Below are 54,878 nucleotides of genomic sequence, written 5' to 3'. Positions count from 1 at the left end.
ATACAATTAACATTTTATAAATATGTAGACTCGATTTATTACTAACAAGTTTAATTTAAATTCACTAAATTCGATTTACATAAAATTACGAAACGAAACATTCAAATAACGCTTTTACATTTAAAAAATTCAAGTAATATGGTTTTTTCTTTGGTTTATAAGGGTGAATTACTCTTATTTTTATGAGTATTAAAGGTTGATTGATATACATTAATGTTAATTAATACACTAAAATTAATGCTGTGTAATGGCTCAATTCGGCTAATTCATATAATACTCTGCCTGATTCTGTGATGAGTTGTTTAACTTTGACTGAGGGTTGGAGATGCTTTGAAAATGTTTGAAAAGACACCATGCACACATAATTAGTTATTGTTAATGTTTATTTTATTAACATAACTACATAATCTAAACAGCAGAATTATTATGCATATTCAGAGAGTAGTGTTGACTTTATTATTTTCAGAAGTAAGAAATGGATGGAGATAATTATTATTATCATACCTAGAGTTCAATGTCTTTTCTAATTATTTAGCTTTGGAAACCAAATTCATATGCTGAAAACCATAAATTAATTAAGCAGATCCAAATAAAAATTTATACTAGATATACTCCTAATTAATTTTATAGTAGAAATAAAAAATGGGTTATTATTATTATTCCTTCTGGCTAACTATGATTAATTTTCACAGCCTTAATATATCTAGATGTATACACGAATATTACAAATACATTGTTGTCTGAAATGACCCGGAGAATATAAGAATTAAAAATAAGAATATGTTGTATACCGAGGGAATAAGGATAGCTTACCTAATCTCCATCAACATTATTCTTTCCAAAACTAGCAGAGATAAAGATAAGGATTTTTCTTTTAAAAAAAAACCGCTAGTAGCAGAAGCAGTAATAGTTTGAACTTTGAACATTCAGTTTGTTTTTATAATTGACAAAACCTATAAATAATAATCCTTCTCTTTACGAGTTTCATCCAAAAAATTGAAATAATAATTACAAATAGATTTTTATTTTTAATTTCATACAGTGATAATATAAAATCCTAACATTGTCACCCAATAAAAGTTTTTCTTTTGTATATTCTTTTTAAATAATAAATATAAAAATAATTACTTTTATTAACATAACTCTATATATAATTTATACAAATAACGCCTAGAACTTAAGAGTATATGTACTTGTGTCAATTGTTTTTACCAAAAAAAGAGAAAAAGAAAAAAAGTAAAAAAAAAAATCATATAGTTATATAAACTAATAAAAAACTGAAGTTAAAATACTAATTTTCAAATTTTTTCTATAAAAAAATTTAAGCAGAATAATTTGTAATTAAAATAAAATTTAACTTTTTAGCTATACTAAAAACAACCAGATTATAAAATCATTTTGCTAAATCAAAAACCAAACGCGTCCTATTTTTTTCTCCCCAATAAGCAGTATTATTCAATCAAAATGATATCGATGTTCCCAAAAACATGTCTAGAGCAAAATCTGTGTTCGAGATTCCATAGTCGTAGTGCCATAAACGATTCCACAAACGAAGAAAGCTTATTCCTTCGTGTAAAGTTGACCGTTCCAAAAGCGACGTACATACATACTTTGAGAAATTTTCTAATTTTTCTATTCTCATAATAATTTCTAAAATATCAGAAATTAAATTAAAATTGAGATGGATGGGGGCAATGTACACTGTATAGAAACACCATCACATTGCCCACTTGCCAAGCAGGCTCTTTCTTTATTGGACAAATGTCTCATTATCAACTTGTTCACATTTTCTTAGGCCATGCCTCCACTGGGGTCCCCCTCTCCTCCTTGTTGCAGGAATGCCCCTCTTTATTTCTTCCCCTTTTTATATTCATAATAATAATCTTGAATAATATTCACAATCAGACAAATATGTCTCATTACTATCATGTGGATAATTATGTAAACTATTTACTTTTAAAATTATTATTTCCCTCAATCGCAACCCTGGTTAGCATTATACCCTTTGATTCTCCACCAAAATAATAATAAACAGCTCTTTTTATTATAATTTTTCTTTTTTTGGAACACATGTTGCTGATGCTCAGCTCCCCCATACAATTAGAAAGAAGAAATTAGAAGCTTATGTTTATGCAGACGTTTTTGCTGAACGGATCATGGAGTACAAGTGTACAACGCATATATTGCATCATAAAACATTCATGAAAAAAAACATATACAATTGAACATTTATCCTTCATTATTATTTCCTTTTTTTTTTCCCTTGTACACTTGGATCTGTTACACCTAATTTCATCTTCTTCTTCTTCTAATTAATTTACAATTTGCAACTTGCAACTGCACCATCTTCCTCCCCCCCCCCCCCCCCCTCCCCCTCCATTCCTTTCATCATCAATCACAAAACTCAACTAAAACTAAAAACTAAAAACAAATAAAATGAAGAAAAAAGAAGCACTAAATTAAAAAGAAAAAATTAAAGTGGAAGCTGAATGTTACAAAGCTCCAATGATCTTAGGCTTCTTGCTACCCTCCAACGTAAACAGTTCCATCTCTTTTCTCTTCCCATTGAAGCACCCACCAATTGAACCAGCAACATTATTATCATTATTGATATTCAAAATATTATTGTTATTGCTATCACCGGCATCAGATCCAGGAAGCTTTAAAATGTTAACACCAAAGAGCCGAACCATCTGAACCGGCTCCAAAACCGGTCCAACCGGTCCAAAAAACCCAACCCCATCATTACCAACACTTCTCGCCTTCCAGTCTATAAACAGTTGTCTGTCCGGTCCAGTGGACCGGTGGAAACAAACCGTATCACCGGCTTTCAGGTTCTTCTCCTTAACGAACCGGCTCCACCCTTTCGTTAGCACGTAGCTCTGGCTACTGTTCCAGTACGAGTAACGAAACCGCCACACTTTTCCTCCGACGTCCTCGAAGTTCAGCAAAACGCCCTTCGCCGCCGTAACTACTCCGCCGCCAGCTCCGCCGCAACCGTTTTGTAAGGGAAAGTGTTTCTCCGCGTGTTGTTTTGGTATAACTAACCGATTCAGTTTTCCCACGTCACTTGGCGTAACGGCCTTCTCGAACAACTGCTCACGCGCCTTCCCTCCACACGCGCCGGATGAAGACATCATCCCCGCGGAACCTCCGTTACCCGCAGCTCGGTTGAGTCGCCGCCCTATGAGGCCGCGGCTCCGCTTGCTCTGCTCCAGCTCGTCATTGTACGTGTGTTTTCTCAGCATGTCCACGATCTCGGATTTTGAATGTGAGTTGAGAAACTCGCTCTCGAAATCCTCGTCCTCGACCGCGGTGTTGTTGGACACAACACTGCCGAGGGGCTTGAAGTTGGTGACGGCATCCTTGCCACGAAACCGTTGAGCTGCGATGTCGTAGGCTCTAGCGGCCTCGTCCTCCTCGTTAAAGGTCCCCAACCAAACGCGTTGATGCTTCTCATAAATCTGAGCACCCCAACGTCCGTTTGGTTGGGGAACCACACCTTTATACTTGGACGAAGGGAGTTTTCGTGACTCCACTTCGGTGACGCCGCCACCGACGTCCGGATCCACGATTGTGCTGGCCCCGCTGCCGACACGACATAAGCTGTTTGGTGGCGGCGGTGACAGCTTCTTCGATGTGGCGGTGAATGGCGACGCGGGTGTCGCCGGGGTTAGGGTTATGGAAAGCGAGTCATTTGTGCACGTGGTGCTTTCATCTACGGAACTTGTTGCATCCATTTTTCTCTTTAATTAGAGAGGAGAGAAGGGAAAGAAGTTTTTTTTTTTTTTTTCTTTTTTGTGTTTGGTTTGGTTTGTTTGACTAAGAAGTAGCAGAAAGAGTTGTGTTTGTGTTGGAATAGGGAAGGAATATATATAGAAGGAAGGTGTACTAATGAATGTGTTATTTTATTATATAAATTGAAAAGGAAATATACTTAGTTGGGAGGGATTATAAATGATGAGGTGATAACTAATGGCTTGATTTTTGTTAAATTAATAATAATAATGTGGATTTGGGTATGGTGTGGTGGGTCAACTCAGATGGAGATAGAAGGTAAGGAACTAGGAAGATTCATGGTGTGAGAAAAAGGGTGGGGACTTGAAGGAATGGGAAGAAAGTAATGAAAGGGGTAAAAATTAAAAAAATAAAAAATTTTAAAAAATAAGAAGAAGGGAGAAGCAGAAGGAGAAGGAGAAGGGGTGGGTCTATATCCTCTGTTGTTATTGTTATTGATGTTGTATTGTATGTGTGAGTTGTGGGCTTTGTATGTTAGGTAGGACCCACATAATACCAAGTTGATGAGATTCACATGAGAGGGTGGACCTTGATTTAGTGAAGTTCATCCCCCCTGAACTTTGCTGCACCCTTCTATCATGCAAAGCCCCTCGGCATGGTCTATTCCATCTCACTTTTGTATATCATAAATTAAAAATTTAATGAGACATTTTTGCATCAATTTAACTATAAGATCTGATATTCAAGCACATCCATAATAAGAACATTATTTCACTGACTTTGATTTATTTAAGAAAAAAAATGATTAATCATCTTAACACGTAGCCCTATCGATTTTCATCATTATTAAATAATATTTGGATACAACCTATTTAATAAATAAAAAAAATGTGAATAGTAATGAATAATTTTTATATCTATAAAATATTATTATTGCGCTTATTTAATTAAGTATGTCTATAAATAAGTGCTTCAACAAATTAAAAGAGTAAAAGATTGAAAATTCTAATCAGAAACACATTTATATACACACTCATATCTCAAAAACTTCCTGAGTTCTCCTAAATTAGTTTTCTGTAGATTTCTTCCGCTCATCTTTTATTTTCTTTACATTTTTGCGATTTATCTTTCTGCAAGATCTAGTTTCTTTTATCTCATTTTGCCTAGTTCTTTTCTTATTAATTGTAAAATCGTTGGATTACTGAGAAGGCTTGAAGTTTGTATTTAACACTGATTTTTGAGAAGTGTTGTATATTTATATTCATACCATTTACAAGTTACATCTCAGAATATATTGATGTTGCATGCATGTTTATGATTCTGCAAGCTTCTAGCTTTCTTTTGTCTTCTTCTTCTCGTTGCCAAAGAGAGAGATTTTGATGTACTTTGAAATTGATACATGCAAAGAGGAGTTAATTAGTTTCGCTCCCAAAATATTACATTCTGAACCGAAATCAAACATAATAAATCTTTTATTTTAAACAAATTCTATATCAAACAAAAATTATAAAATAGAACAAAACCTAGAATATTTTGAAACATATATGCATTCAAAATCAAAGAAACACAGAAATGAAAGTAAAATCCTATATTTATTAAAGTGAAATTCAAGAAATTTCGAGTTATCTTCTATGATGTTATTCAACTAGGATTTCTGTGTATAGCAAAGTATAAACTAAGAAAGTGACTAATGAGGAAAAAGATAAAAAAAAAAAAGCACGAGATTGAGAGTGAGAGTGAGAGGATGCGAGAGTAAAATTCTGAGTTTGTGTTAGGAATTCTGCGTTGAATTAGTAAATTATCAAATCAATTTAATTAAACGTGATTAGAAAATAAACTCGATCGTGTAACATAACTGCTTGTCTAAAATATAATAAACCTTCAAAAGATTTTCTGCCTAAGTGCCAAAGCGGATATCAAATAACTCATATTTAAAATTTGATTGGATGAGCTTATAAAAAATATTTTATTTTAAAAAAATAAAAATAATTTTATATTTAAATATTTATATAAAAAAATTTTTATTTATTATTTATATCTAAATATAACAATATAAAAATATTTTTTGTTTATTTATTATATAAAAAAATATTTTTTAAAAAAATAATTTTTTAAAAAAAATATAAATTATAATTTATAAAAAAAATATTTTTTAATATTTTAATATTTTATTTTTATTACTAAAAATTTATCAAATACTTATACACCCTCGGATTTAAGTGGGTATCACAAAGTTTATTCAAGATCCATTTACCCGTTTAGGTGGGTTTTATATTTTGTTTTTATATAATTGTGTTAAAAGTGCACTAGGAATGTCATATATATTAGAGATGATAGAGTAAGTTAATAATATTATACATTATTTCGCCATTTGGTTTAGTTAAAGTATTGCATAAGCTGTTCTATGATGACCTTTTATATATGTTAAAATGCATGATGAATAACTTTATATAACAATAGACCACTATTATTTCATGAAAGAAAAATTTTATCTAATAATCATTTAAGATAAATATCAAATTATTAATAAGCATATAGTTTTATATCTATAAAGTTATTAAATATGATTGTGTATTTAGTAAAAAAAATTGATATAAAAATGAAAAATAATAAGTATATATTCAAACGAATTTAATAATAAAATAAATATAACATTTAATCTATTTAAAATATATTTTATTTTTATTTGCCAATTATTTATTCTAAGGTTATTTTTATTAGAATTTTCGCTTTATATGCATGTTATATACTACAATATCTTATGCGTTAGTTATTAACACTTGACATACAGAACATAAATATTGTATAATATATATCAAAATGTTTGCGGAATTTAATATAAATCGGAAATTATAATATTTCTTCTTATTTTATCAAGCCTCATAAAATTTAAATATAAATTGTTAAACGTATATATAGTCGTCTTTCAGGCTTTATACACTTCTTTGACTTTATTATCATTGTACATATAATTATACATATATCATATATGGGTCTCTATCTCTCTGTCTCTGTATATATATATATTCAATTAAAACTGACTTCTTTATTTTCCCTCACTAAATCAAAAAGATATATCTTATCAAATACTGGTGCATGATCAAAATCTTCTGTATAATCTTTTGACGCTTTAAATATGGAGAATCTAGATAAACATAAAATTAAGTGAAAAGGGCAAGAGGAGGGTGGGGATCATCTTCCACTTGGATGGGTTGTGGGGCTGAGGTTTTATGAGAGGGCATGGGATAGGCATTGAAGGGAGGAAGAATAGACACACTCGCATCCAACAAGAAATTCTCACCCTTGTTCATTTGTCCCCACTTGGCCTCATCTCATTCGCCGTTGCCAAGTTACACTTTGTCCTATTGCCCAGGTTCACATAAGAATTTTCTTCCCACATCAAATAAAACAAAACATGAATTTGAAAATTAAAAAAAATAAAATAAAATAAAAACTTCAGCAAATTTTTATTCTCTATAAACATAAAATATGACATATTTTGTTTGTCTTAAAAACTTTAAAATGTTAATTTTGATCCCTACTATTAGTTTATTTCATTAATAAATATTTATATAAGAAGCTAAATTACGTTAAATAATGCCATAATAGTGACTATTTTATAAAAACATTTAATACTAAAAAAAATACCCTCGAGACCGTCAAATTTATTGTCAAAATTAAAATAAAAATTCAACGACAAATTATTTTAGAGTCGGACTTATTAATCCATTAAAAAAAATCTTTGACGACAAAAATCTATTATCATTAGATTTATCCGACGAAAAAGATTATTTAACTAATTCGCACAATTATTACCATCGATTTATTTTTTTACAATAAATTTGACGGTAATGTTTCGACAATTATTTATATTTAAAACAAACGAACAATATTATTATCGGATAAATTCCATGTAATCCAACAATAATAAATAATAATTTTTAAAAGAAAATATCCTCTACCATTTTTCTTTAGCACCGGGTCAAGTAAAATTTTTAATAGTTGCTATCGATTATTTTTTTTAAATGGATTGAAGCTCAAGTATTGGCTAAGATAACATCTCAACAAATGATCTCTTTTGTTTGAAAGTATATTATATGTAAATTTGGTATCCCTCGACACATTATCACTGACAATAATCACCAGTTTGCCAATAAAAAAGTCACATCTTTTTTTGCAAAATTTAAAAATAACTCAATACGAACTTCAGAATCTGCCCTCACAATCTTCGACACATCTATCTCACTCACACTTTTCTTATCCACAAACAAAGACTCCCGTACCTTCACATCTTCACTCACCCACTCATATGTACCATTTTCTACTAATGATTGTCCTTTTTTTTTTCTTTTCATTTTTCATCTTTATTTCAAACAGAAAGAAAGCGGAGAAGAAGAAAATACAATAAAGTAAACCAAATGGCAGGAAGTACTTACCCCTTTTATTCATATCTTTTTCAGTACTCTTTCCAACACGTTTTGATAGAGGAGAGTGAAAATCATGAAAATTGTTTGGATTCCAAAATTAAAACAACATGCAAGTTAAAGATACTGGTTAGGTTTCACCATGAAATCCCAGCCGTTGCACACTATCACAACAAACGGCACAAGTAACATTGGTAAGTGGAAGAGGTAAAACAACTTATTTAATGATGTAATTAGTTTTCTCCTCATTCTTTATTCATTTAATTTTTTAATTATTGACTTCCTTTAATTTCAATTTTAATAAAGTATGTTGAACTAAGAGCTCTATACCCATAAAATCTGCCGAGTTATAACTTATCCTCTAAAAAGCTCAACCTGCTTTATTAAAATTCTGCCAGGCTAAGCTTGGGGGCTATGATATGGCTATTATAACTCGGTTAAATGTTATAATGCAGCTTCGTATGTTATAATTCGGCAATCATATGTTATAATTCACTCAAAGCGTTATAACTCAGCCTTATCTATATCAAAACGAATACTATAATTCAGATAAGATATTATACTTCTTTAATGTAAATTATTTCTAAAATGTAACTGTAAATACCTCGCCTTACATATAAGGAAGGTAAGACATTTTTATTGGATATAAACACTTGAATATACATTTTAACTGACTTAAGTATCGGAGTGCCTTTTGCAGATACTCTCCCTTTTTAATCTCTTTGCACCAAGACTTTCCTCTTCCTAGACAAGAAGCTCGGAGTTAACAGCCGAGGATGAGCTATACCTAGTCAATCTGTACAAAAACAAAACATATTTCTAAATTTATTTCTAAATCACAATTACATAAATCTAAAAAAAGTCTAGTATTTATTATTTTTATTAAAATAATAAATAAAATGTCAACAATACAAACAAAAAACTCAAAATTCCAAGCCAAATGTACAAAATGAAAAAAATATCAAATGAAAAAAGAAAAGTCTAGGAAACCAACTATAATATAAGCCAACTCAATCAATTCCTTTTTATTTTTAGTTTAAAATTCAAAAAATTAAGGTAGTGAGGAGTTATTCTTTTTATTTTTGTAAGGGACTTGTTTTTCAACTAATTGGTTCTAGTTGGCTATATCCCTAGTTGGTTCCCTAGTGGGATCGATGAAAAAACCGATGCACCAACAATTAAGCTAAGATATCTTGTAGATCCACACTGTCATCAACATCGTCTTCCTACCTATCTTGATGTCTTGCATCATCGGTGGTATTGGTACAATGACGGCCGACTGTAGAGTTTGATCCGACTCGCATCTACTTGTCGTACACGACCATATCCTCATATTGTGAATCTCCTTTCAGTCCCTTAGAATCTCTGTACGAGTTGCTGCAATGACTTATCTATCCTCCACAAACATCAATTCACACTTATCAAGGCGAGTGAGCAAGTCACGGATGCTATCTTTAAATTCGTGGTATGGTCGATCTCAATCAGCTAAACTGTGTGTGAGGCTGTAATCCACTCACACAACTCGGCAATGATTTCCAGAGAAAATAGAGATGACTTGTAGCTTCGAAGAACGCCACTAGAGTAGTGGTATCAATATGCTTGGCCTTACTTTATAGGGCCAAAAGAACAAAAGGCCCTATAGCTAATAGGGTCAAATTTTCAAAAAGCTCACAGAGCCAAAAGTCCTCACGGGCCAACCTGCGAGCCACCTAATCCTCTTTTTTTTTTAATATTGTTCTCTATCTCAACAACACATATAAAACTTATTAAAAGTAATTGACTTCTTCTATCCCTTTGTCATTTTTTATGTGTAGAAAATAAAAAAGTTAAAAAATAAATATCAAACAATGTGCATTGTTCATATTAAATCCAACTTTTAACTATATACATTAAGAAATCAAACATGGGATTCACTATCTCATCACTATTCTCCTTAGTATCCACCATCAATAATGTCTCTAGTAGAAAATTAAAATAAAGTTTACACAAAAATTCATCATCTAAAATCATGAATGTTAAGAAGGATGTATTGATTCTGTTGACACTTCTTCTTTATGAATTTCACCAATGTAATCGTCTAAAATCAACCAATTAAAAAATAAATAGAAACTCAATTTAAAACGTTATTTAAAAAATAACACAAATTTTTACCATCATAATTTGGAACAAATCTACGCAACCAACTTTTTGTGCAAATAAGCATTTGGACATGCTCATGAAGAGTGAAACTTCTGTATTTTATTAAAATACGTCCACTAATACTAAATGCAGACTCAGATATGCTTCTATAGTGATGAGAACACTTAAAACATCTCTGACCATAACTGACAGAGTAAAAAACCTATCCTCATTAGTTTTCTAAAAATTCAGCACATCATACTTCAAATCATCTTCATTGGTGTGAATCGAACCTTCCTTTAGATAAATCTCTAATTCATCTTTATCTGTGAAAATTTGGATTTCACAGTCAAATTCTCTAAACTCCTAAAAGATGTAATATAAAGATTAGTTAAGTAATAAATAAACATAATAAGAGAAAAATAATACTATATTAGAATTAAATACTTTTATCACCATTTTGCTCTTCTTTGTAAGACTTCCTTCTTCAGGTGACTAAAAGATTAGTTACTACTTTGAGAAATTGTTGAACCACAAAGTATTCATATACTTTCTATATAACCTTTTAAATTTCTCTAATACTTCATTTGCCTTCAATTCAAAGGTTGAAGGATCTAATTTTTTTGTAACAAAACCTCAAGAACTTTAACTTTAATTGAGGATTAAGAATTGCCCCAAAAATCAAGATGGTGTTATAATCCTTCCAATATTTATCAAACTTCACCTTCATTCTCAAAGCCATGTTCATAATAACAGCATCATCACAAATTTGATTGTCTTCCAAAAGGCATTCAATTTTCTAAACTTGCATAAAATACAAATTTGATGTTGGATGAACCTGAAATGAGGTTTGTAGTTTCATAAAATGGCTCTAAAAATTCACACATTTTTTTTGCTAAGCTACATTCTTCATTTGTCGAACAATGTTTATAAGCTCCATCTACAATACTAAGGATGTCAAACGCTTTTTCAAATCTAAGTGAACTTTCCAACATCATATATGTAGAGTTCCATCGAGTTGGAACATCTAATTTTAGACCAACACCTTCTTTAATTTCTCCTTGTTGTACACAATCTTTAAATTTTACCATTCTCCCATATGAAGCCTTGACGAACTGGTTTTCCTGTCGGTAAAGAAATTCACAAATATAATCACGTTGTAAGTATAGCTCCTAAACCAACAGAAAATTCTTTCGTACAAAAGTTTTGGTTGTCACTTAAGCAAACCCAATAAAATTGATAACCGAGTATTTGAACCTCGGGTCGTCTTCTCAAGGAATTGCAGGGAAGTATGACTTATTATCAGCTATGGAAAAGGTAGAATTTTGGGTTTTGAAAGGTTTGAGCAAGGAAAATAAATTGCAGGAATTAATACATTAATATCTAATAAAACTCTTGGCAATGTATGAAAATTGGAAGTCCTATCCTAGTTATCCTTATCAATGGTGATGAGAATTGAGTTTTAATCCCACTTAGTTAACCTTTACTAAAGCAAAGGAAAGTCAAGTGAACTAATTTGTTAGATCCTCAAGTCCTAACCAACCCCTAAGAAAGGACTAGAGTTAGTGGAATTCAATTCAATTAGCTAAAATAACAATTATCAATCACGATGAGTTTGATAACTCAAGAGTTACCAATTAATCAACCAAAGCCAAAAGGAAAAAATCTAAATTAAATTAAAAGCATTCATATAAATAAAGCAAAGTAAAGTCAAATCTGAAATACCTCAATTTATATTAAATAAAACATTCAAATCTAAATACGGAGAATTCATAAGCCAAATTGGTAACATGAGTCAGATACGAATAAAATTATTAGAATAAATATAAAAGGAATATTGAACCTAAGAAGAAGTTGAAATAATAAGTTGAAATAATAAGAAATCCTAATTCCTTTAAGAGGAATCCTAATCCTAAAACCTAAGAGAGAGGAGAGAACCTCTCTCTCTAAAAACTACATCTAAAACCTAATATTGTGAATTATTGAAGACTTGTTAATGAACGGATGCATTCCTCCACTTTATAGCCTCTAATCTGTGTTTTCTGGACCGAGAACTGGGCAAGAAACAGCCCAGAATTTGCTGGTTGCGAATTTAAACACGCTAATTTTTGCCACTGCGATGCGTCTGCGTGGATCACGCGTTCACGTCACTTATCGTCAGGGAAACTATGGAAAATTATATATCAAATCAAAGCTCCGGACTTTAGCTTTCCAACGCGACTAAAACTGCATCATTTGAACCTCTGTAGCTCAAGTTATGGTCGTTTTAGTGCGAGAGGGTCAGGCTGACAGCTTTGCAGTTCCTTCAACTTCTTGTATTCCTTCCACTTTTGCATACTTCCTTTCCATCCTCTAAGCCATTCCTGCCCTGTAATCTCTGAAAACACTTAACACACATATCAAGGCATCAAATGGTAATAAGAGAAGATTAAACATATCAAAATTAAGACCAAAGAAGCATGTTTTCAATCATAGCACAAAATCAGGAAGGAAAACGTAAACTCATGCAAATCATATGAATAAGTGTATGAAAGATTGATAAAATACACTCAATTGAGTACAAGATAAACCATAAAATAGTGGTTTATCAAGCCTTCACATATTTCACACTCTCTCTGATTTTAAATAAAGTTTCAGTAACCACCTTTAATCCTTCTTGCACAGTCAAATTTAAAATGTGAGTAGAGCAATGTACATGAAAATATTCTCCATTGCAAAGCAAACTATATTCTGCTTCGTAGATGAATTTTTAAGATATTTTGTATGTTGTCTTTTGTAGAAGAATTATCTAAAGTAATAGAGAATACTTTTTTTTTTACCAATACTCCATTGCTTCAAAGAGTTAAATAAGAATGCTTTCAGATCAGTCCTAGTATGGGGAGGAATCATTCGACAAAAATTCAAAATCATTATCCATGTCTATAAATTTCCTACTCATATCCAAATAATGTGTATTAAAATTCTACAACAACAACAACAACAACAACAACAACAACAACAACAATATTCATGGATTCATATTAATTATTCATCTTATCTAAATATGTATATGCAACTGCTCGGTGCTACTACACTAGTCCTTTCAGCTACACATACACTAATTAGATTGTCTTCAAACTTGGTGGAGATTAACTAGACCCACGTACAACTAGCATTCTAGCTCGAATTTCAGCTTGATCAACCAAAATTCAACAAATCAAGTAATAACTAACATAAATACATTTCTAACTAATACTATTAATTATTGCAAATCATAGACAAGGACTTGTTTAGATTGCTAAAAAAAAATTTAGGTCCAAACTTCAATTCCTTTATAAGACAAAAGTTGACACTCGTTCTAAGGGATATTAATTGTTAAGCTTTAAAAATTAATAAATTTTTACATCAATGGATAAGTTTGCTAAGCACACAATGCAAGTATAGTACTACATAGTAAAAAGTTTATGTAGCATATTCATATTCATATTTCATTTATACACTGCTTTTGACAAGAAGAATTGAAGAATGGCAAAAAATATAAGGGTCTAGCTAGGAACTACACTCATCTAAATATAGTACATTAGTTTGATTCATTATAGAAAATACGAAAATATCACAAGATATTTTACTATTTTGTAGATGTTAAAAGGTTGATTGGCAGAAAATAAAAAGATTCCAAAATTCAAAATGATCTTAAGTTGTCTCATTTAGGTTATTAAAATGAGACAAGGAGTGTTGTTTCATGATTTTGGTTGGTAAAAAAGTGATTTTGAAAACAGCCCAAAATGCATTTCAACATGAAAAATGAAGAATAAAGAAATAGAGACATATATGTAGTTGTTGATAACTAACACAAATACATAATTTTTTTCCTGCTATTTTAGATTGTATAGAATAGAAGTTGTAGATTCAAGAGATCACAAAGGGATGCAAAATTCAATGACCCAAATCACGTAAGAGAAAGAAAAATATGATTAATCAAGCACCATTAAGATTAATCAAGCACTCAACAACAATCAAGTTAGAAAGAACATAATTAAACTCAATTATAAATAGTCAGGCACTGATGAGCGGATATTTTATACGTTTTTTTTATATTATTTTCTTAGTGTTTTCAGTATATTTTGTTAAGTTTTATTTTGTTTTAGTAGGTTTTTATTGCAAAATTCACTTTTTGGATACTAATTTGAGCTTCTGTATTTTTTCTATGATTTTAGATAAAATTTGGGTGAATTTGGCAATGTCTGATTCTGAGGCAAGGAAAGCATAACACAGATGCTGTTAGATTCTAACCTCCGTGCATTCAAACGAATATTTCTGGAGCTACAGAGGTCCAATTGACACGTTCTCAACGGTGTTGGAAAGCTAACTTCTAGGGATTTTCAAAAATATATATGGTCTATAATTTTCTTTGGATTGGACTGCCCAAAATGGGTGTTGAACGCCCAAACTACCTTCTTTCTGGCGTTCAACGCCCCAAGAGGATAAAGGCCAGCATTGAACTCCCAAGCCTGGCGTTCAATGCCCCCAAGGGAGCTCAAAGTAGCGCATCTTACCCCTCAGTGGGCGTTGGACGCCCACTCTTTCAAGTTAGAAGCCAAGCTCAGCACAAACACTCACCAAGTGGGACCAGAAGTGGATTTTCGCACCTTTCTACTTAGTTTGATTCAGTTTTGTAATTTTTAATTATTATATTAATATATATATGGGAAGATCACCATTGTTTGGGGAGCTCTACCACATTCGAACCTTTCACTTTATTCTCTGTACAGTATGAGCAACTAAACCTCCTAGATTAAGGGTTAGGAGCTCTGCTGATTCCTATGGATTAATGCAATTACTTTTCTACTTCAATCTATGTTGATTTTATTCTATGATGCATTATCGTTCTTCATCCTTATAAATTTAGGGTGGAAAAAAAGTATGACCCCCGGTTCTATATGAGTTCTTTACGAGTCCTGACCTGGATAGTATTGAGCTATAGCTTGAGAGTGCATCACGGGTTCCAACAAGTTACTTGGGCTAATTGGGATATGTGACATAAAATCCTGTTAGTCAAGGGTAATTGAGGTTCCTATGGCTCTAAGGGCTAGAATCATAGAGCGTCATTCTCTGATCCCTCTGATCCGGAAGATCCGACCTTATCTGTGGCGTTTTGAGTAGGATCATCAAGAGATTGAATTGCGCGCGCTTCACCCTCTCCCAAATTGATCTAGCCTGTTCGGGTGTTTGGTTTGGATTTGAAGAGATTAACGACCACGACCAATGGCTTAATCACTTACAACCTTGCCATTAAAGGAATCATTCATCGTTTGAGTAGTTAGTATGACGTGTTAATCCAGAAGAATAAGCATTCCCGAAGCCTTAACTGATTTCTCACTACTGTTTCTACGTTTTATTGTTATTGCTTGTTTATGCGCCTACAACAAACAATAACTATCTTTCTATTTGCTTGACTAAGATCTGTAGGAGAACCATAGCTTGCTCAATCCGGAAATCCTCGTGGGATTCGACCCTCACTCACCTGAGGTATTACTTGGACGACCCTCACTCACCTCAGGTACTTTTTATTTTTTTCTTTTAATTGTGTTTCTTATTTTCTTTTTCAAAAACTTTTTCTCTTTAGTCATATTTTTCTTTTGTTTGAGTCTTGTGTCAATTTTTAAGTTTGGTATCCCTTTGGTTTTTATTTCTTTTCTTGAGTTTTTCGAAAATTGTTCTTGCTTTTCTTTATTTGTGTTCAAAAATTTCTTAGTAGTTTTCTTTCTTTGATTTCTAAATTTTTAAGTTTGGTGTCCATCTTGTATTTGTCTTTTCTTTTTAATTTTTAAATTTTTCGAAAAAAAATATTTATATAAATATATATATATATATATATATATATATATATATATATATATATATATATATATATATATATTTTCGAAAATATTTCAATTTTGAATTTAAAATTTTAAGTTTGGTGTCTTGATTAGTAATCTTGTTTTTTTTGTTTATCTTTTCTAGCTTTAAATTCTTTATCTTATTTTTTTCTTTAATTTCAAAATTTTGTTATCTTATCTTTCTTTTTTTAATTTCAAATTTTAAAAATTTAGTATCTTGATTAGTTTTTCTTTCTTTTAAAATCTGAATTTTAAAATCTTTAAAGTTTAAAATCTTATCTTATCTTTTTTTTTTCTCTCTCGACTTTTTTAATTTGTGAATTTCAAAAATCTTTCTTTGACCTTCTTTTCTTAATTTCAAAATTTTTCAAAATCAAATCTTCTATCTCAAATCTTTTAAAATCTTATCTTATCTTGCTTGACTTTTTCTTTCCAAATTTAAATCTTAAAATCTTTGATTGACTCTTTCTTTTTAAATTTCAAAAAATTTTTAAAATCAAAATTTTCATTTTATTTTCAAATCTTGTTAGTTAGTTATTTGTTTTATTTTATTTTATTTTTAAAAGTTTGGTGTCTCTTTAATTCTTCTTTCTCTCTCTTCTTTCGAAAATTTTCTTCTTTTTTTTTCTCTTTCTTCTTTTTCAAAAATTTTTAATTAATTTCTCTCTTTATTTTCGAAAATTCCTTTTAATTTCAAAGACATCTTTCTTTTCTTTTCTCTTCATCTAACTCTCTCACAAGGAGTCCTCTATACTCTGACATAGAGACTCTTTTCTTCTTCTCTTCTTGGTTTCTTTCTTCTCGTTTATGAACAGAAGTATGGATAAAGAATCTCTCTTTGATCTGGATCCTGAACCTGAAAGGACTCTAAGAAGGCGTCTGCAACAAGCTCAAGCTAGCAGAGCCGTAAGGAATCTTACAGGAGCTCTAGAACAAGAAGCTGAAGATACAATTATGGCAGCTAACCCAAATCATGGGGGTGATGCAAGAAAGGTCCTAGGATCTTACACTGCACCCAATTCTGATTTCTATGGGCGCAGCATCTCCATTCTTGCCATTGGTGCAAAGAATTTTGAGTTGAAACCTCAACTAGTCACTCTAGTACAACAGAATCGCCAATTTCATGGACTTCCACAGGAAGATCCAAACAAGTTCATATCTAACTTCCTGCAAATATGTGACACTATCAAGACTAATGGAGTAAATCCAGAAGTCTACAAGCTCGTACTCTTTCCCTTTGCTGTAAGAGACAGAGCAAGACTGTGGCTGGATTCCCAACCTAAAGAAAGCCTAGATACTTGGGAGAAGGTGGTCAATGGATTCTTGAATAAGTTCTTTTCACCTCAGAAGCTGAGCAAGCTTAGGGTGGAAGTACAAACCTTCAGACAGAAAGAGGGTAAATCCCTCTATGAAGCTTGGAAAAGATACAAGCAACTGATCAGGAGATGCCCTCCTGACATGATCTCTGATTGGACAATGTTAGATATCTTTTATGATAGCCTATCTGAGATGTCCAAGATGGCACTGGACCACTTGGCAGGTGGATTCCTCCACTTAAAGAAGACTCCTGAAGAGGCACAGGAGCTTATTGACATGGTTGCCAACAACCAGTACATGTACACTTCTGAGAGGAACCCTGTGAACAATGGGCCACTCAGAAGAGAGGCGTCCTAAAAGTAGGCACCTTAGATGCCATCTTGGCTCAAAACAAGCTCATGTCCCAGCAGATCAACATGATCACTCAGCACTTGAGTGGGACGCAGAGCTCAGAGGCTTACTGTCCAAAGACAGCCTATGAGGTAGACACAGGTGATAATGCCTGGACCACCATGGAGGAGGTGAACTACATAGGAAACCCCTCTAGAAACTCCAACAATAATCCCTATTCGAATACTTTCAATCAGGGATGTTGGAACCACCCTCATCTTGGGTGAAGAGATCAGGAAAAGCCTCAACAAGGCTTCAGCAACAATCAAAATGGAACGAACCAGAATAGGTTCAATAACACACCATTCGAACCCTCTCAACAACAGATGGAGACACCCAGGCAGAGCCTCTCTGACTTGGCTGCTATAGTCTCTAACCTCTCCAAGACCACGCACAGTTTCATGGCTAAAACTAGGTCCTCCATTCGAAACTTGGAGATACAGGTTGGCCAGCTGAGCAAGAGGATCCCAGAGATCCCATCCAACACTCTTCCAAGCAACACAGAGGTAAACCCAAAGGAAGAGTGCAAGGCCCTCATGGTGGAGGTTGTGACCGAACCCAAAGAGGAGCCTGCTGTTGAGGAGCTCAAGGAAATCAAAGCTCATGAGGAGACTGATAATGTTACCTTGCACGCCCCTTTGCTGAGAGAGGAATCTAAAGAATACTCTTCTTCAGAAGAGGATGAGGAGTCCAAGGAAGAGCAAATTGATGGTACCTGGTAATCCTCAGGAAGCTGAAGGCAAATTCTTCTCATACAGAGGCGTTAGATGAGGAAGATGAGCCTATGATACTGGCCAAGGAGTGCGGTACTTTGGTCTAGAAGAAACTCCCTCAAAAGCTACCGGATCCCAGAAGCTTCCTGATTCCCTGTACTATAGGGATCATCACCTTTGAGAAGACACTATGTGACCTTGGCTCAAGCATCAATCTGACGCCTCTATCTGTAATGAAAAGGCTAGGAATTCTAGAGGTGCAGCGTGCCAATATCTCATTAGAGATGGCAGACAACTAGACAAGTACCTAAAAAGGGCATATGGCTTGGTGGAAAGTGTCCTAGTGAAGGTTGAAGACCTTTACATCCCTGCTGATTTTGTAATCCTAGACAATGGGGAGGACAGAGATGAATCCATCATCCTTGGAAGACCTTTCCTAGCCACTGCTAAGGCCTTATTAATGTGGAAAGAGGAGAGTTAGTCTTGAGACTACATGAGGATTGTATCTTGTTCAAGATACTCAATCCTCAATCTCCCTCTGACAAAGGTGGTACCATTGTGCAACACATAATATTTCAACCTTCCCTCTCAGTGCAGAGCTTTACAGAACCCTCAAACACCAACTCTAAGTTTGGTGTTGGGCAACCATCATCAAGCACTGGGGAGGAAGGTACCAAGAAGAAGGTACCTAAAAGCTGGAGGGACAACAAGATTCCTACTGAAAACCTCTCACCTGGCATGAGAGTTGTCTTCACTAAGAGTCCAATCCTTCCACATACAGTGAATAGGATCTTGTCTCTAGAGCATGTGGAGCTCATTCATGAAAGCACAGGAAGAAAATTCACTGTAAAGGGTGAAGATTTGACCCTCTACCTACCTCCGTAATGGAGTTGTTCGTCAAGCTAATGACGGTAAAGGAGCGCTTGTTGGGAGGTAACCCAACTATTAGTTTAGTAATTTCTATCCCTTTTCATTTACTTTAGTTTGAATTTATATTTTATTTTTTCTCTTGCATTTTGATGTTTGTAATCATGTGCAGCACTTATAACAGTGACACAAATACTCAGAACTGAAAATAGAACACCCTGGGGAGAGTCCCTTGCTGGCGTTGAACGCCAGACAAGGAGAAAGCTGGGTGTCCAATGCCCATAAAAGAGCTAAGAAGCCCCTCTCCCTGATCCTCTCTGGGCGTTCAATGCCCTTTGAGGAGGAATAGCTGGCGTTGAACACCAGAAAGGGAGAACTTTGGGGCGTTCAACACCTCACATAGGGCATATTCTGGCATTGAATGCCAGTCAGGGAGCGATGCTGGGCATTCAACGCCCCAAAGGGAGCAGCCAGGCCTGCATTTTAACCCTCCTATGGGCGTTTAACGCCCATTCCTGGTGTTGAACGCTAGGTAGGGGGCAAGGAATTCGAAGTTCCTAGCTTCTCAGGCCAGTGAGTCCCACCGAATCTTCACCTACCCCACCTTTCTTCTCTCTCCTACCTTTTCTAAACCTTGAAACCCACACCCTATTTTCCCTCTTCCCCATACACACTCTTTCCCACACCCATCATAAATCCCATCACTTTAATTCTCCACCAACCCCACCCACTTCAAATTCAAACCTTTCCCACCCATTCTCCCCTCCCACATAACCGAACCCTAACCCCATCTCCACCCTATATATACCCCTTCATCCACGCCTTCATACACACACCTCCTAAACACTCTCTCCCTCTAACCCTATACACTTTCTACACCCTTCTTCCTCCACATTCCCCCACTTGGCCAATGCCTTCCTCCCCCTCTATCTCTTTCATTTCGTTCTCTCTTCTACTCTTTTCTTTTCTTTTGTTCATATTTGCTCGAGGACAAGTAAAATTCTTAAGTTTGGTGTTGCAAAAGTTTTGCTTTTTGACTTCTACCATTCCTATGTATGGCACCAAAGGCTGGCGAATCTTCAAGGAAGAGAAAGGGAAAGGCTCCCGCTTCCACTTCCGAACCTTGGGAATCATGGAGATTCCTCACCAAAGTGCACCACGATCACTTCTATGATGTGGTAAGGCACAAAAAGGTGATCCACGAGGTCCCCTTCAAGCTCAAAAAAGGGGAATATCCGGAGATCCAACAAGAGATCAGGAGAAGGGATTGGGAAATTCTGACCAATCCTATTTCAGAGGTCGGAACACTAATGGTGCAAGAATTCTTTGCCAATGCTTGGATCACCAAAAATCATGATACAAGTGTGAACCCAAAGCCCAAGAACTGGTGCACCATGGTGAGAGAGCAACTCATATTCAGCCTAGAAAATGTGAGAGTGGCGCTACAATTGCCACAAATGCTAGGAGATCCAGACTCTTGGGCTGAAGGGTTAATTCAGACCAAAGATTGGATCAAGTCCTTGCAGACATTTGTGTGGAAGAAGCACACTAGAAAAGGCATGCACAAGGCAAGGCTTACCAACTGGGTAGGCTTGACCTCAAGCCTGTTGCACGAGGATGGTTGGAGTTTATTCAACGCTTCATCATACCCACAAGTAACCGATCTGAGGTTAGCATTGACCGAGCAATAATGATTCATTGCATTATGCTCGGGAATGAGGTCGAAGTACATGAGGTGATACCTTAAGAATTGTACAAAGTGGCTAAAAAGACCTCCACCAACGCAAGGGTAGCATTCTGATGAGCGGATAATTTATACGCTTTTTGGCATTATTTTTAGTATGTTTTTAGCATGTTTTAGTTAGTTTTTATTATATTTTTATTAGTTTTTATTTAAAATTCACTTTTCTGGACTTTACTATGATTTTGTGTGTTTTTCTGTGATTTCAGGTATTTTCTGGCTGAAATTGAGGGACCTGAGCAAAAATCTGATTCAGAGGCTAAAAAGGACTACAGATGCTGTTAGATTCTGACCTCCCTGCACTCAAAGTAGATTTTCTGGAGCTACAGAAGCCCAATTGGCGCGCTCTTAATTGCCTTGGAAAGTAGACATCCTGGGCTTTCCAGCAATATATAATAGTCCATACTTTGTCCGAGATTTGATGGCCCAAACCGGCGTTCAAAGTCAGCTCAAGAATTCCCAGCGTTAAACGCCGGAACTAGCACCAAAGTGGGAGTTAAACGCCCAAACTGGCACAAAAGCTGGCGTTTAACTCTAAGAAAAGTCTCTACACGAAAATGCTTCAATGCTCAGTCCAAGCACACACCAAGTGGGCCCGGAAGAAGATTTCTGTATTAATTGCTGATTTCTGTAACCCTAGGCTACTAGTTTTCTATAAATAGGACCTTTTGCTATTGTATTTTCATACTTAGGAATCTTTGAGTAGTTCTATGCTACCTTAGATCACGTTTTGGGGCTGGTCTCATGGCCATGCCTAGACTATGTTCTTATGTATTTTCAACGGTAGAGTTTCTACACACCATAGATTAAGGTGTGGAGCTCTGCTGTACCTCGAGTATCAATGCAATTACTATTGTTCTTCCATTCAATTCAGCTTGTTCTTGTTCTAAGATATCACTTGTTCTTCAACTTGATGAATGTGATGATCCGTGGCACTCATCATCATTCTCACCTATGAACGTGTGCCTGACAACCACCTCCGTTCTACCTTCGATTGAGTATTTATCTCATGGATTCCTTAATCAGAATCTTCGTGGTATAAGCTAGAATTGATGGCAACATTCTTGAGAATCTGGAAGGTCTAAACCTTGTCTGTGATATTCTGAGTAGGATTCAAGGATTGAATGACTGTGACGAGCTTCAAACTTGCGAGTGTTGGGCGTTAGTGACAGACGCAAAAGAATCACTGGATTCTATTCCGACATGATCGAGAACCGACAGATAATTAGCCGTGCTGTGACAGAGTGCGTTGAACATTTTCACTGAGAGGACGGGATTATAGCCATTGACAACGGTGATGCCCAACATACAGCTTGCCATGGAAAGGAGTAAGAAGGATTGGATAAAGACAGTAGGAAAGCAGAGAGACGGAAGGGACAAAGCATCTTCATACGCTTATCTGAAATTCTCACCAATGAATTACATAAGTATCTCTATCTTTATTTTATGCTTTATTTATCTTTTAATCATTCATCCTCCATAACCATTTGAATCCGCCTGACTGAGATTTACAAGATGACCATAGCTTGCTTCATACCAACAATCTCCGTGGGATCGACTCTTACTCGTGTAAGGTTTATTACTTGGACGACCCAGTGCACTTGCTGGTTAGTTGTGCGAAGTTGTGATAAAGAGTTGAGATTTTCAATTGAGCGTACCATGTTGATGGCGCCATTGATGATCACAATTTCGTGCACCAAGTTTTTGGCGCCGTTGCCGGGGATTGAACGAATGAACGAACAACAATTTCGCATACCAAGTTTTTGGCGCCGTTGCCGGGGATTGTTCGAGTTTGGACAACTGACGGTTCATCTTGTTGGTTAGATTAGGTACTTTTCCTTTTTATTTTTCGAAAAAAAATTTTCAAAAAATACAAAAAGATTTTCTATGTTGTTCTTCAGAGTTTTTAAGAATGAATTCTAGAGTTTCATGATGATTTGTTGAAGTCTGGCTGGTTGTGAAACCATGTCTAATCTTATTGGACCGAGGTTTCAACTTATCATCACAAGAGCTTGTTGATTTCTATCAATTTTGCTGTTGAGAGCAATGATCTGCTAAAGCTTGGCTGGCCATTGGCCATGTCTAGTGTTTTGGACCGAAGCTTTCTTTGAAAGCTTGGCTGGCTAGTAAGCCATGTCTAATTCCTGGACCGGAGTTTTAGACTAGCATTGCAATGATTCCTGGAATTCTCATTAAGAATTTTTAACCCTTATTTTTTCTTTTCCACTCAATTTTCAAAAAAAAAAAAAAACCACAAAAAATTTATAAAATCATAAAATCAAAAATAATTTTATGTTTCTTGTTTGAGTCTAGTGTCTAATTTTAAGTTTGGTGTCAACTGCATTCATCTAATTTTCGAAAAATTCATGTATTATGTTCTTCATTGATCTTCAAGTTGTTCTTGATGATTTCCTTGCTTTGATCTTTAAATTCTCTTGTTTTGTGTGTTTTGTTGTTTTTTTTATATGCATTCTCAATTTGTTAGTGTCAATAGTATATAAACTTCTAAGTTTGGTGTCTTGCATGCATTGTTTGTTTGATTTTAGTTTTCCATGTTTAGTTGCATTTCGATTAAAAATCCAAAAAAAAAATTTTAAAAAATGTGTGTCTTTTCAAGTCAATAATACAGAGAATTGAAGATTCAGAACATGCTGCAGAGGAATTACACAGAAAAAGCTGGGCGTTCAAAACGCCCAGTGAAGAAGGAAAACTGGCGTTTAAACGCCAGCCAGGGTACCTTGCTGGGCGTTTAACGCCCAAAAGGGTAGCATTTTGGGCGTTAAACGCCAGAATGGATACCATTCTGGGCGTTTAACGCCAGGATGACACTAGAGGGAAGATTTTGTTTTTAATTCACATTTTTTTCAAGTTTTCATATTTTTTTAAAATCAAATCTTTTTCAAATCATATCTTTTCAATCATATCTCTTTCAAAATCAATTTCTTTCCATTTTATATTTAATTTTACTATTTTCAAAAATCCTTGCTTCAATTAAAGATTTACTTCAAAATTTTCAAGTTGTTACTTGCCTATTAAGAAAGGATCAAACTTTAAATTTTAAAATCATATCTCTTAATTTCTTGTTAGTCAAGTAATTAACTTTAATTTTAAAAAAAAAATTTCTTTTTCTAAATTGATTTTCAATCATATCTTTTCAAACATATCTTTTCAATCACATCTTTTTCAAAATTAATTTTTTTCAATCAAATCTTTTTCTAATTTCAAAATCTTTTTCAAAAATCACTTTATTTCTTTCCCAATCTTAGTTTTCGAAAATCTCAATCAAATTTTCAAATTTTTTTTTAAAATCTTTTAATTAATTTTCGAAAATTCTTCCCCTCTTCTCACATCCTTCTATTTAAGGACTAACACTCCTCCATTATCAATAATTCGAATTTTATCTCTCTTGATAAGTTCGAATTCTTCTACCTCCTCCTTCTATTCTTCTTTTCCTCTGACACCTCAAGGAATCTCTATACTGTGACATAGAGAATTCCATACTTTCTTGTTCTCTTCTCTTTCATATGAGCAGGAGCAAAGACAAAAGTATTCTTGTTGAGGCTGACCCGGAACCTGAAAGGACCTTGAAGCGAAAGCTAAGAGAAGCTAAAGCACAACTCTCTGGAGAGGACCTAACAGAAATCTTCAAACTAGAAGAAGATATGGCAGCCGAAAACAACAACAATGCCAACAATGCAAGGAAGGTGCTGGGTGACTTTACTGCACCTACTCCCGACTTCTATGGGAGAAGCATCTCTATCCCTGCCATTGGAGCAAACAACTTTGAGCTTAAGCCTCAATTAGTTTCTCTGATGCAACAGAACTGCAAGTTTCATGGACTTCCATTAGAAGATCCTCATCAGTTTTTAGCTGAATTCTTGCAGATCTGTGACACTGTCAAGACCAATGGGGTTGACCCTGAGGTCTATAGACTTATGCTATTCCCTTTTTCTGTAAGAGACAGAGCTAGGATATGGTTAGATTCATAACCTAAGGAAAGCCTGAACTCTTGGGAAAAGCTAGTCAATGCCTTCTTGGCAAAGTTCTTTCCACCTCAAAAATTGAGTAAGCTTAGAGTGGAAGTCCAAACCTTCAGACAGAAGGAAGGTGAATCCCTCTATGAAGCTTGGGAAAGATACAAACAATTGATCAGAAAGTGTCCTTCTGACATGCTTTCTGAATGGAGCATCATGGGTATCTTCTATGATGGTCTGTCTGAACTGTCCAAGATATCATTGGACAGCTCTGCTGGAGGATCTCTTCATCTGAAGAAGATGCCTGCAGAAGCTCAGGAACTCATTGAAATGGTTGCAAATAACCAACTCATGTACACTTCTGAGAGGAATCCTGTGAATAATGGGACAAGTCAGAAGAAAGGAGTTCTTGAGATTGATACTCTGAATGCCATATTGGCTCAGAACAAAATATTGACTCAGTAAGTCAATATGATTTCTCAAAGTCTGTCTGGAATGCAAGCTGCACCAGGCAGTATGATGAGCGGATAATTTATACGCTTTTTGACATTGTTTTTAGTATGTTTTTAGTAGAATCTGGTTACTTTTAGGGATGTTTTCATTAGTTTTTATGCTAAATTCACATTTCTGGACTTTAATATGAGTTTTTGTGTTTTTTTGTGATTTCAGATATTTTCTGGCTGAAATTGAGGGACTTGAGCAAAAATCAGATTCAGAGGTAGAAGAAGGACTGCTGATGCTGTTGGATTCTGACCTCCCTGCACTCAAAATGGATTTTCTGGAGCTACAGAACTCAAAATAGCGCGCTTCCAATTGCGTTGAAAAGTAGACATCTAGGGCTTTCCAGCAATATATAATAGTCCATACTTTGCCCGAGTTTAAATGATGCAAACTGGCGTTCAACGCCAGCTCTCTGCCCAATTCTGGTGTCCAGCGCCAGAAACAAGTTGCAAAGTGGAGTTCAACGCCCAAATTGGCACAAAAACTGGCGTTCAACTCCAAGAATGACCTCTCCACGTGTAGACTTCAAGCTCAGCCCAAGCACACACCAAGTGGGCCCCAGAAGTGGATTTATGCATCAATTACTTACTTCTGTAAACCCTAGTAACTAGTTTATTATAAATAGGACTTTTTACTACTGTATTAGAGATCTTTGAATCGGGGATTGTTTCTTAAGAACATCTTTGGAAGCCTGGTTCTTAGATCATGGGGGCTGGCCTCTCGGCCATGCCTGGACCTTTCACTTATGTATTTTCAAACGGTAGAGTTTCTACACTCCATAGATTAAGGTGTGGAGCTCTGCTGTTCCTCAAAGATTAATGCAAAGTACTACTATTTTTCTATTCAATTCAACTTATTCCGCTTCTAAGATATTCATTCGCTCTTCAACCTGAATGTGATGAACGTGACAATCATCATCATTCCCTATAAACGCGTGCCTGACAACCACTTCTGTTCTACCTTAGATTGAATGAGTATCTCTTAGATCTCCTAATCAAAATCTTCGTGGTGTAAGCTAGATTGATGGCAGCATTCATGAGAGTCCGGAAAGTCTAAACCTTGTCTGTGGTATTCCGAGTAGGACTCTGGGATTGAATGACTGTGACGAACTTCAAACTCGCGAGTGCTGGGCGTAGTGACAGATGCAAAAGGAGGGTGAATCCTATTCCAGCATGATCGAGAACCTCAGATGATTAGCCGTGCTGTGACAGAGTATTTGGACCATTTTCACAAGAGGATGGGATGCAGCCATTGACAAGGGTGATGCCTCCAGACGATTAGCCATGCAGTGACAGCGCATCGGACCATTTTCCAGAGAGGATCAAAAGTAGCTATTGCCAATGGTGATGTCCTTACATAAAGCCAGCCATAGAAAGGAGTAAGACTGATTGGATGAAGGCAGCAGGAAAGCAGAGGTTCAGAGGAACGAAAGCATCTCTGTGCGCTTATCTGAAATTCTCACCAATGATTTACATAAGTATTTCTATCCTTCTTTTATTATTTATTTTCGAAAACTCCATAACTATTTTATATCCGCCTGACTGAGATTTACAAGATGACCATAGCTTGCTTCATACCAACAATCTCCGTGGGAATGACCTTACTCGCGTAAGGTTTATTACTTGGACGACCCAGTGCACTTGCTGGTTAGTTGTGCGAAGTTGTGATAAAAAGTTGAGATTACAATTGAGCGTACCATGTTGATGGCACCATTGATGATCACAATTTCGTGCACCAAGTTTTTGGCGCCGTTGTCGGGGATTGTTTGAGTTTGGACAACTGACGGTTCATCTTGTTGCTCAGATTAGGTAATTTTCTTTTTGTTTTGTTTTCAAAAATTTTTCAAAATTTTTTTAAAAAATTTCTCCTTTGTTTTCAAAAAAAAATCTTAAAATAAAAAAAATGTTTTCAAAAATATATTTTTCTTCAGAATTTCTAAGAATGAATTCTAGTGTTTCATGAAGCATGTTGAAGCCTGGCTGGCTGTAAAGCCATGTCTGTAGGGAATGTCAGGCGTGTCATGTCTGAATTACATACTAAAGCTTGGCTGGCTATTAAGCCATGCCTGACCCTTTGATTGGAGCTTTAGACTAAAGAGCATAAGATTCCAGGAATTCATATTAAAAATTTTAGAATCCTTATTTTTTTTTTCAAAATGATTTTTGAAAAATTAAAAGAAAATACAAAAAAAAAAAATCATAAAATCATAAAAATCAAAAATATTTTTGTGTTTCTTGTTTGAGTCTTGAGTCATGTTATAAGTTTGGTGTCAACTGCATACTCATCTTGCATTTTTCGAAAATTTTCATGCATTCATAGTGTTCTTCATGATCTTCAAGTTGTTCTTGGTAAGTCTTCTTGTTTGATCTTTGCATTTGCATGTTTTGTGTCTTTTCTTGTTTTTCATATGCATTCTTGCATCCATAGAGTCTAAACATGAAAGATTTCTAAGTTTGGTGTCTTGCATGTCTTCTTTGCATATAAAATTTTTCAAAATAAGTTCTTGATGTTCATCTTGACATTCAAAGTGTTCTTGGTGTTCATCTTGACATTCATAGTGTTCTTGCATTCATCACATACTTTGATCCAAAATTTTCATGCATTGCATCATTTTTCATGTTTTTCTCTCTCATCATTAAAAATTCAAAAATCAAAAAAATATCTTCCCCTTTTTCTCTCTTAAAATTTCGAAAATTTGGATTGACTTTTTTAAAAAATTTTAAAAATCTAGTTGTTTTTATGAGTCAAATCAAATTTTCAATTTAAAAATCTTATCTTTTTCAAAATCTTTTTCAAAAATCAAATCTTTTTCTTCTTTCTTAGTTATTTTCGAAAATTCTAAAAATATTTTTCAAAAATCTTTTTCTTATTTTTATATCAAATTTTTGAAAATAACAATAACAATTAATGTTTTGATTCAAAAATTTCAAGTTTGTTACTTACTTGTTAAGAAAGATTCAAACTTTAAGTTCTAGAATCATATCTTGTGATTTCTTGTGAATCAAGTCATTAATTGTGATTTTAAAAATCAAATCTTTTTCAAAAACTAATTTCAATCATATCTTTTCAAAAATATCTTCTTATCTTATCTTTTTTCAAAATTTGATTTTAAAATATCTTCTCTAACTTCTTATCTTCTTATCTTTTCAAAATTGATTTTCAAATTTTTTTCAACTAACTAACTAACTTTTTGTTTGTTTCTTATCTTTTTCAAAACTACCTAACTAACTCCCTCTCTCTCTAATTTTCGAAAATATCTTCCTTCTTTTTCAAAATTTCTTTTTAATTAACTAATTATTTTAACTTTTGATTTTAAAATTTCAAAAATTACTAACCTTTTTCAAAAACTATTTTCGAAAATCTCTAACCATTTTTCAAAAATAATTTTCGAAAATCCTTCTTTCTCATCTCTTTCTGTTTATTCATCTACTAACATCTCTTCTTCACATCACTCACCAAAAATCCGAACTCCCTCTCTCTCTCTGAGTTCAGATTTTCTCTTCTTCTTTTCTTCTATTCACACAGGGACTCTATACTGTGGTAAAAAGGATCCCTATTATTATTATTATTCTGTCCCTCTTTTTCATATGAGCAGGATCAAAGACAAGAATATTCTTGTTGAAGCATATCCAGAACCTGAAAGGACTCTAAAAAGAAAACTAAGAGAAGCTAAAATACAACAGTCCAGAGACAACCTTTCAGAAATTTTCGAACAAGAAGAGGAGATGGCAGCCGAAAATAATAATAATAATGCAAGGAGAATGCTTGGTGACTTTACTGCACCAAATTCCAATTTACATGGAAGAAGCATCTCCATTCCTGCCATTGGAGCAAACAATTTTGAGCTGAAACCTCAGCTAGTTTCTCTGATGCAGCAGAACTGTAAGTTCCATGGACTTCCATCTGAAGATCCTTTTCAGTTCTTAACTAAATTCTTGCAGATATGTGATACTGTTAAGACTAATGGAGTAGATCCTGAAGTCTACAGGCTCATGCTTTTCCCTTTTGCTATAAGAGACAGAGCTAGAGTGTGGTTGGACTCTCAACCCAAAGACAGCCTGAACTCTTGGGATAAGCTGGTCACAGCTTTCTTAGCCAAGTTCTTTTCTCCTCAAAAGCTGAGCAAGCTTAGAGCGGTTGTTCAAACCTTCAGACAGAAGGAAGGTGAATCCCTCTATGAAGCTTGGGAGAGATACAAGCAACTGACCAAAAAGTGTCCTTCTGACATGCTTTCAGAATGGACCATCCTGGATATATTCTATGATGGTCTGTCTGAATTATCTAAAATGTCATTGGACACCTCTGCAGGTAGATCCATTCACCTAAAGAAAACGCCTGCAGAAGCTCAAGAACTCATTGACATAGTTGCTAATAACCAGTTCATGTACACTTCTGAGAGGAATCCTGTGAGTAATGGGACGCCTATGAAGAAGGAAGTTCTTGAAATTGATACTCTGAATGTCATATTGACTCAGAATAAAATATTGACTCAGCAAGTCAATATGATTTCTCAGAGTCTGAATGGAATGCAAGCTGCATCCAACAATACTCAAGAGGCAGCTTCTGAAGAAGAAGCTTACGATCTTGAGAACCCTGCAATAGCAGAGGTAAATTACTTAGGTGAACCTTATGGAAACACCTATAATCCATCATGGAGAAATCATCCAAATCTCTCATGGAAGGATCAACAAAAGCCTCAACAAGGCTTTAATAATGGTGGAAGATACAGGTTTAGCAATAGCAAGCCTTTTCCATCATCTACTCAGCAACAGACAGAGAACTCTGAACAAAATATCTCTAATTTAGCAAACTTAGTCTCTGATCTGTCCAAGACCACTGTAAGTTTCATTAATGAAACAAGGTCTTCCATTAGAAATTTGGAAGCACAAGTGGGCCAGCTGAGTAAAAGGATCACTGAAATCCCTCTTAGTACTCTCCCAAGCAATACAGAAGAAAATCCAAAAGGAGAGTGCAAGGCCATTGAATTAATCACCATGGCCGAACCTGTGAAGGAAGGAGAGGACGTGAATCCCAAGGAGGAAGACCTCCTGGGACGTCCAGTGATCAATAAGGAGTTTCCCTCTGAGGAACCAAAGGAATCTGAGACTCATCTAGAGACCTTAGAGATTCCATTGAATCTCCTTATGCCATTCATGAGCTCTGATGAGTATTCCTCTTCTGAAGAGGATGAGGATGTTACTGAAGAGCAAGCTGCCAAGTTTCTTGGTGCAATCATGAAGCTGAATGCCAAATTATTTGGTATTGAAACTTGGGAAGATGAACCTCCCTTGTTCACCAATGAACTAAGTGATCTGGATCAACTGACATTGCCTCAGAAGAAACAGGATCCTGAAAAGTTCTTAATACCTTGTACCATAGGCACCATGATCTTTAAGGCTCTGTGTGACCTTGGTTCAGGGATAAACCTCATGCCCCTCTCTGTAATACAGAAACTGGGAATCTTTGGGGTGCAAGCCACTAAAATCTCATTGGAGATGGCAGACAATTCAAGAAAACAGGCTTATGGACAAGTAGAGGACGTGTTAGTAAAGGTTGAAGGCCTTTACATCCCTGCTGATTTCATAGTCCTAGATACTGGGAAGTATGAGGATGAATTCATCATCCTTGGAAGACCCTTCCTAGCCACAGCAAGAGCTGTGATTGATGTGGACAGAGGAGAATTGATCCTTCAAATAAATGAGGACAACCTTGTGTTTACAACTCAAGGATCACTCTCTGCATCCATGGAGAGGAAGCATAAAAAGCTTCTCTCAAAGCAGAGTCAAACAAAGCCCCCACAGTCAAACTCTAAGTTTGGTGTTGGGAGGCCACAACCAAACTCTAAGTTTGGTATCAAACCCCCATATCCAAACTCTAAGTTTGGTGTTGGGAGGTCTCAACAAAGCTCTGCACATCTGTGAGGCACCATGAGAGCCCACTGTCAAGCCATTGACATTAAAGAAGCACTTGTTGGGAGGCAACCCAATGTTTATTTATCTAATTTTCATTGTTTTTCATGTTTTATTAGGTTCATGATCATGTGGAGTCACAAAATAAATATAAAAATTGAAAACGGAATCAAAAACAGCAGAAGAAAAATCACACCCTCGAGGAAGACCTTACTGGCGTTTAAACGCTAGTAAGAAGCATGTTTTGGGCGTTCAACGCCAGAACAGAGCATGGTTCTGGCGCCGAACGCCAGGAATGGGCAGCATCTAGGCGTTTGAACGCCAGAAAGGCACCCTGGAGAAGAGCTGGCGCTGAACGCCCAGAACAAGCATGGTTCTGGCGTTCAACGCCAGAAATGGGCAACAAATGGGCGTTCAACGCCCAGAACAAGCACCAATCTGGCGCTGAATGCCCAGAGTTGTGTGCAAGGGCATTTTGCATGCCTAATTTGGTGCAAGGTTGTAAATCCTTGAACACCTCAGGATCTGTGGACCCCACAGGATCCCCACCTACCTCCACTCACTTCTTCTCACCCCTCTTTTGCACAATCCCATAAACACTCTTCCCCAAAACCCTTCACCAATCACCTCAATCTCTCTTCCCCATCACCTCTTCACTACTCACATCCATCCACTCTTCCCCATAAACCTATCTCATAAACTCCACCTACTTTCAAAATTCAAAAATCAATTTCCCACCCAAACCCACCCTAAATGGCCGAACTTACCCCCCCTCCCTTCCCTATATATAACCCTCCATCCTTCCTCATTTTCACACAACACAACCCTCTTTTCTCTTCTTGGCCGAAACACACCTCCCCCCTCCTCTCCATATTTTCTTCTTCTTCTTCATCTATTCTTTCTTCTCTTGCTCGAGGGCGAGCAATATTCTAAGTTTGGTGTGGTAAAAGCATAAGCTTTTTGTTTTTCCATTACCATTGATGGCACCTAAGACTGGAGAATCCTCTAGAAAAGGGAAAGGGAAGACAAAAGCTTCCACCTCCGAGTCATGGGAGATGGAAAGATTCATCTCCAAAGCTCATCAAGACCACTTCTATGATGTTGTGGCCAAGAAGAAGGTGATCCCCGAGGTCCCTTTCAAGCTCAAGAAGAATGAGTATCCGGAGATCCGACATGAAATCCAAAGAAGAGGTTGGGAAGTTCTAACAAACCCTATCCAACAAGTTGGCATCCTAATGGTTCAAGAGTTCTAGGCCAATGCATGGATTACTAGGAACCATAATTAAAGTAAGAACCCGAATCCAAAGAATTATGTTACAATGGTTCGGGGGAAATACTTAGATTTTAGTCCAGAAAATGTGAGGTTGGCGTTTAACTTGCCTATGATGCAAGGAGATGAGCGCCCCTACACTAGAAGGGTCAACTTTAATCAAAGGTTGGACCAAGTCCTCATGGACATATGTGTGGAAGGAGCTCAATGGAAGATTGACTCCAAAGGCAATCCGGTTCAACTAAGAAGAATGGACCTCAAGCCTGTAGCTAGAGGATGGTTGGAGTTCATCCAACGCTCCATCATCCCCACTAGCAACCGATCCGAAGTCACTGTGGATCGGGCCATCATGATTCATAGCATCATGATTGGAGAGGAAGTAGAAGTTCATGAAGTCATCTCCCTTGAACTCTACAAAATAGCCGAAAAGTCCTCCCCCATGGCAAGGCTAGCTTTTCCTCATCTTATTTGCCATTTATGTTACTCAACTGGAGCTTTCATAGAAGGAGACATTCCCATTGAGGAAGAGAAGCCCATCACTAAGAAAAAGATGGAGCAAGCAAGAGAGCCCATTCATGGAGCTCAAGAGGCGCAGGAAGCTCATCACCATGAGATCCCAGAGATGCCTCAAATGCATTTCCCTCCACAAAACTATTGGGAGCAAATCAACACCTCCCTAGGAGAATTAAGTTCCAACATGGGACAACTAAGGGTGGAACATCAAGAGCACTCCATCATCCTTCATGAAATAAGAGAAGATCAAAAAGCAATGAGGGAGGAGCAACAAAGACAAGGAAGAGACATAGAAGAGCTCAAGGACATCATTGGTTCCTCAAGAAGGAAACGCCACCATCACTAAGGTGGACTCATTCCTTGTTCTTACATTCTCTGTTTTTTGTTTTCTATGTTAAGTGCTTATCCATGTTTGTGTCTTCATTACATGATCATTAGTAGTTAGTAACTTTGTCTTAAAGTTATGAATGTCCTATGAATCCATCACCTCTCTTAAATGAAAAAAATGTTTTAATTCAAAAGAACAAGAAGTACATGAGTTTCAAATTTATCCTTGAACTTAGTTTAATTATATTGATGTGGTGACAATGCTTCTTGTTTTCTGAATGAATGCTTGAACAGTGCATATATATTTTGAAGTTGTTGTTTAAGAATGTTAAAGATGTTGGCTCTTGAAATAATGATGACAAGGAGACATGTTATTTGATAATCTAAAAAATCATAAAAATGATTCTTGAAGCAAGAAAAAGCAGCAAAGAACAAAGCTTGCAGAAAAAAAATAGAAAAAAAAATAGCAAAAAAAATAGAAAAAAAAAAGAAAAAGCAAGCAGAAAAAGCCAAAAGCTCTTAAAACCAAGAGGCAAGAGCAAAAAGCCAATAACCCTTAAAACCAAAAGGCAAGGGTAAATAAAAAGGATCCCAAGGCTTTGAGCATCAGTGGATAGGAGGGCCTAAAGGAATAAAATCCTGGCCTAAGCGGCTAAACCAAGCTGTCCCTAACCATGTGCTTGTGGCGTGAAGGTGTCAAGTGAAAACTTGAGACTGAGCGGTTAAAGTCAAGGTCCAAAGCAAAAAAAAGAGTGTGCTTAAGAACCCTGGACACCTCTAATTGGGGACTTTAGCAAAGCCGAGTCACAATCTGAAAAGGTTCACCCAGTTATGTGTCTGTGGCATTTATGTATCCGGTGGTGATACTGGAAAACAAAGTGCTTAGGGCCACGGCCAAGACTCATAAAATAGCTGTGTTCAAGAATCATCATACTGAACTAGGAGAATCAATAACACTATCTGAACTCTGAGTTCCTATAGATGCCAATCATTCTGAACCTCAATCGATAAAGTGAGATGCCAAAACTATTCAAGAGGCAAAAAGCTACAAGTCCCGCTCATCTGATTGGAGCTATGTTTCATTGATAGTTTGGAATTTATAGTATATTCTCTTCTTTTTATCCTATTTGATTTTTAGTTGCTTGGGGACAAGCAACAATTTAAGTTTGGTGTTGTGATGAGCGGATAATTTATACGCTTTTTGACATTGTTTTTAGTATGTTTTTAGTAGAATCTGGTTACTTTTAGGGATGTTTTCATTAGTTTTTATGCTAAATTCACATTTCTGGACTTTACTATGAGTTTTGGTGTTTTTCTATGATTTTAGGTATTTTCTGGCTGAAATTGAGGGACTTGAGCAAAAATCAGATTCAGAGGTAGAAGAAGGACTGCTAATGCTGTTGGATTCTGACCTCCCTGCATTCAAAATGGATTTTCTGGAGCTACAAAACTCAAAATGGCGCGCTTCCAATTGCGTTGAAAAGTAGACATCCAGGGCTTTCCCACAATATATAATAATCCATACTTTGCCCGAGTTTAGACGACGCAAACTGGCGTTCAACGCCAGCTCTCTGCCCAATTCTGGCGTCCAGCGCCAGAAACAAGTTGCAAAGTGGAGTTCAACGCCCAAACTGGCACAAAAGCTGGCGTTCAACTCCAAGAATGACCTCTCCACGTGTAAACTTCAAGCTCTGCCCAAGCACAAACCAAGTGGGCCCCGGAAGTGGATTTATGCATCAATTACTTACTTCTGTAAACCCTAGTAACTTGTTTATTATAAATAGGACTTTTTACTACTATATTAGAGATCTTTGAATCGGGGATTGTATCTTAAGAACATCTTTGGACACCTGGTTCTTAGATCATGGGGGCTGGCCTCTCGGCCATGCTTGGACCTTTCACTTATGTATTTTCAAACGGTAGAGTTTGTACACTCCATAGATTAAGGTGTGGAGCTCTGCTGTTCCTCAAAGATTAATGCAAAGTACTACTATTTTTCTATTCAATTCAACTTATTCCGCTTCTAAGATATTCATTCGCTCTTCAACCTGAATGTGATGAACGTGACAATCATTATCATTCCCTATGAACGCGTGCCTGACAACCACTTCCGTTCTACCTTAGATTGAATGAGTATCTCTTAGATCTCCTAATCAGAATCTTTGTGGTGTAAGCTAGATTGATGGCAGCATTCATGAGAGTCCGGAAAGTCTAAACCTTGTCTGTGGTATTCCGAGTAGGACTCTGGGATTGAATGACTGTGACGAACTTCAAACTTGCGAGTGCTGGGCGTAACGACAGATGCAAAAGGAGGGTGAATCCTATTCCAGCATGATCGAGAACCTCAGATGATTAGCCGTGCTGTGACAGAGCATTTGGACCATTTTCACAAGAGGATGGGATGCAGCCATTGACAAGGGTGATGCCTCCAGACGATTAGCCATGCAGTGACAGCGCATCGGACCATTTTCCAGAGAGGATCAAAAGTAGCTATTGCCAATGGTGATGTCCTTATATAAAGCCAGCCATAGAAAGGAGTAAGACTGATTGGATGAAGGCAGCAGGAAAGCAGAGGTTCAGAGGAACGAAAGCATCTTTGTGTGCTTATCTGAAATTCTCACCAATGATTTGCATAAGTATTTTTATCCTTCTTTTATTATTTATTTTTGAAAACTCCATAACTATTTTATATCCGCCTGATTGAGATTTACAAGATGACCATAGCTTGCTTCATACCAACAATCTCCGTGGGATCGACCCTTACTCGCGTAAGGTTTATTACTTGGACGACCCAGTGCACTTGCTGGTTAGTTGTGCGAAGTTGTGATAAAAAATTGAGATTACAATTGAGCGTACCATGTTGATGGCGCCATTGATGATCACAATTTCATGCACCACAGTACTAAGGACGCTTCATCTGAAGAAGAAGCCTATGATCCTGAGAACCCATCAATGGAAGAGGTGAATTACATGGGTGAACCCTATGGAAACACCTACAATCCTTCATGGAGAAACCATCCAAATCTCTCATGGAAGGACCAACAGAGGCCTCAACAAGGCTTCAACAACAACAATGGTGGAAGAAACAGGTTTAGCAATGGCAAGCCTTTTCCATCATCTTCTCAGCAGCAGACAGAGAACTCTAAGCAGAACCACTCTGACTTAGCAACCATGGTCTCTGATCTAATTAAAACCACTCAGAGTTTCATGACTGAAACAAGGTCCTCCATTAGAAATTTGAAGACACAAGTGGGTCAGCTGAGCAAGAAAGTTACTGAACTCCCTCCTAGTACTCTTCCAAGCAATACAGAAGAGAACCCAAAAGGAGAGTGCAAGGCCATAAACACAATCAACATGGCCGAATTTGGAGAGGAGGAAGAGGCAGTGATCGCCACTGAGGAAGACCTCAATGGACGTCCACTGGCCTCCAATGAGTTCCCTAATGAGGAACCATGGGAATCTGAGGCTCATAATAAGATCATAGAGATTCCATTGGATTTACTTCTGCCATTCATGAGCTCTGAAGAGTATTCTTCCTCTGAAGAGGATGAAAATATTACTGAAGAGCAAGTTTCTAAGTACCTTGGAGCAATCATGAAGCTAAATGACTAGTTATTTGGTAATGAGACTTGGGAGGATGAACCCCCTTTGCTCACCAAAGAACTGGATGACTTGACTAGGCAGAGACTACCTCAAAAGAGACAGGATCCTGGAAAGTTCTCAATACCTTGTACCATAGGCACCATGACCTTTGAGAAGGCTTTGTGTGACCTAGGGTCAAGTGTAAACCTCATGCCTCTCTCTATAATGGAGAAGCTAGGGTTCCTTGAGGTACAAGCTGCAAGAATCTCACTAGAGATGGCAGACAATTCAAGAAAAGAAGCTTATGGACTTGTAGAGGATGTCTTGGTAAAGGTTGGAGACCACTACATCCCTGCTGATTTCATAGTCCTAGAGACTGGGAAGTGCATGGATGAATCTATCATCCTTAGCAGACCCTTCCTAGCCACAGCAAAAGCTGTGATTGATGTAGACAGAGGAGAATTGATCATTCAAGTGAATGAAGAATCCCTTGTGTTTAAGGCTCAAGGATATCCCTCTGTAACCATGGAGAGGAAGCATGAAGAGCTTCTCTCAAAACAGAGTCAAACAGAGCTCCCACAGTCAAACTCTAAGTTTGGTGTTGGGAAGCCACAACCAAACTCTAAGTTTGGTGTTGAACCCCCACATTCAAACTCTAAGTTTGGTGTTGGGAGGTTCCAACATTGCTCTGAACATCTGTGAGGCTCCATGAGAGCCCACTGTCAAGCTACTGACATTAAAGAAGCACTTGTTGGGAGGCAACCCAATGTTATATCTATCTATTTTCCATTGTTATTTTATATTTTCTGTAGGTTGATGATCATGTGAAGTCACAAAAACAATTGAAAAAGCAAAAACAGAATGAAAAACAGAGAAAAAAATAGCACACCCTGGAGGAAAAGCTTGCTGGCGTTTAAACGCTAGTAAGGCCAGCAAATGGGCGTTTAACGCCCAGTCTGGCACCATTCTGGGCGTTTAACGCTAGAAAGGGGCACCAGACTGGCGTTTAATGCCAGGAATGGGCAAGGAGCTGGCGTTAAACGCCAGAAAAGGGCAGAAGCCCAGCGTTTAACGCCAGAATTGGCAGAAAGGGCATTTTTGCACGCCACTCGGTGCAGGGATGAGCTATCCTTGACACCTCAGGATCTGTGGACCCTACAGGATCCCCACTTACCCCACCACTCTCTCTCTTCTTCACCCTCTCACCAATCACCTCAATACCTCTTCCCCAAAAACCCCTCACCTATCAAATCCCACCATTCTCTTCACCACTCACATCCATCCTTCATAAAACCCCACCTACCCCACCATCCAAATTCAAACCACTTTCCCTCCCAAACCCACCCATACTAGCCGAACCCTACACCCCTCTCAACTCCTATATAAACCCATCTTCACCCCTTTCTTTTCACACAACATACACACTACCCATCCCCCTTGGCCGAACCACAAAGCCTCCTCCATCTCCTCTATTTTTCTTCTTCTTCTACTCTTCTCTTTCTTCTTTTGCTCGAGGACGAGCAAACCTTCTAAGTTTGGTGTGGTAAAAGCATTGCTTTTTGTTTTTCCATAACCATTTGTGGCACCTAAGGCCGGAGAAACCTCTAGAAAGAGGAAAGGAAAGGCAAAAGCTTCCACCTCCGAGTCATGGGAGATGGAGAGATTCATCTCAAGGGTGCATCAAGACCACTTCTATGAAGTTGTTGCCATGAAGAAGGTGATCCCCGAGGTCCCCTTCAAACTCAAAAAGAAAGAATATCCAGAAATCTGACATGAGATCCGAAGAAGAGGTTGGGAAGTTCTTACCAATCCCATTCAACAAGTCGGGATCTTAATGGTTCAAGAGTTCTATGCCAATGCATGGATCACCAAGAACCATGATCAAAGTGTGAACCCGGACCCAAAGAATTGGCTTACAATGGTTCAGGGGAAATGCTTAGACTTTAGTCCAGAAAATGTAAGGTTGGCATTCAACTTGTCCATGATGCAAGGAGATGAACACCCCTACACTAGAAGGGTCAACTTTGATCAAAGGTTGGACCAAGTCCTCATAGACATTTGTGAAGAGGGCGCTCAATAAAAGAGAGATTCAAGAGGAAAGCCGATTCATTTAAGAAGGCATGACCTCAAGCCCGTGGCTAGGAGATGGTTGGAGTTTATCCAACGTTCAATCATTCCCACTAGCAACCGGTCCGAAGCTACTATAGACCGGGCCATCATGATTCATAGCATCATGATTGGAGAGGAAGTAGAAGTTCATGAGGTTATATCCCAAGAACTCTATAAGGTGGCAGACAAGTCCTCTACCTCGGCAAGATTAGCCTTCCCTCATCTCATTTGTCACCTCTGTAATTTAGTTGGAATTAACATAGAGGGAGACATCCTCATTGATGAGAACAAGCCCATCAGTAAGAAAAGGATGGAGCAAACAAGAGATCCCACTCATGGACATGAGCATGAGAAAATTCCTCATCATGAAATCCCTGAGATGCCTCAAGGGATGTACTTTCCCCCCACAAAACTATTGGGAGCAAATCAACACCTCCCTAGGAGAATTGAGTTCCAACATGGGACAACTAAGGATGGAGCACCAAGAACATTCCATCCTCTTCCATGAAATTAGAGAAGATCAAAGAATCATGAGAGAGGAGCAACAAAGGCAAGGAAGAGACATTGAGGAGCTCAAGAACTCCATAAGATCTTCAAGAGGAAGAACAAGCCGCCATAACTAAGGTGGACCCGTTCTTTAGTCTCCTTGTTCTTTACTTTCCTATTTTTCGAATTTTTTTTTATGCTTATGTTTATCTATGTTTGTGTCTTATGATCATTAGTGTCTTAGTGTCTATGCCTTAAAGCTATGAGTGTCCTATGAATCCATCACCTTTCTTAAATGAAAAATGTTTTTAATTGAAAAAGAAAAAGAAGTGCATGAATTTCAAATTTTAAAACAGTTTAATTATCTTGATGTGGTGGCAATGCTATTGTTTTCTGAATGAATGTTTGAACAGTGCATATTTTTGAATTTGATTGTTTATGAATGTTAAAATTGTTGGCTCTTGAAAGAATGAAAGGAAAAGGAGAAATGTTATCTGATGATCTGAAAAATCATAAAATTGATTCTTGAAGTAAGAAAAAGCAGTGAAAAGCTTGCAAAAAAAAAAAGATATATGCGAAAAAATAAGATATATGCAAAAAAAAAAAGAAGAAAAAGCAAGCAGAAAAAGCCAATACCCCTTTAAACCAAAAGGCAAGGGTGATAAAAAGGATCCAAGGCTTTGATTATCAGTGGATAGGAGGGCCCACAAGAATAAAATCCTGGCCTAAGCGGCTAAACCAAGCTGTCCCTAACCATGTGCTTGTGGCGTGAAGGTGTCAAGTAAAAACTTGAGACTGAGTGGTTAAAGTCGAAGTCCAAAGTAAAAAGAAGAGTGTGCTTAAGAACCCTGGACACCTTTAATTGGGGACTCTAGCAAAGCTGAGTCACAATCTAAAAAGGTTCACCCAGTTATGTGTCTGTGGCATTTATGTATCCGGTGGTAATACTGGAAAACAAAGTGCTTAGGGCCACGGCCAAGACTCATAAAGTAGCTGTGTTCAAGAATCAACATACTTAACTAGGAGAGTCAGTAACACTATCTGGATTCTGAGTTCCTATAGATGCCAATCATTCTGAACTTCAAAGGATAAAGTGAGATGCCAAAACTGTTCAGAAGCAAAAAGCTAAAAGCCCCGCTCATCTAATTAATACTGATCTTCATAGATGTCTTTGAAATTCATTGTATATTCTCTTCTTTTTATCCTATTTTATTTTCAGTTGCTTGGGGACAAGCAACAATTTAAGTTTGGTGTTGTGATGAGCGGATAATTTATTCGCTTTTTGACATTATTTTTAGTATGTTTTTAGCATGTTTTAGTTAGTTTTTATTTAAAATTCACTTTTCTGGACTTTACTATGAGTTTGTGTATTTTTCTGTGATTTCAGGTATTTTCTGGCTGAAATTGAGGGACCTGAGCAAAAATCTTATTCAGAGGCTAAAAAGGACTGCAGATGCTGTTGGATTCTGACCTCCCTGCACTCAAAGTGGATTTTCTCGAGCTACAGAAGCCCAATTGGCACGCTCTCAATTGCGTTGGAAAGTAGACATCCTGGGCTTTCCAGAAATATATAATAGTCCATACTTTGCCCGAGATTTGATGGCCCAAACCGGCGTTCAAAGTCAGCTCAAGAATTCCCAGCGTTAAACGCCGGAACTGGCACCAAAGTGGGAGTTAAACGCCCAAACTGGCACAAAAGTTGGCGTTTAACTCCAAGAAAAGTCTCTACACGAAAATGCTTCAATGCTCAGCCCAAGCACACACCAAGTGGGCCCGGAAGAAGATTTCTGCATTAATTATTGATTTCTGTAACCCTAGGCTACTAGTTTTCTATAAATAGGACCTTTGGCTATTGTATTTTCATACTTAGGAATCTTTGAGTAGTTCTATGCTACCTTAGATCACGTTTTGGGGCTGGCCTCATGGCCATGCCTAGACCATGTTCTTATGTATTTTCAACGGTGGAGTTTCTACACACCATAGATTAAGGTGTGGAGCTTTGCTGTACCTCGAGTATCACTGCAATTACTATTGTTCTTCCATTCAATTCAGCTTGTTCTTGTTCTAAGATATCACTTGTTCTTCAACTTGATGAATGTGATGATCCGTGACACTCATCATCATTCTCACCTATGAACGTGTGCCTGACAACCACCTCCGTTCTACCTTCGATTGAGTGTTTATCTCTTGGATTCCTTAATCAGAATCTTCGTGGTATAAGCTAGAATTGATGGAGGCATTCTTGAGAATCCGGAAGGTCTAAACCTTGTCTGTGGTATTCTGAGTAGGATTCAAGGATTGAATGACTGTGACGAGCTTCAAACTCGCGAGTGTTGGGCGTTAGTGACAGACGCAAAAGAATCACTGGATTCTATTCCGACATGATCGAGAACCGACAGATAATTAGCCGTGCTGTGACAGAGTGCGTTGAACATTTTCACTGAGAGGACGGGATTGTAGCCATTGACAATGGTGATGCCCAACATACAGCTTGCCATGGAAAGGAGTAAGAAGGATTGGATAAAGACAGTAGGAAAGCAGAGAGACGGAAGGGACAAAGCATCTTCATACGCTTATCTGAAATTCTCACCAATGAATTACATAAGTATCTCTATCTTTATTTTATGCTTTATTTATCTTTTAATCATTCATCCTCCATAACCATTTGAATCCGCCTGACTGAGATTTACAAGATGACCATAGCTTGCTTCATACCAACAATCTCCGTGGGATCGACCCTTACTCGCGTAAGGTTTATTACTTGGACGACCCAGTGCACTTGCTGGTTAGTTGTGCGAAGTTGTGATAAAGAGTTGAGATTTTCAATTGAGCGTACCATGTTGATGGCGCCATTGATGATCACAATTTCGTGCACCAAGTTTTTGGCGTCGTTGCCGGGGATTGAACAAATGAACGAACAACAATTTTGCATACCACGTTCCCACACCTCATACATCGCCTATGCAGTTCAGATGGAATCGGCATAGCTGGAGATACCCTCATAGAGATGGACAAGCCATCACGAAGAGGAAGATGGAGCATGTGAGAGAGCCGGCACATGAACCACAGCAAGAGCCTATGCAGCCGTCTCCACCAGAGATCTCTGAGATGACTCACGGGATGTATTTTCCTCTTCGTGGATATTGGGATCAACTGAATACCTCAATAGGGTAGCTGAGCTCAAACGTGGAGTAGCTGAGAGTAGAGCATAGGGAGCACGCCAGTACCCTTAATGAAATAAAAGAAGATCAGAGAAGGTTGATAGAGGAACAGCAGAGGCAAGGGCGTGACATAGAGGAGCTCAAATGCTCCATTGGCTTCTCAATAAGGAGCAGCAGCCGCCATCACTGAGGTTGTTGAGTCCCATTACATATCTATTTATTTTGTTTCTGTTTTCACAGTACTTTTATTTATTGTCTGTTTTCTTTTCTAAGTTCATGCTCACATTTAGTAGTTTGTTATTTTTTAGTTTATTTTCTTGTTTTATTTTTGTTATAAGATATCCTCTGTATTCTCACCATGCTTAAAAGAAAAATTATTTGAAAACGAAATAGGGAGATGCATAAGTTTTAAGTATATCATGAGTTATTCCAATTAATTTTATGTGGTGGCCTTGCATTTTTTCTGAATGTATGAATTAATAGTGCATGATTGATGTTGAAGTCAAGAATGTTAGCTCTTGAAGAATAATGAATTTAGAAAAATATTATTGACTCTCTGAAAAATAAAAAATATTGATTCTTAAAGCAAGAAAAAGCAGCATAAAAAGAAAAAGAAAAATAAATAAATAAATAAAAAGAAAAAAGAGTGCTCATAAAAGAAAAATCAAAAGAGCAAGGATCCAAGGCTTTGAGCATCAATGGTTAGGAGGGTTAAAAATTAGCCTAAAAAGCTCAATTGAGTTGCTATCCCTAACTAAATGCTTGTGGTGTGAAGGTGTCAAGTGAAAAGCTTGAGACTGAGCAATTAAAGTCGTGATCCAAAAGCAAAATAGTACGCTTAAGAACTCTGGGCACCACTGACGGGGAATTTAAGCAAAGCTAAATTCGAATCCAAAGGGTTCCCCCAGTTAAGTGCCTGTGGCGTTTATGTATCCGGTGGTAATATGGAAAAACAAAACACTTAGAGTCACGGCTAGGCTAAAAAAGGTGCAAAGCACCAAAGGAAGCGGTGTTCAAGAATCAAGAAGAGCTAAACTAAGAGAATCAATAATATCATCTGGATTTTGATCCCAAGGTATGTCAATATTTCTGAACTTCAAACGAAAATGAGATGCCAAAGCTGTTCAGAAGTAAAGAGCTAATAACCCCATTCAATTATTTGGAACAGAGCTTCATTGAAAGCTCTGAAACTTATTATATCTTTCTCTTATTTTTAGTCCTACTTGTTTTTGGTCGTTTGAGGACAAGCAATAGTTTAAGTTTGGTGTCCTGATGAGCGGATATTTTATACGCGTTTTTTTTATACTATTTTCTTAGTGTTTTCAGTATATTTTGTTAAGTTTTATTTTGTTTTAGTAGGTTTTTATTGCAAATTTCACTTTTTGGATACTACTTTGAGCTTTTTTATTTTCCTATGATTTTAGGTGAATTTTGGGTGAATTTGGCAAGTTTTGGCAAAGTCCGATTTTGAGGCAAGGAAAGCATAGGAGATGCTGTCAGATTCTGACCTCCGTGCATTTAAACGAGCATTTCTGGAGCTACAAAGGTCTAATTGATGCGTTCTCAATGGCATTGGAAAGCTAACTTCCAGGGCTTTCCAAAAATATATAATGGCCTATACTTTTCTTTGGATTGGACTGCCCAAAATGGGTGTTGAACACCCAAACTACCCGCTTTCTGGTGTTCAATGCCCCTAATGGAGCTCAAGGCAGCGCATCTTACCCCATAGTGGGCGTTGGACACCCACTCTTTCAAGTTAGAAGCCAAGCTCAGCCTAAACACAACCAAGTGGGCCCATAAGTGGATTTTTGCACCTTTTTGCTTAGTTTATTTCACTTTTGTAATTTTTAATTACTAGATTAGTATATATAAGGGAAGATCATCATTGTTTGAGGAGCTCTACCACATTTGAACCTTTCACTTTATTCTCTGTGCAGTATGAGTAACTAAACCTCCTTGGTTAAGGTTAGGAGCTCTATTAATTCCTATAGATTAATGCAATTACTTTTCTACTTCAATCTATGTTTGATTCTATTCTATGATGCATTGTCGTTCTTTATCCTTATGAATTTGGGGTGGAACGAAAGTATGACCCCCTGTTCTACATGAGTTCTTTACGAGTCATGACCCGGATAGTATTAAGCTATAGCTTGAGTGTGCATCACGGGTTCCAAAAAGTTATTTGGGCTAATTGGGATATGTGACATGAAATCCCGTTAGTCAGGGTAATTGAGGTTCCTGTGGTTCTAAGGGCTAGAATCATAGAGCGTCATTCTCTGATTCGGAAGATCCGACCTTGTCTGTGGCATTTTGTGTAGGATCATCAAGAAATTGAATTGCGCGCATTTCAGTTCGGGTGTTTGGTTTGGATCTTCATGACCAATGGCTTAATCACTTACAGCCTTGCCATTGAAGGAATTATTCATCATTTGAGTAGTTAGTATGACGTGTTAATCTAGAAGAATAAGCATATCCGAAGCCTTAACTGATTTCTCACTACTGTTTCTACGTTTTATTGTTATTGCTTGTTTATGCGCCTACGACAAATAACAACTATCTTTCTATTCGCTTGACTAAGATCTGCAGGAGAACCACAGCTTGCTCAATCTGGAAATCCTCGTGGAATTCAACCCTCACTCCTTTGAGGTATTACTTGGACGACACGGTGCACTTGCCGGTTTAATTGTGCGAGTCACAAATTCGCACACCAGGCACCATTAAGATTAATCAAGCAGATTTTTTCACATAAGATAATTGAATTATAAACAATTGATAAAATAGATAAAAATCAATGAATCAATTAAATCAATTTGATTTATTTTGAAAATCCTATTTTGTGAAATCCCAATTTGAAATCAAGCAGAAATAAACAAATTAGAAAAGCAGAAACTCTTAGAAAGAGAGAGAGAGAGAGAGAGAGAGAGAGAGAGAGAGAGAGAAAGAGAGAGAGAGAGAGAGAGAGAGAGAGAGAGAGAGAAAGAGAGAGAGAGAGAGAGAGAAAATAAAAAGAAAAAAAGTCACCTTTGAGGTTCTGAAGTAGAAACACACACTCTCTAAAGTAGAAATATGTTGAATCGCTGATAGGAGGACAAGCACCACATCATGGGGTTAGGGAAGAGGAAGAGCACTGCTTCAGGGAGGAGGAGGAGTAGGAGGAGCACTGTGTCACGGCATCAGGGAGGAAGAGGAGCACCGTGTCAAGGAGGAGAAGAAGCACTGCGTCATGACGTCAAGGAGGAGGAGGAATACCATGTCATGGCGTCAAGGAGGAAGAGGAGCACCATGTTAGGGAGGAGGAGCGCACCGAATTTGTCTTTAACAGATTTCAGTGCAGGTTTTGTTGTCACTCATCAGGGTCTCAAGGAGGAGGCGGAGGTCACCAATTTGATTTTAGGGCTTTTAGAGCTAGCCCTATTTTAATTTTAGGTTAGGGTCAGGGCTTACAAAATGTACTTTTGTAATTTTTGGGCCTGTGGACTGAAATTATTTTGAAGGGTATAGGGCTAGCCTTAGGGTCTTGGGCTCAATTGACACCACTATACTAGAGGACCTGATCGAAGTATGTTAGAGAAGAAGAATCCTTATGGTTGTCTGATTGTCCCCAGCCAAATTGCATTAGGATTCACCACAGTAGCACTGTTCAATCTGTTGCCTTCATGTGTACTCTATTGGGAATCCTAAGTCCGAGTCTTGAAGGATTTTGTATACTTATTCTATGTAATAAAAGGAGAGATTTAGTTACCATAGTTGAAATTAATATTATTTAAAATAAGTATTATAAGAAAATCGAGATTCACATGTAAATGCTCAAATTACTCATCCATTCACAAAGTCTTGTTCTCCTTTCTGGTATGGAGATGTCTCAAGATCTTAGCGTGAGTCGGGTTGCACTCCAACTTCTTCGTTTAGACATAGTCAAGCATAAACAAAGACAAATATAAATACAATGATGATATCAATAAAATCTAAATTAACTATTATTTAAAAACTACTTTATTATTTTTTGTTTGGATACAATGGTCACTTAATTCTCATAATGCAAAGAGTCATTGTTGGCTGATGTTCTATTTTTCCTAATTATTGTTTTATTTTGCTTGAATATGGAAAAGTTTGAAGCATGGGAATAAATTCTCTAGAGTTTATGTTACATATGAACAAGGGAGTGTTTGATTTTATCTGAACTTTTTCAATAAAATCTATTTCTTTACATAAGAAAGCACAAGAGTATTTATTCTAAGCGCATGCTAACTGCATGTTAGTTAATTTTGAAAGGTACCAGATACTAGTGAGTCAGAGGAAGATAAGATCATAAGAGAGAAATGAAGAAAAATAGGGAGATTGAGATTTTCATTATCAACAAAACATGCAGAATTGGTTACACCAATATACAGTTGAGGTATATCTAGACATAAGGGAAAGGGAAACTATCTAGAAGGAACTAGAAGAAGCTGTGTAACTAACTTGACAGCTCATCATACTTGTAATAGAAGCTCTAACTAACTTCTCTTCATTCTCTCTACTCTTCTCTTGCTGACTGTTTTGCACACTCTCTATCATGCCCCCCGCAAACTTAAAGGAGTTAAATTTGATAAATTCTGCATCTTGATTTTGTCTCTAAGTGAAATGAAAGCAGCTAAAGGGAGTGCCTTTGTGAACGTGTTTGCGATTTGAATCGAGCTTGGTACATGACTCACCTGTATCACTCTTTTCGACACATAATCCCTCACAAAATGCAAGTCAATCTTGAAATGCTTCAATTTCGAATGGAGAATAGGATTTTCAGCTAGAAGCACTACACTTTTATTATCAAAATAAGCGATGGGTACCTCTGTGACACTCCATTTTAATTCACCGATGAGGCTTTTAATCCAAATCAGTTCAGCTGCCAAATCTGCCATAGCCCTATATTCCGCCTCTGTATTCGATCTTGCTACAACATCTTGTTTCTTTGAATGTCAGGAGACCAAATTCCTTCTCAGAAAGACACAAAAGCCTCCAATGGATTTTCTATCACTTGGACTGTGTTTGGTTTATGTGTAGTTTGAGACATAGACACAAATAGGTAGACATTGAAGACATAGACATAGTGATACATGTATTTTTTTTAATTTCTTTGATAAGTAAGCACAAGACACAACAACAAATTAACTCTTCATAAAATTTCAACATTGCCCTTAACACAAAATATCACCACTACCATCACCATTTTCTCTCTGTTACTGTTTAAACAACCACCTCCACTTTTCTACTACTATTAACAACTCTTGAACTAGTAAAAGAAATTAATTAAATAAAACAACCCAAGATATTTAACAAATGGTCATAACTAGTCTCCAATAAAATACAATTTATTTTTAAAAAAGCAAAGAACACTCCATCAATAAATAGTCCTAACCATTTGCCTCTAACAACATCAAGGTCTTCCTTCCATCTTCAGTTTAAAGATCCACCAGCAAGGCCAGTAGCCATTGTTGTAACCTTGATTTCAAAAATGATGAAAATGATGAAAATCTTGAACAAGAGAGACAAAGGCAAAAGCAAATCGAGAAAAGGAGAAGAAAAATGGTAGATCTAGAAGCTAACAACATTAAAGACGATGATAGATGCGATATGGAATAGTAAGAATGGCGGATTTGGGCATAAACAAAGGTAAATACAACAAGAAGTAGAAGAGGTAGAGGAATATGTGAAGAAGAAGAATAAAAAAAGAGATTAGGGGAATAGACAAAGATGAAGAGGAGGAAGAGAAAAATATGTAGCTATCCTGGAAGAAAAATAGACCATGATGAAGAAAAAAAGAAAGATGGAAGTGAGGATATAGAGGAGTTCAGATTCACTGAGAAAGATGAAGTGGGAGGAGATAAAGTAGGAAGGATGGTAGTGTTAGGAATTTTATAAAATTAGTAAGGGTGAAATTGTCCAAAAAATGATATAATTTTTGTCCACCTTTAAAAATTCGTATCTCACCATTTGGAAAAGACACAAAATACACGTATTCCATGTATTCTTGTGTGTAACAATGTCTCTCACTTTTTTGTGTCTCATACAACAAACACTGGACGTGTGTCACCGTGTCTATGTCTTTGATAGACATGGACAGTAACCAAACGAGCCATTGGATCACCTGCCCAGTCAGAGTCACAATAAGATGTGATCCTTAATGAAGGGTCCTTGTGAAGCTTCAGACCATGATGTTGTTCCACTCACATACCGTAAAATTTGTTTAACCAACTTCTAATGATTCTTTAGAGGAGCTTGCATAAACTGAGCTACTTTGTTGACACTATATGCTAAATCCGGTCTGGTGACAATCAACTACTGAAGACTGCCAATAACAGATCGATACAAGTGAGGATTGTCAAAGGGTACACCACCTGTGGCTTCAATTTTTATAGTGGAAGGAAGTGATGTGTGACACGATTTGCAACCACTCATGTTGGTTTTTGCCAACAGATCCTGAACATACTTTCCTTGAGTCATCATTAAGCCTCTATCATCCATTCTTGTCACCTGAATTCCTAAAAAAAGTACAAATTACCCATGTCCTTTAATGCAAAGGCTAAGTTCAACTTTTGAGTGACTTTAGAAATGACTTCAGTAGAGCTTCCAGAAAATATGATGTTATCTACATAGATCAGGACAGAGGTGATTGAAGGGTGATTATGCTTCACAAAGACAAACACATCTGATTTGGTGGCCGAAAACCGTAAATTTTGAAGTGCTATAGAGAGGTTATGGTACTAGGTTCTTGGTGCCTGCTTTAGTCTATATAGGGCCTTGGTGAGTTTGCACATGATGTTGGGACTTTCCCTTGTGTATCCTGGTGGCTACCTCATGTATACATCTTTAGTGAGCTCTACATGTAAGAAAGCATTGTTCACGTCCAACTGTCTTATAGACCAGGACCTTGCTAAAGCTATAGAGAAGATGATGCGAGTGGAAGTTAGTTTAACAATAGAACTATACGTTTCTGTGAAGTCAAAACCTGGCCGTTGAGAGAATTCTTGGGCTACTAACCGTGCTTTGTGTTTCTGTAAACTACCATCGACATTATACATGAGTCTATAAACCCATTTGCTTCCTATGGCCTCTCTGCCAACGCGTAATGGGACAAGTTTTCAAGTGTGATTCTTTAAGAGTGCATCAAATTCAGCATCCATTGCTGCCTTCCATCGAGGTCAGCCAAAGCTTGTTGAACACTTCTTAGTTTAACACAAGCTTGGAAGGCTCTTGGTCTTAGGGAGCTTGACTTGCTGCGAGTGATCATGGGGTGAATATTTACTGCCTCTTAGTGTACAGTATCATTGGACGCCCACGGAAGTACAATTTCCATGTCTGAGATAGGCACTGTGACTGGAGTATTAGATGGTGCTGTGTGTGATGGAGTAGAGTGATTAGTTATGGTTTTGGGTTGAGAAAAAGACATAGATGAGAGCGAAAGAACTGAAGGCGAAGGAACTAGAATGGCGACAAGGGGTGGAATAGAAGAATTATATGGCAAAAGAGGTGGAATGGATGAGGTTGAAAGAATTGAAGCAGGTGAGGCAATGGGAACCTAGGTTGATGTTAAGGATGGTGAGTTTAGATTGATGGTTGAAGATTTAGGAATAACTAGAAATTGTGGTAAGGGTGTATAATTAGGTGGTGACTGCTTGTCTTGATTTGCAGCATTGAATTCTGAGGTTAGATATTTGAATGGAAATTTGGTTTCATCAAATATGACATTTCTTGTGTTTATCACTCTTCCTGATGGTGTCAAGCACTTATACCCTTTGTGACTGGTTCCATAACCAATAAACACACTAGGGGTTGATCTAAAATCAAGCTTGTGCTAGTTATATGGTTTGAGATGAGGAAAGTGCAGGTATGCAAACACTTGAAAATTTGCATATGGAGGATGCTTATTGAACAATTTTTCAACTTGTAACATGCCACTCAGCACTGGAGTTAGAAGAATATTGATTAATTAGACTGCTATTGTGAATGCCTCTCCCCAAAAGTTGATAGGCATAGAGGCTGCTGCCAACATGGTTAACCCCATTTCAACTACCTGTGCTTTCTCTCAACTGTATCATTCTGCTGGTGAACATGAGGACAAGAGCATATGTGAATTACTACTTGTGCTTGCAGTATCTTCGAAAGACTAATATATTTTGCAGCATTATCACTGTGAAACATTTTTAGCTTAGTATTAAATTGTAATTTAACTATTTGTTGAAACTGTGAAAAACTGATTTCAATTGAGCTCTATTTCTAATCAAATATAACCATGTAAATCTAGAGTAAGCATCAACAAACTTGACAAAATAGTTATTCCAATTAGAATCAGAAATTAGAGCAGGACCTTAGATGTCAGAATAAACAAGCTTTAAAGGAGCAGAATAAACTGATTTTGATTCAAAAAAGGGTAAGCAATGAGATTTGCTAATACAAAAGAACTACAAACAGATTTATTGGAAGAAAAGAAAATATTACAATTCTTTAGAATATTTGAGATAACAACAGCTGAGCCATGACCAAGCCTAGCATGCCAAAGCATGTAATTGTGTGAATCTGACTCCACCGAACTTAGTAATGCATATGGTTAGTGAGCTGGATAGAAATTGAGCAATCTATACTTTCTTTTGCAACATCCCCTTTCTAGGACTATTTCTTTAGTGTCCTGGGATTTAACATAGCAGCCATGAGAGTAAAAATCAAAGAAGACATTATTGTCACGACAAAATTGATAGACACTAAGCAAATTTTTAGTAATATCAGGTACTAATAATAGTTTGTGCATGACTAGATTTTTAAAGCTCAAATTAGTTTTGAAGTAAGCTTTTCCAATGCAGTTTATGGCCAAACCTGTTCCATTACCAACCACCACTTGATCAGTGCCTACATAATTTTCTTTTTCAACAACAGTTTCTGGATCTAAGGTCATATGGTGTGTTGCTCCTGAGTCAAGATACCATATTGAATCATGAATTGTTGCAGGATTTGCTAGAACACTGCTAAAGTTTGCTCTTGGCTACTCACTTGATTGAGCTCTTTCTGAATACCTTTATGTGTATTGACCTTGTGATGATGATGGAACATCCTCATATCTGTACCAACATGATGACTTTGTTGTATGTCCATACTTACTGCATAATTGGCATTGAGTTCGAATTTGCAATCTTTCATACCCTTGTCTCTAATAATTTTGTGTTCGTCCATAGCTTTGTAATCCATAGCCTTGTGCTTCATAATTCTGAGGCCTGTTATAGCCCTGAGCTCGTGTTCTATCAACATATTGTGACTGACTTCTACCAAAATCTTGTTGTTGCCTTTCTCTTCTCATAGATCATCCTTTGCCTCTGAAGCCTCCTTTAAACACTCCTCTTTGAGAAAAATTTGCTTGAAATTTGTCTTGAGACTTTTCTTGATCAAACTGACTTATGTAACTAGACTCAGTAGCATTAGCTTGCAAAAGTTGGCCTGGCTCTAGCTCCAAAACTTTTCTATCATGCTCTCATGTGCAAATAGAATTGCCTCCAGCTCAACTATAGTGATTCCTTGAGCTCTTGTTAAAAGTGAAGTGAGCAGTGCTGCATATTCTTCTGTTAAACCATTCAGCAATGCATTCACATGATCACTCTCACTCATTGTCTCTCCAACTAACACTAGTGCATCAATCGTGCTCTTAATTGTTAGCATATAGTTACTCACAGAAGTACCAATGAATTGCTCAACTTGCTTCTCAACTGCATTACTCTAGCTCAAATTTGTGAAGCAAAATGACTCTCTAACCTGTTTTAGATCTGATAAGTGAATGTACATCCAACCATTCGAGTTGTGTATGGTTTTGTCATTGAAACTAGCAACCAGGACTTCAACAATGCATCTTGCTTCTTCCATTTTTGAAATTCTTGGTTCACTTCTCCATTTTCAAGAAACTGTTGAAGAATTCTCTGTCCAGTGATGTGATCTAATAGATCATTGCCTTCAATCATTACTTCTACTTGATTCTTCCGTTGTAGAAAATTGTCGTTATCAAGCTTCATATAGATTAGATTTTCTGTGAAATCAGGAGTGCTCGCTGTTTGTGCTCAACTTTGGTTATTTGAATCAACATTAGCAAAATTGCCTATTGCAGCCATTGTTGTGGTGAGATTCTAGCTCTGATACCATGAAAGGTACCAGAGACTAGTAAGTGAGAGAAAGATAAGATCAAAAGAGAGAAATGAAAAAGAATAGGAAGATTGAGATTTTCATTATCAACAGAACTTGCAGAATTGATTATACTAATATACAGTTAAAGTATATATAGACATAATGAAAAGAAAAATTATCTAGAAGGAACTAGAAAAAACTATGTAACTAATTTGATAACTCAACATATTTGTAACGAAAATTTTAACTAACTTTTTTTCCTTTTTTCTACTCTTTTTTGATTGTCTGTTCTGCACACTCTATCAAATTCTAGCCTTAATAATAACTTTCTAAGTGACTATTTGTGTTGCAACCAATCTGTTTCTATGTGGTTCTGTTATAACAAAATTTCCAATAATTAACCTTGTATCACTCTTCTCCACACATATAGTATTTAAGGAAACAACTAATCGTATAAAAAATCCAAAGAAAAAACATTTATTAAAACCAAAATAAGAAAAGAATATTTCAACTCATGATGACTATGGACTTCATTCCAAAAAGGATAAAAAAAAAAATCAATTTCATGATTCCTGTGGGTAATGGTTAGCGGTTAGTCATAATATACACGGACGTCTCATATCGCAAGTAGCCAAGTGGATATCTCTTTGTTTTCTCTCTGTGCATTCATTGTACAAAACGAAACTTCTAAGAATGACTTGGAATTGGTTTAAGGTACAGACTGGGACAACCCTTGTGATGCATTATAGACTCTTCCCTTAGCTTTAACTATTATGACTTGTGACTTATGACTTATGACCATTCCATCCATTGTACCGGAGAAAGAATGCTTTACATATACTTACTCAGGGGTTGGGGCCATTGTGTTTGAACTATTGAAATGATCAAATGATTATGATATTATTTAGGTTAAATTATTTTGTTAGATTTTATAATTTTTTATAATTAAGTTTTATAATTTAAAAATTTTTAATTAAATTTTTATATTATTTCAAATTTTATAATTAAATATTTATCATATAAAAAATATTAAAATTAACTAAATATTTTTTTTTTCAAATATTCACAGTTAAATGTTAAATCTCTAAATTTAAATGTTTTCTCATATTTAGAATATTCTCGTATATATGGCATGGTGGGTAAGTAGTGATCTTGTATATGATTTATGTTCAATTTTTACTATCAATTATTTAAGAATTATTTTGTTGGATGATTTATTTATATAATAATGTTTAACGATTTAAAAAAACTCTTGAGGAAAACTACAAAAATTTACTTATGTATTATATGTTTTCTTATTGTAAAAGATAACAAGAACTAAACACATAGGTAAACTATCAAAAATGCGCTCAGATAATTTTGTTGCGGATAAAAATATATTTGAATTTTGTTATTGACAAAAATACCCTTAAATAATTTTAAAAAGCGACAAAAATACCTAAAAGAATATTATTTTTTTTGTAAGTGACAAATGAGTTTTGTATTTAACAAATTACTTATGCATTTAATCCAAAATTTTATAGGAATATTTAAATAACTATTTAAAAAATACACACAAAAAATCGAATAAAAATTTGATCTCTATATTTTTTATTTTTTAAAAATATTATTGGTTATTGACAAAAAGTCACAAAAATATATCTTTAACAAAACATTACCAATTTTTAAAGATAAAAATATCTTATTTTTCTAATCATGCTTATAAAAAATTATATCAAAATTTAATTTTTAAAATATTTT

At 36.4% G+C, this 54,878-nt stretch overlaps 1 protein-coding gene and 2 non-coding genes across 3 annotated transcripts; all 3 read right to left on the bottom strand.

Annotated features, from left to right (window-relative positions):
• Positions 1-2,216: 2,216 nt before the first annotated feature.
• On the bottom strand, positions 2,217-4,235 carry LOC107643778 (AP2/ERF and B3 domain-containing transcription factor RAV1). The gene has a single exon (XM_016347516.3). It carries the CDS (start codon positions 3,738-3,740, stop codon positions 2,493-2,495), a length of 1,248 nt encoding a protein of 415 aa, XP_016203002.1. The 5' UTR covers positions 3,741-4,235; the 3' UTR covers positions 2,217-2,492.
• Positions 4,236-25,236: 21,001 nt separating this feature from the next.
• LOC148565591 (small nucleolar RNA R71) lies at positions 25,237-25,344 on the bottom strand. Its single transcript, XR_015884737.1, has one exon. It is a non-coding gene; the product is annotated as a small nucleolar RNA R71 (small nucleolar RNA).
• Positions 25,345-29,768: 4,424 nt separating this feature from the next.
• LOC148565590 (small nucleolar RNA R71) lies at positions 29,769-29,876 on the bottom strand. The gene has a single exon (XR_015885173.1). It is a non-coding gene; the product is annotated as a small nucleolar RNA R71 (small nucleolar RNA).
• Between the last annotated feature and the right edge of the window lie 25,002 nt (positions 29,877-54,878).

The sequence above is a fragment of the Arachis ipaensis genome, chromosome B5 (genome assembly GCF_059453495.1).
Source record: "Arachis ipaensis isolate K30076 ecotype BB chromosome B5, ASM5945349v1, whole genome shotgun sequence".
NCBI lineage: Eukaryota > Viridiplantae > Streptophyta > Magnoliopsida > Fabales > Fabaceae > Arachis > Arachis ipaensis.
This window is presented reverse-complemented; position numbering and strand designations above follow the sequence as displayed.

Excerpts from the sequence above, each read along its gene's own strand:
- LOC107643778 (XM_016347516.3), bottom strand. The coding sequence starts at position 3,740 with ATGGATGCAACAAGTTCCGTAGATGAAAGCACCACGTGCACAAATGAC.